Raw genomic sequence first — 67,295 nt, 5'->3', positions numbered from 1 at the left:
CTTCCTACAAATGAGAAAAGGGACCATGTTTCCTGCTTCCTCTCCTGGTAAATGGAAGCATTTGAAGCCAGTGACTCCTTAATTCAAAAAGAATTTGTTCTTTTCATGAATATTGCTGAAAACATCAAAATTTTGGGTGATCGTGTTCTCGCAATTAAGATTCCTATGTAAGATTAGAGAGGATAAAAAATACACTTAAGCAAGCACTAGAAATTACTTGCTTGTAATTTTTCACTCTGCATTAAAAATGGGAGGAACTCAATTAAGTGGACCAAGCAGGTCCATTAAAGAAATTAGCTCTCTCTTATTGGACAAAATTTGGGGACATAAGGAAAATTACATGGTGGTACATGCTTCTAACGCTCTCACAGAGGAAGCATAGGGAGAAGAATCGGTTCAAGGCCAGCCTTGGGTGTTTAGCCAGGTCAAAGCCAGCTTGGGCTACCAATCAAGCAAACACACATGACTTCTTGTTAGATAATTTCAATAATATAGTCTCTTAGGGAAGTAATAAATGAAAACCACATTATTGTCCAACATGGTGACACACATCTTTAGTTCCAGCACTCAGGAGACAGAAGCAGGTGAATCTCTGTGGCTTGCTTTTCTTGACTGCTTTTGCACTTTGCAGTTATGGGCACCAAAACTCACAATGGGTAAAACGGCCAGGAGCTGGTATGAATCAAGGCCCAGCAGCGACTCACACAAGACCACTGTAGTCTCCCTCAGTGTGCATCGCTGAAATATGTTGGCTGCCCTTAAGAGGAACTTGATGATTTACAGGCTGAAGTGTAGCTCAGTGGTAGTAATATATGCTTAGTATATATGCGGTCCTGGGTTCAATCCTTAGTACAACCTCAAAAAGTTTGGGGAGAAAAAGTTAATTTGGGGCTAAGAGTGTAGACCAGTGGTAAAGGGGTCTCTTAAACAAGGCCTTAGGTTTAAACTTTAATACAACAACAATAATAATAATAATAATAATAATAATGATAATAATAAAATTTTAGTGACAGACAAGGTCATGCACATTTGCAAGTCTAGTATTTGAGAGACCGAGGCAGGAGGATTACAAGCTGGAGACCAAACCAGGCCATATAGTAAGAGCCTATCTTCAAAACAAAAAATAAATTAACACAATTAATAAACAATACTCTCATAGAGGCAGGGGGAGGAGGGACGGGATAGGGGGAATTCCAGAGGGGAAACTGGGAAAGGGGATATCATTTGAAATGTAAGTAAAGAAAATATCCAATTAAAAAAAAAAAGTGAACTATTGGGTGATGTCACCCCACAGCCATTGTTACCGAAATTCTTGTCATAAAGCACCATTTCATTTCAAATAAATACCATCCTCCATTATGTCAAAATTTTTTCTTGATTCTTGAGTTCATATAGATGTTGTTCCTATTACATTTATTTATTTATTTGTGTGTGTGTTTATGTGTATGAATGTATTTTTGGAGGTCAAAGGGCAATCCTGGTGGAAGTCAGTTCTCTAATCCCACCATGGGGGTCTCAGGAATCAAATGCAACTCATTGACCTCACTGGCAAGCACCCTAACCCACTGAGGCATCTCGCCACCCCTAACTGTTATTTTACTACCATTTATTGAAAAGGAGTTATTTCTCTGCTGGCACCTTAGTGGAAAATCAATTGACCATACCATCATGGGTCTATTTCTGGACTCAGTTTTGTTCCAGTAATCTATATTCCTTTCCTTATGTTAATGACCCATGGACCAACGGAGTTCAAAGTGTGGCTGTGCACACAGTAAACAGAATTATGTTAGGCTCGCTCCTTTTGTTTTGGTCCTAGGGAGAGAGTGTGATAAGAAGTTTCAGGCATCTCTGGGTACTTCTCTTTGTTGTGCTTTCCTGGAATGCCCGTATCCCAGTCCGTCTCCATTAAGAGCCTCCCCACCCAACAGGGCCTATCTAGCTCTGGCTTCCCATCGTCTGTACCGTTTCTGCCTTCAGTGATCTACAGGGCCTGATCTTTGGCAAACCATAGTAGCCATAGCCTTCGCTGAGAGTCTCTGCCTTGTCTTTTGCCTTTCTTGCTCTGCCGGGTCTGTGCCACCACCTGCTTTGTCTTCTCCATGCTTGGCTACTTTATACCAGACAGCAATTCAAGTCTTCATCCCAGCCAGCCACAGGCAGGGGCAAAGAGAAACTAGGTCAGAACATCCAGTCATGAAAGATGGGCAGGGTTTAAAAAAAGAATCAGAAGCTCCGAGTGCTGGCAAAGGCTTTTAACCCCAGCTCTCAGGAGGCAGAGGCAGGTGGATCTCTGTGAGTTCAAGGCCAGCCAGGGTTGGTTACACTAAGCAACCCTGTCTCGAAAAATCAAAAACTCAAACCACAACCCCCCCCAAAACAAACCAAACAAAAACCCACCCCCACCACCAACAAAAAAAACCAATCAGGTGTTGTGAATAGCCCAATTTTTCCTTTTCCAAAGGTGTTTCTTAAAAACTCGGAAAGAAGTCACTGTGAATGTTCTTCCTTCATTTCTTCTTTCTTCTTCTTCTCCTCCTCCTCCTGCTCCTCCTCCTTCTTCCTTCTTTTTCTTCTTCCTCTTTCTCCTCCTCCTCCTCCTTCTTCTTCCTCTTTCTCCTCCTCCTCCTCCTTCTTTTCTTTTTTGAGATAACTTCTCCTATAGCCATGGCTAGCCTCAGACTGCTTGTATAACCAATGATGACCTTGAACTTCTTTGTAAAAACCTTTAAAAATGACATGCCTGTATTTATTCAGTAGGAGCTGGGGTGTACACACTGACAAGCATGGGCCAGTTGGGGGGCAGCTTGCAGGAGTCAGTTTTCTCCTTCCTTCCACCCAGTGAGTCCTGGGGATAGAGTTCAGGTCATCTGGCAAGTACACCTTCACTCACTGACAGTCTTGCAGCTCCGACCTTGAACTTCAGGTCCTTCTGCCTCTACCTGCCAAGGGCTGGAATTACAGGTGTGCAGCCTCATGCCTGGCTTTTCATTTTAGATACTTATGTTCTTTGCTTCATTATATAAATCTTGAAATGAATCTGTCAGTTTTAATAAAGCCTGATGGGGTTGTGAGGTTGTGTTGGCTCTATAGATTAATTAAGAGGCTGGAGTATAGTCCAGAAGTAGAATGCTGTTTGGCTTGTGAAAGTCCTAAGTTTGATTCCCACAACTGCAATACAAAAAAAAAAAAAAAAAAAAAAAAAACCAAACCAAAAAAACAAAACAAAACAAAACAAAAGCCTAATGTTGATGGATTTGGTAGAAAATGCTATTGCCTTGTTGGAGGAATTATGTCACTGTGGGTGGGCTTTGAGGTTTTAAAAACCCACCAGCCATTTCTCTCTGCCTCCCTGCCTGCGGATCAGGATGTAGCTCTAAGCCATGGTTCTAGCACCTGCTTCCCTGCTGCTGTGCTCCCAGCCATGATGATGGACTAAACCTTTGAAACTGTAAGCAAGTCCCAACTAAATGCTTCCTTTTATGAGCTGCCTTGGTCAGGGTGTCTCTTTATAGCATAGAACAGTGACCAAGAAACAAAACCAAATTTAAAAATTTAAAGTTTTATTTTTAGATATATTTATTTTACATATTTGAGCACACTGTCGCTGTCTTTAGACACACCAGAAAAAAGACATCAGATCCCACGGTTGTGAGCCACTGTATGGTTTCTGAGAATTGAACTCAGGACCTCTGGAAGAGCAGTCAGTGCTCTTAACCTCTGAGCCATCTCTCCAGCCCCCAAATTTTAATTTCTGTAGCTACACAAATGTGATGATCTGCTGAATGTGGTGTTTAAAAAAAAATCAAAAAACAAAACAATCACACTATAAAGTGAGCATTCCATTTCTGTCAACCATAAGATGCTTCTTGCCCTGTTCCTTTCAACCATTTTATGAGCATTCTGCTTTGATGTGGATCTCTTGGCAAGTTTTCTTTTTCTTTTTTTTTTTTAAAGATTTATTTATTTTATGTATGTAAGTACACAGTAGCTGTCTTTAGACACAATGAAAGCGGGCATTGGATCCCATTACAGATGGTTGTGAGCTACCATGTGGTTGCTCGGAGTTGAACTTCAGCCTTCTTGGCAAGTTGAGTTTTTTTTTTTTTTTTCTTGAAATATAATTTCTCTGTGTAGCCCTGGCTGTACTGGAACTTACTTGTAGACCAAGCTGGCCTCAAACTGAGAGGTCTGCCTGCCTCTGCCTCTTGAGTGCCAGGATTAAAGTTGTGCATTTACTCTCATGCCAAGATGCACTTAGACGTTCTTGGGACCAGCTGATAGTGGCCTCCTCTTCTAAAATGGGTGTGCTCTTCATACCTGTGGATTGGGCTGGAGAACTGGCTCAGCGGTTAAAAGCACTGGCTGTTTTTCCAGAGGACCCAGGTTCAATTCCCAGCACCTACATGGTGACACATTGTTTGGAACTCCATCTCTAGAGGATTAAATGCCGCCTTCTGACCTCTGGAGGCACCAGATATGTATGTGGCATACATATGAAGTGGAAACTTCTGGTTTCTTTGGAAAGTCAGTTATGTTAAATGTTTTCCTGGGGCACACAGGTGAAAGGATGCTTGATATTTAGAAGGAATATAAATATGACCTCAGACAGTGGGAACTTAGGCATCTGTTTGCTTTGCTGCTCTTCATTATTTTTCACTGACATCACACATGCATTGGTTTGCTTTACATCACATTGCTGAGCTTTGCTTGTTGGTGACTTTGTAGAGAGCAACTTGCCAAAGAACTTCTTGTTAGGTTCCTGAGGCTTCTTGCCACTTCTGTGGATTCAGGATGGTTGGCAAGCCTTGAGGTTTCTTCTGGATTGAACTGCAGTTGCTGATTTGTGCTTGGTGTTTGCTAGTGGACTGGACTGAGAATAATGAAGACTGGAATCATCTTGAACTATTTCTAAACAGGTCCACTTCCCCCGTATCCTAATCTTCCTTTTCCACTACCTCTGAAGGATGCTGGGCTAGAGGGGAAGTTGAACCCTTATTAAAATAGGCTGAGAATACTTTATGACTACATACATACACATATATGTAGGCAAAAAAATCCATAAATATCAAACATGATGATGATGTTGAAGAAATAAAGTATTCGATCTTGGATCTAAGCTGTGCTTGCTGTATTGCTACCACACTCCTCAAAACACCAAAAAAAGGAGCTGCAGAGATTTTTGTTGCAGGGACAAAATTTCAGAAACAGGCTATATTTATTAATTTGTTCTCTTGTTAAAGAGATCACTCTCATCAAGAGAGTTGTAGCTTTTACATCCAGTCTTTGTCTTTCTTCTTTGACAACAGTTTGTGAGATGAGTCAGTGCCTTCATCTTTCTTTCTTAACCAAATGAAGCAGGCAATGGCATGCTCCTCTTCATTTCTTCCTAAGCCACTGCCCACTGCAGGACCTGGTTCCATCCATCATGAGCCTCTTGACTCCTCCCAAGGGCAGGGTAGACCAATTTCATTGTGTGCTGGGTATGTCTCTGCCCTTTCTAGTTTTCTTTCCTGTACCATCTTCCCTGTTCTTAGGTGGGATCTGAAGAGTGAATTGACAGTTTTTTTTTTTTTTTGTCTCAAGCCTCAAGAGCCACAGGCTTTACAAGAACCACTTATTGCTTGCTTCTTGGGATTGACATGTAGAAGTGTTATGAATTTGTAAACTCAAGACAGATAACTTTTTTAAATAAAAGATTTATTTTATGTACATGAGTAACAATGTAGCTGTCTTCAGACACACAAGAGGGCATTGGATCCCATTACAGATGGTTGTGAGCCACCATGTGGTTGCTGGGAACTGAACTCAGGACCTCTGGAAGAGTAGTCAGTGCTCCTAACTTCTGAGCCACCTCTTCGGCTTGACAAATAACTTTTAAAAAGTTTATTATCATTAAAAAAAAAGAAAAAGAAAGAAAAAAAATTTAAAAATTTTATTATTATTTATGTATGTGTGGCATGTTTGAGTGGACCTGGAGGGTCATTCATTCGTGGGGGTCAGAGGACTTTTGGGAGTCAGTTCTCTCCATCCATTGTGGGTTGTGGGCATCAGACAATCAGGCATCAAGAACAATATCACTAGCCTAACAAAGATTACCTTTCTTAATTAAAGTTTGTTTTGGGGGCTGGAGAGATGGCTCGGCTCAGTGGTTTAGAGCACTGGCTGCTCTTTCAGAGGTCCTGAGGTCAAATCCCAGCAACCACATGGTGGCTCACAACCATCTGTAATGGGATCTGATGCCTTCTTCTGGTGTGTCTGAAGACAGCTACAGTGTACTTATATATAATAACTAAATAAATCTTTTTAAAAATTGTTTTAGTATTTCATATATAAGTACTGTAAATTACATTATTTCCAACCCTTTCTCCCCCCTCTTTAAATTTTGTTTCCCCAACTCACTCTCAAATTCACAACCTAGTGTGTGTGTGTGTAAGACCCGCTGAGTAATTTAGTGTTGCTCCTTAACACATGTTTAGGGCAGACCACTTGGTACTGAATAACCTATCAGAAGGCTTGTCCCTGAAGAAAACATTCTTTTTCCCAGTTGTCACTGACTGCCTATAGCACTTCATCTAGGAGTAGCTCCTTGGTCCACACTACTGTGTCAGTGGGCGGTGTCATCCTGCAGGTCTGATTTAGGCAATCCCACTGTTGACTTCATGGGTGTGGTATCCCTGTCACACCTAGAAGACAGTCTTGCAGCAGGCTTCCTGATCCTTTGGCCCTTACAAACTTTCCACTCTTTCTCCTTCCACTTTATGAGCCTTTGGTATATGTGTGCAAGGCAGATGCATCATTTGGGCTGGACAGCCCCCAGTCACTTTTACTCTGCATCTTGACCAGCTGTGGCTCTCTGTAATAGCCTTCATCTGCAGCAAAAACAGCTTCTTTGATGAAGGGTAAGAACTGCACCTAGCTAGAGTTTTTAATATATCTACCCAACGAGTCCTGTAACTTATTCAACCTGTAGGATCCATTAGCAATGTAACAAATCATTTAAAAGTGTTTACTATGACTCGGTGTGGTGGAGTATACCTTTAATACCAGCACTGGGAGGTAGAGGCAGGAGGATATCTGTGAGTTCAAGGCCAGTCTGGTCTACAGAGTTCCAGGATAGACAGGGCTACACAGAGAAACTCTGTCTCAAAAAACCCAAATAAATAAAATTTAAAACCTCACGTTTGCTATTATTACTGAAGCAGGGTTTTCTCTGGCCAGGTTGCTCCCAACAATGTATTCAAGAATGCCTTTGGATTCTTGGCCCTCTTGCTTTCCCCTCCAAATGGCAGCCCAAGTGTGCACCACCATGCCTGGCAGTACTAGGTTTTTTGTTTGTTTTTAGATACAGGGTCTCTCTACATAACCCTGGCTATCTCAAAATTCACTACGTAGTCCAGGCTGGTCTCAGTTTTGAGATTCATCTTCATATGTCTCAGTTGGGATTAAATGCGCAACACCGACACCCAGCAAGTGAAATGCAATCAGAAAGCAGAGAGCTAACTTTGAAAGGTCTGTGACTTTTGAAACTTTGAAACCTGGCCACAGTGACACACTTTCTTTAGCACAGCCCTTTCCCCAAACAACCACCAACTATGAGCAAGTATTCAAATGCCAGAGACTTACGAGTGACTCTAATGACCCGAGTTCCGATCACCTGGCCCCATATTTCAAAGAGAACCAGACTCCTGAAACTTGTCTTCTGACCTTCATGTAGATGCCTACCATAAATTAAACACACCAAAAGCAGTTTGGAGTGGTGGAGCTGGTCACCTCTGGAATTGTAGATTTTGATATATAAATATTCACATCTCTCTTAGGACTTTATTCCTACATATGTTTTTAGCTGTGACTAAAACACAATTATTTCCTTTTTGGATCATCCATTGCTGTTTTAGACACTGCCCTATTGATGTGAAGATACACCATGGCCAAGGCAATATATTAAAATTCTTCACTGAAATCTCATGGGCCAGGCCCCTACAGTTCAAATCACCCTCAGCACCACTGTCTTCCATTCAAGCCCTGCTTAATGTCCAATTGCTTTTCTAGTTCAAAATCCCAAAGTGTTCCTTATTCCTCCTGAAACAAAAGCACAGTCGGGCCTATCACGGCAATACCCCAGTTCCTGGTACAAACTTGTTAGTTAGGGTTTCCATTGCTATGATCATGACAACTTTCATACAGGACAACATTTACGTGGGGCTGGCTTACACTCAGAGGTTCAGTCTATTATCATCATGGCACATCTGCTGCCTGATGATAGGATTCATGGACTGATTACAAGAATTACTTGACTGCCATGTTTGCCAGCCTTTACCGAAGTCCTTAGACGTGCACAGAAAACGGCCTCCATGGAATCACAGTGACATTATTGAAATGTGGTCTTCTTAGAGTGGGTGTGGCTGTGTTGGAGGAAATGTGTCACAGAAGGTGGGCTTTGAGGTTTCAGAAACTCAATCCAGGACTAGTGGCTTACTTTCTCTTCCTGCTGCCTTTGGATCTGGATGTAGAACTCTCAGCTACCTCTCCAGCACCGCGTCTGCCTGCGTGCTGCCATGGTTCCCACCGTGCCAACAATGGACTGAACCTCTGAACTGTAAACCAGCCCAATCGAAATGTTTTCCTTTATAAAAGTTGCTGTGGCCAGTCTCTTCACAGCAAAGGAAACCCTAACTAAGACATGAGGTGTCATGGAAAAGTAGGAAGACTTTAAAATCCTGACTCCAGAGGATCTAGCCATGTACAAACGTGCAAGCACAAATGAAAAACCAACCAACCAAACAAAAAACCCTTAAAGCCAGTTTAATACTAGTGAGGTAAAAGATGGATCAGCAGTCCCAGCTACAAAGTACATTTGATGCTAACCTGGGCTAAATGAAATCCTATGTTAAAAAACAAACAACCCCCCCCCCCCCAAAATACTTGCACAAACTACTTAGCTTTTGTGTAACAAGTTAAAACTGGGGAGTATATCCAGGGCTTTTCCATTTCCCTGTTGCTACAGTGGCAAAGCTGAATGGGTGCAACTGAGGCAGAACCACCTGTACCTTATAGTCTAGAGGGTTGTAGCATGCACATTTTCAATGCACCACCTCACACTGTGCTGTGCTGCAGTGTGACCAAACCACCTTACAGTTTAATAAAACATTAACACACATTCACTCAACAAACACCACTTTTGACTGTCTGCTTTGTTCTAAGGCCAGGAAGCTGGGGAAACAGAATCCAAAACACTTCTGTTTTTTAAACGTAAGACAAACACCTGAGGCAGAAGATCTCTGAAACTAATCTTGAATTTACTCTTTAGCTTAGACTGGCCTTGAAATCACATAAAAAGCTCCACTCTAGGAAAAAAAAAATTCTTCTGAAAAAAAACGCATGCTATAAAATCCCTGGGTCAAACATCTGGCTACAGTGGTGACAGCCATCCAGCCCGTCATCCAGGAGAATGAAGTATGTGTGCTGTGCATGGCAGAACATCTCCATTTCCCATTTACCAGAAAACCTTGCCATCTCTGCTTTCGGGGGCCAGTGACTCCTCAAAGCTGACAAATAATCTTGGCTTCCTGACAATCTCTACTGGACAGGAAAAATTGTTTACTCGGCCACAGTGCACATGAAATGAATATTAGTAAGTGGTCCATGCATCTGCAGATCAAGAGGAAATCAGCCTACATTGTGTTTGGAGCTTTTCAGGCAAATGGATGGATTCGGGAGCAGCGTGGACTGGAGTCCTAGTGTGAGCCCTATGGTACCCTCGTTTTTCACAGTAAGGGGAGGTCACTCTGGAAAGTCATGCTGCTTTCTTTTTTTAAGGTCTGACATGAAGCAAACTGCCTAGGAAGGTGTGTACTCAGGGTTATACAAAATAATCTGTAAGACACAAAACATCCAGTTAAAAGTTATTTATTCAAAAATATTTTCTACTAATTTTATTTATTTATTTTTTTTTTTGAGACAGGGTCTCTCTGGCTGTCCTGCCACTCGATCTGTAGACCAGGCTGGCCTTGAACTCAAGAGATCCTCCTGCCTCTGCCTTTGAAGGTCTGGGATTAAAGGTATACACTACCATACCCAGCCTTTTCTATTAATTTCTGATTCTGTATCAAATGAAGACAGGGAATGATGTTACAGACCCCCTATACAGAATACAATCACCTCATTATCTACACAGTGACAAATTCAAGTCATTTACTGCACAAAAGATTCAAAGTTGGTATATAGTATTTCATAACAAAATATTTTATAAAGCTTATCCTCACATTTCAATTAGGAGTTAGCTAATATAAAATGATACTGGTTTTAAAAAAGATCCACACAATGACTTATTTTCTTTTCACAAAAAAATAAGGACATACTTGTCTGAAGTCTCTTTACTGTCCTTAAGTTAAGAACCACATTGAGGGCTAGGGTGTAGGTAGTGGTAGAGTGCTCAATGAGCAGGAGCAAGGCCCCGAATGCCACCCCTAGCACCTGAGATTGTGGTGCATTTTCAGTGGCTAAAATACACTGGAGATGTAACACACACTTCCTACAGGTTCTCACATCCAAACTAACATCCAGGATGAGGCACTGAAATAATGTTTTTTGGAGGCCAGGGGTGGTATGAATACCTTAAATCCCAGCAATCAGGAAACTGAGGCAGGTAGACCTCTGTTCACTTCAGGCCAGGAGGGGCTATCTAGAAAGAACCTGTCTCCAAACAAACAAACCAAACCAAAACAAAAAGGCTTTTGGAAGCTCATACGTTCAAGGGAAACCCTTCGGTATTCTTAGCACTAAATCCACCAGAAGCAGCTTCTCTTATTCTTTTTTCTCAAGAGCTAGGGACAAACCCAGAACTATTCATACCAGCTATGCTTACAGCTGTGAGCCAGCCCCAGCTCTGGTCCTCTTGATGGTTTAAGAAGTCAGTCTTTTCTCAACAGTTTCCTGGTAAGTAATAAACCGTCTCAAATTCATCTTCACGTTGTCGAGAACACATAGCTGATCTGGACTGTACCTGCCTCTCCCTTCTTTCCGTATCTGGTGAGAAAGAGTCAGAGAGAATGAAAACATATCATCTAATTTGTTATTCACTTAAGTAAAGTAACTATTTTATAAACAAGACATTTTGGGACTAGAGAGATGGCTCAGTGGTTAAGAGCACTGGCTGCTCTTCCAGAGGTCCTGAGTTCAAATCCCAGCAACTACATGGTGGCTCACAACCATCTGTAATAAGATCTGATGCCTTCTTCTGGTGTGTCTGAAGACAGTTATAGTGTACTTATATGCAGTAAATAAATTAATAAAAAAACAAAACAAAAACAAACAAAACAAAAAAACCCCCCCAAGACATTTCAAAGAATGAAGTTAGAGTTTTACTTCAGAGTAAACACAATATGGAATGTGAAGAAGAAAAAAAAAGAAAATGTGGCCATTTTCCCCTTTTCCATTTCACTGAGGTAGGATCCCTCAATCAAACCCAGAGCTTGCTGATTTGGGTAGTCTCACTAGCCTGCTTGTTCTCAGGATGATCTGTCTCTACCTTCTGAAGCAGAGATTTCACCTAGCATTTTGGTGGGTAAATGTCAATCTACAATCTTAACTCCTGGTTTTCATACTTGCATGGTGAGTCCTCTAACCACTGAACTATCTCTCCAACTTGAATATACACATTAGAATTATAGTTGCAAGCCGACTGCACACCTTTGATGCCAATATTCTGGAGGCAGTAATAGAGGCAGATGAATCTTTGTAAGTTTGAGACCAGCCTGACCTACATGATGAGTTCCAGAACAGCCAGGGTTACATAGAAAGACCCTATCTAAAAAAACAAAAAACAAGAGGGAAAAAAGGTTACAGAAATAAGAACCATTAAAAAAAAGAGGTTTATAGAAATCAAACTACAATCCAACCCTAGTCTTTTTTTTAAAAAAATATTTTTATTTATCTTTAATTAAAAATGATTACCCACAAAGGTCAGAAGAGAGTGCCAGATCCCCTGAGACTCGAGCCCAGGTCCTCTGAAAGACAGTGATCAATTCTCCAGCCTTCACTTTGAGTCTTAAGCACCAATCCTGAAGATTTCCTACAGAATGGACTGGTGGGGCCCCTACTGGTATCTCTAATTTTCTGATCTAGAGACCAGGATTTGGGGGCTAAGAATTCTGCCATAGTATAATAAATGAGACTAACTCAGAATTAAAAAAAAAAAAAATCACATTCTGAACAAGACAACAGGTGATGCTATGGTACTGGGAGGGAAGAACACTTTTGGGAAGCATGGCTTTAGACAAATTCTCTAGTCCACCACCACAGGAGTTGTATTCAAATGCAACGTGAAGCTTCTAAAGCCTCCTTTTTACAGACCTGTATTTATCTCTATTTTACACAATGGGCTTTGTTTTAAAACTCTAGGTCATGTATAGTTACTTGCCAAGCATCTGTAAGGTCCCGCATTCCATTTCCAGTAATATAAACCAAAACCAAAATAAAAACCCTCAAACCCTACCCTATAGGCTGGCCTCTGGCTAATAAAGAAAGGTCACTATGGCTCTCTACTGTAGAGAAAAACAAAACTTCAGCAGTGAAACACTTTACTGCAGCAATTCATGCAGAACAGGAAAACCAGCCCCATCAATGGGCCCGCCTGGTTCAGATTGCTTTCCCAGTTCAGTTTCCTTAAAGCTTTTAAAGCACTGCCTTCTTCAGAGTTTTGTTCTTACTCTATTTTTCAGTGCTGAGGATTAAACTCCGGGTCTCACAAATGCCAAACTCATATTTTACTATGAGCCACATCCAACCCTCATTCATTTCATCTTTGAGATAGAATCTTATTGTGCACTCAGGTTGGCCTGGGACTCATGATTCACCTCCAAGTTCTGGGATTAGAGGCTGGCACCGTCACATCCGTCTGGAAGGTTTGATCCCTCTGCCTAATCTGCTTTGCTGGCAGCTGTGGAGGAATGGGGTAAACTTCGTTCTCCTTATCTCAAAAGCTCCTTCTGCAGAAATCTAAGGCTTTTATGAACAATGTAGACACCAGGCACTGGTATAAAAATAGGTCTTAGTATTAAACAAAAACACGAGAAAATGTGGTTATGTTATGCTATTTTTCTTGGATAAGAAAGGAAAAAATCCTAGGTACATTTGTCGCTGCTTAAAGTAGCACCACTCAATAGGCTGGAGAGATGGCTCAGAGATTAAAGAGCGCTGGTTGCTCTTCCAGAGCTCCTGGGTTTGAACCATAGCAATGACCTAGTAGCTCAGAGCCATCTGTAAGTCCAGTGCTGGGGGATCTGACACCACATTCTGGTTTTCATGGGCACTCACATAGCGTACAAACACATGTACAGGCAAAAATGTCCATATACAATAAATATAACTCAAAAGAAAAATTCTTTTGATTTTGGGGGTGCTGGGGATGTAGCTCAGTGATAGAGTGCTTGCCTAGCATATGTGACTTCTAAAAGGAAGGATGAACAGACAGATGGATAGAAGAAAGGAAAAGATAGGGTTCAAGATTGTTCCTAAAAGTCCTAGGCGTTGGCATAGCTCTGGGGTAGAGCACATGCACAGCACAACTGTGTTCAATTCCCAGCACCAAAAAAATAAAGAAAGAAAAACAAAGCTTTTGGTTGCTCTTATTGAGTTCATACAAAAGTAGCTGTGTTCTCCAGGACAGAGCACCCTGAAGATGTCTTCCTTCCCAAGTTAAAAATACCCACAACAAAGCTAACACACAAAGCACATTATAGCATATAAAAAAAGTTTAGAAGTATATGAAAGGGCTTTTAAAGCATTTCTACATAACACAGGTCTGGTAACATCATCAAGAACTGGCTCAATCCAATTATTGAAATATAGTACCATTCTGAAAAACCGTGACAGCCAACTAGCATTGCACTGAGTGCCATGGATGGAAGTGCTGGGCTAACCACTGAACAAACAGGAATTATACATCCTCCAAGCCGCATGGCCCTTCTTCCCAGAGCTGCCGAGACCTGGGCACTTATAAAGAAAGTAATACAAACCTTCATTTTGAAGACTGGCTGGAATTCCTTCAATGCTGCTAATAATTTAATTTGAACTGAAGCCTTTTCAGCTTCTTCACCATCTGCAAAAACATCAAAGAGGGCATCCAAAGCCTCTCCTGTTACCACAAGGGAAGGGTCTTTGGTGGTGACTTCCAGCAGAAAGCACCCAATGGTCTACAAAAAGCAAACAGAGGATAGTGAAGATCAGTCTCAAAATGATCAATGACAAATGTGCTAACAGCTCCCATATTCTACTTCATTCAAAGATACCCAGGAAGAAGGAAAACCTTTAAAGGTCTAAAGATGTTACACACAGCTACATATATGCCAAGCATAATATGATTAAGATATATTAAATATGCTATAGTTTGTATTATCAAATCAATGAGCTGAGGGCCATAAATGATATAAAAATTTGATTTTAGAAATTAGTAAAGTTTTCCTTCTGGCTTCTTGTTTGTAACAATAATCACTGCCACCCTTAATTCCAGCACTCAGGAAGGAGAGGCAGGTAGAGCTCTATGAAGCCAGCCTAGTCTACCTACTGAGTTCTAGGGCAATCACACAGTGAGACCCTGTCCCAAAATCCCAAGAAAGAAACAAAACAAATCACAGGATTAAAGTGACACTTTCATTTTACTTTACCATGTTTTTTTTGTTTGTTTGTTTGTTGGTTGGTTTGTTTTTGATATATGGTCTCATGTTACTTAGCCTGGCTGGCCTCAGATTCATTAATCAGTGACCCTGAACTTCTGATGCTCCTGCTTCTACCTCCCATGTGCTGAGAATACAGAAAAGTGGCAGCAAGCCTAGCTACTATGTGTACTTCTAGCACACATTCTTTCTTTTTTCTTCCACTGTGAGTTATGATGAGAACATGCCCAATCTGCAAAGGCCTCTTCCAGAATAGCCTGATTATAGTTTGGCTGTTCTGTGGGGGTGGGACATGTAACCTGTTATGGGGGCGGAGATGGAGACAGTCAGAATAGCACCAATAGCATGCTAGTCAGTAAACCTATCTGGGCTCTAATTTTCCCCTTTTAATGTAAGCAGTGCAGATAACCTCTATGACAGTATTAGGCTTAATATCCTAGAGTGTACTATGAAGCATACATCTCATATATGAAGTAGTCTTATTAAGGAAGATGGATGGTGGGGGAGGGTAGGTACAGGTGGAGAGAGGGCATAGGGGAATATAATCAAAAAGCATTGTATATATAGACAAATGTACAAAAAATTAAAAAGAAAAAAAGGATGAAGTCAAAGGCATTGGAGCTAACTTCTCGTTTGCAGGAAATGCAGTGGACAGGGGAACAGGACTAAGCAACAAGATACAGTCTGTGCAACTGTTGGAGGTGCAGAGGAACAGGGGGTGCTAAGGTAAAACTGTTTTAGGAGAGAAGATCTCGCAGTCTCAAATAATACATAGCTTAGGGGCTTCACTTGCAAAAGCAAACTCTAAGGAGTACCTTCCAGACAGCTGGAAAGCAGTGAGTATGAAACAGGCACTGGACTGTTAGTGGGACGGTGCCTAACAATGGCAATTCCATGAAGAAGCTGTCCCATCTGTAACAGGTACATACTGAACAACAGGGCTCCCTTCTCTCAGAGAGCTATCGCTTCTTCAAGCTGACATAAAACTAGCCAGGAAAGCCAATATGCTGAGTGCTGATGTGCCAGAATTGCTGAGAGTCGTGTAAGCTTGTCTATGGAGTGTTTCTCAGAATGTATCTTACCTGACCTAGCAGAATAAAACACACAAACATTTAACACCACAGCAAAGCCAGAAGTCACCTTTAAATATTCTGTATTTGGACTGATGTTAAAGACAAATTTATTTTTAAGAAAGCCCATCAGGAGAAGTTAAATAAAAATGAGGTTCACCTTTTTCAAGTCCTTATTAAAGCCAAAGGGCACATTCTAAAAAACTTTATTAGCAGTTTCTTTATGAAATTTGTGCTTATCATGTATTCCTTCCCATTTCTACGTAACTGAGCATTTAGGTTTTATAAACAAACTGTTTACCTTCAGAGTTTCAAGTGTGCCATCTTCTTTGGCTAGGACGCTGCCAGTGATCCCCAAAATACTGACCATATTCACTCTAACCCCGATGCTACTACTATGAATGCCTTCTCTGCAGAGTGTCATCAGCTGCTCAGGGGTCATACACTGTTGAGAGAAGAGATATTTGCAGGCATTTATTTACTGATCTCATGTGTATATGAGTGTTCATGTGTGTGGGTTGTGTAACAGTTTTCTCTGAGAGTGAAACATTCCATCTTACTGGGAAGCTTTTTATCAACAGGAAGGTTTAAACACTTGAAATAGCTGCAGGACGTCCCTGAATCTGATCAAATTCACTAGGCCTCTCCCTGACAGAATAAGCAAAAAGCTGAGCATCCTTTTCAGATAGAAGGAAGCCAAGCTGCAAAGACAACACTCAGGTAAGTGGATAGGAAAAGACTCTCAGGGGAGAAAAGCTGCAAAGACTCTTGGACTACACCAGCACGTGGAAGAAGCAGGAACTAGTTGATCTGCCAGGAGGTTTAGACCAACAGAGTCACTCGAAAAGGACTCACTCAACCTACTGAGCTGCAGACTGTGCAGCATGTGCCAAGTGCTGGGTGGGCTTTGGTGATGCAGCTGTCCTCTATTCTTGTAAGTAACCCCTCACTCATTTTCTGGTGAATAACATCAATAAACTCATTGGCTCACCAAGTTAGACTTTGTCGGTAAACATACTATGGTTTGTCATCAGATCCATATCTGAGCTGAGTAAACTTGTGTGTTGCATTTCCTCAGGAAAAGTTTTGTCACAGAACAGTGGGACATCTACATACAGGTGCTCATACATCTGTGTGTAACATATGGAGGTCCAAGGCTAATGTTGGGAGCCTTCCTGAATAATACTCAACCTTATTCACTAAGGCCAGTTGAACCCAGAGCTTGCCAGTGCAGCTACTTCGACTAGTTTGCTCCATGGATCCCATCTTCACCTTCAGTGATCTAGAACTACAGGCAGGCCACTCACCCACACAGCATTTATATGGATTCTGGAGATCTGGACTTGAGTCTTCATGCTTGTATGGCAAATACTTTAATCACTAACCTATCAATCTAGTCTTTTTAAGTTTATTTATTTATAGGACAATATCTTTAAAAATGATACTAACTATGCCAAATTTATTAAACAACCAATGAGATGATGTCTTATTTGCAGAAAAATTCTACCTAACAGTACTGTGCAAAGAAGATAAAGCTGGTCTGAAAGGACCTAGGCAGCTATGATCACCGGGTACTAAAACCTTTGAGTGGACATACTAAGACAAAATCTGTGATTTAAAGTACAAAATACATACAGCAATATAAATTCTTCTTGCTGAAAACTTATGAACCTGAATCTAATTAGATGTAGGCCTTAATATGGATAGGAGATGGAACACTATCAGATTTATCATTTAAATCTGACTACTAAGAACAAAAACAACAGATTCTTCCATGAATAAACGGTGCAAGGAAAGAAGCTGGGTAAGGAACCTATGACAGATTAAGATACATGAGACAGGAATATACAAAAACTACTGAACTGTACACTTCAAATGGATAAAAATCACATCTCTATAAAGCTGCTTACAAAAGTATAAAACTTGCTTAAATAATAACACTTCAAATTATGTTCTTATTATTGTGCATGCACCTGGAAATGTGCCGTGGAACATGTGTGTGGAGATCAGGAAACAACTCTGTGGAGTCAGGTCTCTCCTTCCTCTTTTCGTGGGCGCTTAGGGAGAGGCAGGCTGGCCAGAAGTACATATACTCACTCAGTCATCCTGTCAGTCTCCCCCCTTTTCTTTAAGATATTGTTTTATAAATAAATAGGTAGACAGATAGACAGACAGACAGAAGAGCTAGACATGGTAGTGCAAGTGAGAGCAGAGACAGGTGAATCTGTGATTTTGAGGTCAGCCTACTCTACCCACCAAGTTCTAGGACATTTGGGGCTACATAATAGAAACCCTGACTCAAAAAACAAACAAACAAACAAACAAACAAAAAAACAAAAACCAGAGGTAAGAGGGTCTAAAGAGATGTCTCTGCAGTTAAGAGCACTGTACTCTTGCAGAAGACTCAGCACCCACATGGCAGCTCACAACTGTCTGCAACTCCAGTTCTAGGGAATCTGACACCCTCACACAGACATACAGGCAAAACACCAATGCACATAAAATAAAAACAAGTAATTAAAAAAATCCTATCTTGTTGTACGGCTGACTTTGGACTCATGGTCACCCTGACTTCTCAATTCCCAGTATTATGATTATAGGTGTCCGACGTTTAGGCCAGCCTGGTCTATTCACTGAGTTCCAGAATAGCCTGAAGTACATAGTGAGACCTTGTCTTTGTTTTCAAAGAAAAAAAAAGTTCACAAGAATGCAGGGGAAACAAACAAAACAAGGAGGCAGGATAATATATTGATGGGGACTTGGCACAGGTGCACATGACCTTTGGAATCTCCTTGATAAAACATGACAGGTAAAACCATAAGCTACCTGTCAAGAAAGAACTCAGGAAGGCAAAGGTGAGAGTTTCTAGAATAAAGTATTTGAAGATCATCAACATCTAGAGAAAATATTTACATCATAAATATAACTAAGGAGCAACAATCATACAGGCAGACCCCATGTGGTGCTGCAGGCTGGGGGAGGGGAAGCTTTTCTACTTCAAGCCCTTCCCTTGTCTTCTCACAAAGCTCCTCTGTATGTCTGCATCTCTTCTAGCAGGGGTTCCCCCGCCCTTCTAGTTAATGTGCTTGCAAAACACAGAATCTTTTCAAGCTTCTCAAAAGAAGTTTATAACATCTTACCTGTGGAATGTTCTTAGAGGCCATTGTTTGCAAAAGGGCCCTCAAAGCACTACTTATGGCTTCTAGAAAATCAGCATGTTTAGCAAAATCTAAAACACAAAAGGTTTACACAAAACACAAAGATGAACTGCAAGTTTTCTCTTCCCCAAGACAAACTTTTTGTAGTAAAAGAAATAGGAATTAAAAAAAAAAAAAGCATGCAAGTGTTAGCTTACACTGTTATTATATTTTATCTTAGGTGGCTGAGTGGCCTTCCTGTGTGTCTGTACACCATAAATACAATGCCCAGGGAGGCCAGAAGAGGGCATTAGATACACTAGAATGAGTAGGTTATGTGTCTCCCTGTGGGTGGGTTCTAGGAACAAGAACAGTTAGATGCTTACATCTCGCCAACCCCCAACAAAAGCATTCTTGATATGTTTAAGTCCAATGTTTACTTAGATTGTGGTAGGGACAGGGAGTGACCTACAGAGGTCCTGATATAAGAAGGGTTTTCAACTAGACTAACACTTGGTGCTTGATAAGGTTTTGGGGGAGTCTTATCTCTCAAAGGTCTCCACTGTGGTGCTGGCAGACTGTGTGAGAGTCACCTTCTACATTAGTGTTCTTGACAATACAGGCCCATGGTGCAAAGGCCCAGTCTTGCGCTTCTCCTACTGTATTTCCTTATGCATGACAAACAGGTCAGCATCAATAACCAACTGGCTAGCACAGTTATGGCAGGACATCAGGATCATTTCTAAAAATGCACAGCAAGTATTCCTTGTCTGTGCCATCTGACACCTCACCATTTACCTCCCACACAGAGAGTCTGATTTCTTTTTTTTAAACATGGGTGTGACTTTATCTTCTTCAACCACATCCAAGACAGGACAGGTCATAATAAGCAATTTGACATGCAGTTGACTCATAGGTGTGTGGTTTTTCCTCAGACTAGGAACCCAGTCAATTGTTTTGAAAAGGTTCAGGTCACATATGATTGCCTTGCTGGATGATTCTACACCAAGTGTTCACTGTAAGTGAACAAAATCTCAAAAAGTTCTGGCTCATGGCCTTTAAGTTCTCCAATGGAGACCCTAGTCTCTTAGATTCCATTTCAACAATAGTGACACTCTGCCCAGATAATTCTGGTATGTGTGTGTATACAGGGAGCTCCTGTACAGGATGTCTCCTAGAATCCCTGTTGCATACCAGGAGCAACCATCAAGACAAAAATACCTTCAGACATTGCCAAGTGTCCCCTGGGAGAGAGGAGCAACTACCAGTAATGGAGAATCACTGCCTAGACATTGCAGAATGGAGACAAATTACCTTCACCATTCTGCCTAAATTCCAGGCCCGGAGAGACTTCAAGAATAACAACTATAAGACAGGGTATCACTGTGGTGCTCAGAATGTTTAAGAATTCATGGGCTCAAGACTCCTTCTGCTTCAGGGTCCAGAGAAGCAGAAGACAGAAGGTACACTAATCACATCTGCTGCTTTAGCCATAAAGTTTGTGGGAGATCTGCTAAATAGCATCAGATACCATGGCCCATTGCCCTGTTGTGCCTGAGACATTGTCCTATATCTAATACCTCCTTCTTAGGTTGCCTTGCAAAGAGACAGGCAGCTTCCCACAATTTATTTATTTTCTTCTTTTCGACTGGGTTTCTATGTGTATCCCTGACTGTTCTGGAACTCATTCTGTAGATAAGACTGACTTCAAACTCAGAGATCCTTCTGCCTCTGCCTCCCAAGTGCTAAGATTAAAGGTATGTGCTGCCCAGCTCCACAATTTTCTTTACACAGGGTCTCCCTATAGTTCATGCTGGCCTCAAACTATCAATTTTCTCAGCCTCATAAGCGCTAAGATTACAAAGATGCAATTTGATATCAGGTGCATAATGTAAGTTTTTTTAACTTATTATTACTATGTGTGTGTACATAAGTGCAGGTGCACATGTATACACCCATGGAGGTCAAAGGACAATACACAGAACCCTCTCTCTCCACCTTGGGTCATCAGGCTTTCACAGGAGGTGCTCTTTACCTGTTCAGTCATCCTACCAGTCCCCAACAAACTTAACCAAGGTTTATTTGATCTTTTGGGCTTTTCATTTTTAGATACTATATGAACCAAAGAGGAGCTAACCTGTAATTAGCACAGCACAGATAACAGACCAGCTTAGGATTAGACACACCTTGGATAAACTCCTGCATGACATGTGATCTATGCCACTTCATTTTGATCCTAGCTCAATTGCTCTCTCCAGAATCCCTTTACATTTAACATAGCCCCTCACACTATTCTGCTCTTATTTTTATCTTCACAGTTGAAATTAAACAGGAGAGAATATGAGCTCTATGACCAGTAACCCCAAGCCTAGCCATTTACTTTAGTGTTAAATGGTATGTGACATAAAGTCAGAGGTTGAGAAGCATAGCTTGGGCTGGGCTGGAGAGATGGCTAAGTGGCTAGGAGCACTGACTGCTCTTCCAGATTTCAATTCCCAGCAACCACATGGTGACTCACAACCATCTGTAATGGGATCCAATGTCCTTTTCTAGTGTGTCTGAAGACAGCTACAGTATACTGACATGCATAAAATAAATAAATAATTATTTTAAAAAATCTTAATAACATTCCATTTATAACACAGATAGAACAGTCCAAGTTCCATTCTTAAAGTTCTGTTGTGTTCAAGTAGTCTTTTACAGTAATGTCTAAATATTTACCTGGCTGAGAAAAAAGAAGTTGTGACAGGTGCTGAGCAAGTGTCTGAAGAGCCGGCCCTCCACCGAGATGGTCTATGTCCAGGAGAGACACGAGGCTCTGGAGACACGTAAGGGCTCTACACTGAATAGTGCTCATTCTGCAAAGAAAGGGAACAATCTAAAGTTGAGATACTTGGAATTCTATGGGTCCAGTGATTTGTACGGTTGATGTTGATTATGGCATAGCATCTTGCTTTATACTCCAGGCTAGCCTGGAGCTCACTATGAAGTCTATGTTGGCTCTGAATTTGTGATCTCTTGAATCCTGCAATTAGCCACAAGCTTCAAGCCTGGCTTAGTGTTAATTTTTAACCTAAGCTTTAGATTCTGTCTAAAAGTACCGTGAGTTTAAGGAGATCTCAGGCAGTCAAAGAATAATGTGACCTGCTCATCTGCCAATCAAAGTGCTCGAGCACTTGAGGGCTCTAAGCAAAACTCATGTGTGAGTCAAGAGTCTCTCTACTTGGCCCTATACAGAAAACTCCTTAATTTTTTCATTTTTCTTTATAGTGTGCTCTTCTGGGGACTTATTCCATGGCCCCACACATGAGAGACAAGCACATTGCATGAACTACTCGCTCAGTCCACTCTGCTCCACAGGTTGCCCAGGCAGAGCACGAACCTGGGACCCTCCTGCTTCACTTCAGCCTCGGGCAGTAGAGATTATAGACGCCCACCCCAGGCCTGCTTTCTTCAGTAGCTTCCTTAGGGAGCCACTAGCTGTGTGTGCCTAACTGTGTGGTTTGTGAAGATGGAGCCAACATGTACATGTTTTGTGTCTTATTCACTTGGCTCATCACAGTAGTTCTGCTGTGTTGTGGGCTGTTCCAGGTCAGACCCTCTTTACTGCTTTCTGGATGTCAACTGCTTACATATTTGACCATGACAGACATCAAGTTCTTTCCAAGTTGGGACAACTATGTCCCACACTGCTTGAATATTCACTCATACACCAGTGTCTCAGAACATAAGGGACACAAACTTCTGCAGGGAATATATCAAGGCAGGTCTTGGGAGCATTTTCTATTCAGTATTTCAACATTTCACATACTGACAAAATAATAAATGTATCTGAAAATCCAAAGTTTCTTACTTCCTAATCAAAGGTTTCCAAGTAGGGTTCTTAGAACATATTTCAACTGCAGCACTGTTTGGTGAAGATGTTTTCTCAAAAACCTAGGTTTGAAAGGAAAACAGGAAAAATAAAAGGGAGGTCATCTTAAACAGGATTTCTCTATAAAAGTCAGACTTGTTTACAAGCTAAGGTGTTCAGGACAAAATGGCAAGTGTGTCAATTCTGCTTAATACCCAAGCCTCCAGCCCTGGGTGAACAGCTCACACAAGCCACGCCCACACCTCAACTGGAGAAACTGCTTACCTTCTTTGGAATGAGGCAGTTGGTAAGGGCGGAGTGAATCTCATGGGACAGGCACAATGGGGACATTAGCTGCCCACTGCACTCACTGAAGGAGTTTTCCATGAAGGCTTCACTTTCGTCACTACTAGAAAGCTCTTCCCACTCATCATCCGAGGGATCTGAGGAGAGGGCAAAACAGATGTAACTGGGGTATCCAAGAAACTCCCATGGACGATTCTCTTGGTGTGGGGGCGGGAGTTGGGGTGGGGAAATGTCGGGAGCAAACCTTCACTGCAGCACATGTTGACAATAACTTCCAGAGCAGTCTGCTGAGCTGTCAGCAATGCCATGGTCTCTCTCAGCTCCTTGTCAGTAGGCTTAAAAAAAAAAAAAATCAAGTATTTGTTGTATTACTTTCCTTGATTAGAGTCTACAGGACAACTTCTGCACTTGAAATAGAGTATATGGAGGCTAGAATAGGTGGAAGAAAAGCTACAGGAATGCAAATCAGTACTGTGATTTCCTCTTGGTCCAGCAGAGCAAATCTTTGTTAACTGTGTTCCATCTGTCACAGGGCTGCGGAAAGAACAGATATCTACCTTGAATCTTGACTAAACGTGTTAGAAAGTAGCTCAGCACAGGAAGATTAAACAAAAGCTTATTTCAGACATCTGATGCTACATATTTTAGCCATCTTCTTTGAAAGACACATACAACATATACTTCTGGCCAGGCATGGGGACACATATCTAGTCCAGCATTCAGGTGGTAGTCAGAAAAATTACCTCAAGTTTGAGGCCAGTCTTGTTTAGGAGTGTTTAGTCTGGCCTATGGAGTAAGTTTCAGGCAAGTCTGGGTTTTAAACTGATATCCTGTCTCAAAAAACATGAGACATGAACATACAAACACTGTTAACAAGCCTTAAATTAACAGGGCTTGACAAATAGTAGACAGCCTTGATTCCTGACTTTCCATGAAAAATAAAATGTAAAGTAACTTTTTTGAGATTGGGGGAAAAAAATTAAAGGAAAAATAAAAAGCTGAGCATGGTGGTGCACATCTTTAATCCCAGCACTTGGGAGGCAGAGGCAGGTAGATCTCTATGAATCCCAGGTTAGCCTGGTCTACAGAGTGAGTTCCAGAACAGCCCAATCTATATAGAGACCCAGTCATAAAAAACAATACAAAATAACAACAAAAAAGATTGGCTCGGTGTGGAGAACCCCTCCTGCTACTGCAGAGGACAGTTTGGTTTTCAGCACACATTGGAGCTGACACCACCTGTAATTCCAGCTCTGAGAAAATCCCACACTCTTTTCTGACCTCCATGGCTACCCCTATCCATTTGCACATGAACACATACAAATAAAACTTAAGAAAAAAATAGAAAAAGGCATTTTTCTCTAAAAAAATTAATCCAACAATTGACATTTCTTAAAATTAACAATATAAACTTATAAACTTGAATTCTTAAATTGCCTGTAAAAATTCCATCAGCCACACTTATATCCTAGAGTGGAATAACCTTTAAAATAACATGTACTTTATTGTTTGTTTACAAATTCATATTGTCTTTTTAATGATTACCTAAATGATATATAATAAACCACTAAGTGGATCTACTATAACTGCCCAAGTATTCCCCAGACATGAATATTTCAGACTATACTCAGTCATTAGTACCTGCAGGTTCTAGATTCATGGAGTTAAGTAAACATACATCACTTTTCTTCCTTCTGAAAAACTCTTATTATATTGTAGTAGCAGGGGAAGGAAGAATTCAAATTTCAGGACTCAGCCTTCCAGCTTCAGCCTAAGTATCTGGGATACAGATATAACCCACTATGAGCAGCCAACCAAACCAAGACCACAAATACCTGGGGAAAACTGCATGTTCTTGATGGTATTCCGTAAGTAATGTAATATATGTATGTAGCACACACACACACACACACACACACATACACAGAGAGAGAGAGAGAGAGAGAGAGAGAGAGAGAGAGAGGAGAGAGAGAGAGAGAGAGAGAGAGAGAGAGAGAGAGAGAGAGAGAGAGAGAGAGGGAGAGAGAGAGAGAGAGATCAATAGACAGACAGACAGACATGAGGGCAGGAGGGGATGTAACTCAGTAGTGGAGTATTTGCCAAGAATGTGCAAAGCCCTGGATCTGATCCTCAGCACTAAAAGCAATTAAGTAAGTTAGCAAAACAAAACCCCTTCTTATGCAACATTGTACTACATTTGTTAGGAACTCAATGGCACTGGAGAGATGGCTCAGTAGTTAAGAGTACTGACTGCTCTTCCAGAGGTCCTGAGTTCAATTCCCAGCAACGACATGGTGGCTCACAACCATCTGTAATGTGAAGCCCTCTTCCGGTGTGTTCTGAAGACATCGACAGTGTACTCACATTCATAGAATTAAAAAAAAAAAAAAAAAAAAAAAAGAATTCAAAAGGGAGCCAGGTATAGAATGACAGAATGCTTGCCTATCATGCACAAAGCTTGTGTATGATCTTCAACACTGCACAACCTGTTAATCATGGCACTTGAATGAAGTAAGACAGAAGGATTAGAAATTACTGGTTATGCTCTGGCTATACAGCAAAATTTGAAATTACCCTGTATTAAAACAAAACAAAACCAAAAAAAAAAATCCTAATCTAGAGCTGATGAAAAGGTGTGGGAGGATGTATGGTGACTGTAAATAATATACCATTTCATGAGGGACTTAAAAACTGATCTGGAACCTGGGGTGAGGTGGGGGGACTGAGTTAGAGCCAAGTACCTATGAATCAGCCTTACTAGGTCCAAAGTTAAAAATGTATCTGTAGGTCTTATAATACATTACCATTTTCCTTACCAGAATGTTTATGCCCATTTAAATTGCAACTAATAAGCCAGGGATAGTGCACACATCTTTAATCCCAGCACTAAAGAAGCAGAAACAGATGCATCTCTGGGAACTTGAGGCCAGCCTCATCTATACAGCAAGTTTCAGGTCAGCCTACATAGTGACACTATTTCAAACAAACAAAAACTAAAACCCCACCAACAAGTCTCTTGTTTAGGAATTAAGCTTCAACTTTTGGCCTGTTATTTAACAAAAATGAAGGATGACTGACAGAAGGAAGACTATTCTAAGGGTGATCCCTGGAAAGTAGTCTATTTTCTACTAACACCATGTACAAAAACCATTTCTATCAGGTTTGTGAGTTCAGCTAAGCTAAGAATAGACTGTCACTAAATAGATTTGCTATGGATTCTCTTTACCTGAAAGATACACATATCCATGTTAGGGAAACCGCAAAGCCTTTCCTTCTGACCCGTGTGTGGGTGTTGATAGTGTCTGTGGAAAGTGTTCACCACAGCTTTCTGACTCAGGATATTTATGGGCTGAAGACGTCTCTGTTATAGAGACTGCTTCTACCAAGATTAACTAAACTTATGTCTTTGTTTATCTGTATGTAATAACCCTACCTCCTTGTTCAGCTATATGTAATAACCCCATCTCCCTGTCCAACTCTATATAATAAACATGAAATTCTGGGGTCTTACAGTTTCTTCAGCTGAGAGCTCAGATCACTAGATCGCAACTTTCTGTGTATTTCTTTCCTTCATTCCTTCACTACTGCAATGATATCTGTCCCTAGAGCCATGCTGGATGCAGTAACAGTGTCTCTCACTGAACCTACTGTTTTGGCTAGCCTGGTTAGCCATTGAGCTCTGAGAATCCACCTGCCCATACCTGCTACTACTGGAGTTATAAGCACATGCAGTCATGCCTGGCTTTTTTGGTAAGTTCTAGGTATTTGACCTCAGATCTTCATGCTTACAGAGCAGACACTCTTACCCAATGGGCCATCTCCCACAGCCTGCAGTACCTGTTTTAAAAATAATACTTAAGGAAAACATCTGGCTAATATGGATGTTCAGATCCATATTCCTAGGAAGGCAGTAAACATTAAAATTAATTGCTAACTATTTTTTAAGCAATGACATTTCTACCTTGATCTGGTCAGAGGGGGTGTTTCTCCTCTCCTTACTTCTTTTAGGAGCTTCCTGGAAGCAAGACCGCAGACAAGAAGAGTCACACACAAATGCCACTATCTGACTCCTAGCAAGAAACTCAGATTCTTCAGAGTTCCCTAATAGGCTAATAGAAATTTCCATTTCTGAAGCCAAGTGCTGTAATCCAGCACTCTAGAGGTAAAGAAAAAGAGTTTGAAGCCAGTCTGGGCTACGCAGGCATACTGCTTCAAAACTACCTCGACATCTGATGTGCAGTTGAATCTTTTAAGACAAGAATACCAGAGCTCCCACTGAAAGCACCAATACATCACATTCCTACCTCCTATACATGGATATGAAACCAAGAACATCCCAGGTCAAGCACATTCAGCCATCCTGTGGTACACTCAAGAAACACTATGAGGGCTCCTCACAGATACTTCTCTTTGGACACTGTTGCTAGTTTTCAATAATGCTGAGGCAAGCGATGTGAGAGGATTAAACCTGAGGTTCTACTATATGTCCTGTGTCCAAAGAGGAGCTGCTGTGATTCTTACGGCATTGTATGGTCTGTAGAAAACTTAAGGATAAGATAGCCTTCTCACTTTTGCATGTATCCCAGCACTTAACTTTGGTTGCTCACATGTAACTGTTCTAAACTGACTAAACTGACTAAAAGACTTGATTCCTTCAAAGCACTAAGATTAAATAAATTATGCAGGCTAAAGAGAAGGCTCAGTGGTTAAATGTTCCTGCTGCTAAGCCTAATCTGAGTTCAATCTCCAGGTCCCATGTAAATGCAAAAGAGGACTGACACCTGCAAGTTGCCCTTTGACCTCCACACATGTTCTATGGCATAAACTTCTCCCTCTCAACAAAATTAAAATCTAATAAAAAAACCCATAAAACTATGCTTTGTAAGTCTTCAAGAATGTAAGAACTAGGCATGATGGTAAACACTCATAACACGACTTACTAGGGCACTAAAACAAACAGGTAAGCAAACAAAATCTACAAGAAAATTATTTACTTTGAGCTATACTCTATTTAAAGAATTCTAAGTAATATAAACTTAGAAATATAAGATGTTGACTCAAGACAATTTCAACTAACTTCATGTGAATCAGGACAAGCCGCCCCTGGCCCTGTCCCATGAGAGAATGTGAACTGTATTCTAGCTGAGGCTTGTCAACTTTCCTTTGTAGCCTCCTGCTCTTCCTGTCTTTGAGCTACCTCTATCCAGCTGAGTGACTCTCTAAATGTTACCCTGTCTTCTCAGGTCTCTTATATCACCACTTCAGACAGCTCAGTTGGCCCTGTGTTATCTCCAACAGCCTCCTCCTTTGCTCTCCCATCTGGTATTAATCATATACACCAGGCTCACAGAAACAACTCAGGAATTTGCTAACAATTCTACCGCTGCTCATAGCATCGGGCTAACATAACCATAGACACAGACTATGCCTTCCTAAGGAGGGATTCCCCAGTGCAGAAGCATGACTGAGGAGTCTCATCTGTAACTAGCACAGCACTGAGAACACATGAGCAGCACAGGAAGCATGTATCTTCCCAACCTGGTCTTGCTTGTCCTGCTCCCAGGCCAAAACCATTCTCCCAAAGCATGGGTCCACCTCCGCTTTCTCAGCTGAGGTAACTGGCAGCTGTGCGCCCTCACTGCACATCACACTAGCATGAAGCACACCACACATCCCCCAACCTCTTCTGCTCAGCAGCAGTGGGGGACTGAAGGCTTGGTCTGCTGCTCTGCTAAAGATAGGTACTAAAATAAAAGAGATAAGAATTCAATAAAAAAAGGTAGCAGAGTAAGATTATCGAGAAGACTGCTTGGAGGAGACAGGTAAGAACTGAAAGTCAGGAAGACAGGTTGTGATTTCTAAAGTGTTCTGAAAGCTCCCACACAGAAAGGCTCCATTTCAGACAAGAGATACTGTTTCTTGTTTCTTCTACATGGGTACATTTCTAAGGTTACAATGAGAATCAACAGGAAAATACAACTCTTATTGAAAAATTACCTAATATTTTTTTGTAATGTTAAGGAAACCTGTTGAAGGAAACTGACGTATTAATTCATGTTGAGGGGCTGGAGAGATGGCTCAGCAGTTAAGAGAACTGTTCTTTTAGAGGGCTACATTCTTTTAGAGCACCTACATGGCAGCTCACAAGTAATACAATTCCAAGATTTGACATTCTCACATAGACATACGTGCAGGAAAAGTACCAAAGCACACAAAGTAAAAAATAAAATGTATTAATTCATATAGGAAATCGATCTGACTCACTGGAAGTAAATCAGAAATAAACGTTTTCCTCCTGGGTTTTCTTTTAGGAGGAATTTCTTCCATTTCATCATCTTCAACCAAGTCATCACCGTTAGCATTTGCTAGTATGTCCTCACTCTCTGCGGCATCCTTCAGTCGCTGGGTTTCAGCCTCCTTCATCTGAATGACCGTGTCCCCAGTATTCACCCCCAGAACTTCAGACAAGGTGTTTAGGATGGCATTTATGATTTCTGCCTGACTCTTCGACGGAATAATGTCCTTTAGGTTCCAGATTGTGCCTGAGAAAAATAAGATAAAGACAACGGAACTGCCTATGTAATCTTTATTAAAAATGGGCTCTAACACTGGCCAAGTAATATACAGACCAATTCTGGTATAATAAAATGAAATGTTAAATAGCAAAAATAAGTGAAATATAACTAAATGAACAACATATAACAGTGAGGAAAAAGCAGGTCCCACAGAGCTGAGTCTTTAGGCCCTGGTATAATTTCCAACCCAATTGCTTTTGTTCATCCCATCTTGGCACCCACTTTTCTCTGGTTTAGAACTTGCACACCCTGAGACATTGACCACATTCCTTTGAAAATGCCAGGAGGTGCCTTGTTTTTTCCCATTCTCACATGAGCTGTTCTTCTCAGCAGATTTACATTATAAGTGTACTGGGATGTATTGACCCTCCAAAATCATACAGAGAAGATAGACAGCAAGTTCTTGGCTTTTTCCTAACAAAATAAAATAGTGCTTCCAGAAAGAAAATCAGAATATTTTTAACATGAGTGGCAAGGCCTGGGGATGGAGCTCAGCTGGTAGAATGCTTGCGTAGCATATTGAGAGTAGGGGGTAGAAGACATTAGTCATAATCACTGTGACATGATTAACAACAGCTAAAAGATCAACCCAGGTGCTCTTCTGAGGATAAATGAACAAATAGAGAATAGCTTCCAAGACAGGCAGTGTTACAGAGAGCCTGTCTCAAAGAGCAAAAACCAACCACTGACCAAAACCCAAAAAGTAGCATATGCGCACACTCGCGTGCACACATACACACACACACACACACACACACACATGCGCATGCTCTCGTACAGTAATACCACCTTAATTCAATTCTCAGCACTCACAGAGCAGCTCACAACTATTACGACCCTAGTTTTAGGGGACCCAACACCTTCACACAGACATATATGCAAACCACAATGCACATAAAATAAAAATAAATAATCATTAATAAAAAGAAAAGGAAAGTCTAACTACAGCGTTATTAGACAAACAGTTTATTAAACTGGATGGAGCTGGAGAGATGGCTTAGCAGTTAAGGGCACTGGCTGCTCTTTCAGAGGGCCAGTGTTCATTTCTCAGCACCCACATGGAAGCTAACAACCGTCTATAACTCTAGTTCCAGGGAATCCAATGCCCTCTTCTGATCATACTTGTGGAGTAAATTCACACAACCACACACATATACACTAAAAAGAAAAGATAACCTGGGGAATTGTGGTGCACACCTTTAATCCCAGCACTCTGGAGACAGAGGCAGGCAGATTTCTGAGTTTAAGGCTACCCTAGTCTACAAAAATTGCAAAGATAGGTCCAAGACAGCCATGGCCACAGAGAAACACTGTCTCAAAACACCAAACAAACAAACAACAACAACAAAAAGGGAAGAAAAAAGATAATTTTTTTTGGAAACATTTATTCTAGAAGGCTTCATAACACTGGAAAACCACATCAGTTAGGGGTCTCTGCTCTAACACTGAGAAATTCTCAGATGAGACAGATAGAGCTGGGGAAGACTGAATCCTGGCCCCCAATTCTATCTATTACAATTATGACTTTATCTGGGTAAACGTTACCTGCCACCAGTGTCTTTAGAAGAATGTATTCCATAGAGGTGACAGGACAAAGTAGAACAGATTCCAGGACACGCAGTGCCGTGCCATCAAAAGATTTCAGGAGCTCTGGGTTATCTTCCGTCACTGTCTGTAAACAATATGCTATAAGACAAGAACCAACAGTTTAGAAACCTGTGAATTGTCTAAGATAATTTACAACTGTATAACTCATACAAAAATGTGCACTTTTACAACTTTTAGACACATCGGGTCCATTAGGTAAATAGGCTTCACCTCAAGGATACATACAAAAGTAAAAGAGCTGGGGGGGGGGGAGGGTCCAGAACCTTTAATACTTTAAAGGCACAAAAGTATTTTTAAAACTGCATCCACTGATTGACTGACTGACAGACTGTGAGCACAGGCTATAAGCCACAGTGCACACACAGACCAGCTGGTTCTCTCCTTCTACCATGTGATTCCTGAGACAACCCATGGCAGGCTCACACAGAAGGTCTTCTACCCACAAAGCTATTTTGCTGGCCAAGCTGTTGGATTTTTTTTTCTTTTTTTAAGATTTATTTATTTTATGTAAGTACAATGTTGCTGTCTTCAGACACACCAGAAGAGGGCATGGATCCCATCACAGATGGTTGTGAGCCACCATGTGGTTGCTGGGAATTGAACTCAGGACCTCTGGAAGAGCAGTCAGTGCTCTTAACTGCTCAGCCATCTCTCCAGCCCGGGTTTTCTTTTTAAAAGCATTTTTTCTTTTAGATTTTTAAAGATATACTTTTAATTGTGTGTGTGTGTGTGTGTGTGTGTGTGTGTGTGTGTGTGTGCCTGCCTGCCTATGAGTAAGTACAAGTGCCTACAGAGACCCATGAAAGGGCATCAAATCCCCTAGAGCTGGAATGAAGGCAGTTGTGCTGTGGTCTAAACTCTGCATGCTCTTAGTCATTAAACCATTTCTCCTGTCCACCCCTATACTTTCTTCTAAAAATCCACGAACTAGTCTGCCTGAAACTCTTGTCTTATAAATAAAAACTGGCTTAAGATTAAGATACTTACTCATTCCTAAAACACTGAGCTGTTTCTAAAACCCCCACTGACTCACAGCACAGTCCCTACAGATTCTATTTGACAAACTGAACTTTGCAAGTTTCCAGTAGTACTTATTCCACTATTTTACCTTTATTTCCCTTTTTGGTCTCTCTCCCTACAACATCTCTGTCAACTGGGCCTAGTAGTGCATGCCTTCAACAGCAGCACTGAGGAGCTAGGTGAATCCAATGCCAGCCAGCCTGGTCTGCATAGCAAGTTGCAAACCAGTCAGAGCTAAACGGGAGCAGATGCTCAGTGCTCTTACAGAGGACCTAAGTCCAGGTCCCTGTAACCACATCTGATGGCATGGCCTCTGAGGCCAACCCCCAGCATATATGCACCCATTTAATAAGAAAAAAAGTATCTACTAAACCAGGAGAAGTAGAGCTACAATGTATACATTTCTTCCTTTTTCCGGAAAAACGAATAATTAAAGGAGAACTGGCTAGAGAATAAAACCCTTTTAAGTGTTTCTCTGTACCCAAAATTCTTCCTAGATGCCCACTCTCTGGTTCTGCCTCTTCCTGCTGCTGAACTCAGGATTCTCAATGGCTCTCTAGCCCAATGCAGAGAATGTAGGGAGCTAAAGGCAACTGCTATATTCCATGTCCCTAGCTCACATGAAAGGGACAGCTTAACTGAAAGTCCAGTCACTTACCACTCCCTCCAATGCCCGCACCAACAGCAACAAAAACTCAGTTTTCTTTAGAAATCAGAGAAATTGATATAAAACACTAGTCTGGCATAAAGGCCTGGGAAAAACATTTTTGTTTCTTAGTAAAATGAGATGAAAACTTCAAGAAAAAAGGTTTATAAGAAATGACACCAAGCCAGGCAGTGTTGGCACATGCCTTTAATCCTAGCACTTGGAAGGCAGAGGCAGGTGGATCTCCGAGTTAGAGGCCAGTCTGGTCTACAGTGTCAGACAGAGCTACACAGAAAAACCTTGTTGTGAAAAAACAAAACAAACAAAGAAGGCCAGGCTTGGTGGCATATACTTTTGATCTTGGCACCCCGAAGTCAGATCTCTGAGCATTAGAGGTGAGCCTGGTCTATACTCCAGCCCAGCCAAAGCTAAGCAGAGAGACCCTGTTTCCAAACAAAACAAACCTTGAGCCACGGTTTTAAAGACATTCCAAACAGAAGTTCACTAGACATCTAGTAACAGTGGGACTGGTGACAGACACACTGTGCCTGTACATGACAATACAGAAATAAATGAACACTTTCTTCACTTACCTACAGAGACAGCCAGATCAATGTTGGTGGAGAACCTACGCAAATACTGTAACACAATCTCCAAACAACCTTCTTTGTTGAATATAGACACTGCTCTACTACTGCATTCACTAAATTGAAGGGAAAAATAAGTTTTACTATTCATATTTTAACATTAAGAAATCAGCCACAGAAGTCTATGAAAAAAGTAATCGTGCTTTATAAAACCAAAGATCAGGAGTCAACACACCCACGGCTTTTATAAAGAAAAGAATTTGTCCATTCTTATTTATTGTACATGACAACGTCCTATCAGGGCTTCATTCCCTTCACACTGGGATCTCTTAGTCGAGCTCTCCTTACAGAAGGTTAGAGCTCAACAAAACCTCAAAAATAATCACTCAGCCAACTTCCCATTTTACAGACTTGCGAGAACCCAAGACCCCCAGGTGAGGCAGTCCATCTGCAGCCCCATGTCCTGTGTGTGGTGGCACCCTGCCTAGGCCTCAGTTCCCTGTGTATACAGACTGTTCTTTTTCCCTATCATTTGATAATAATGCACTCAAATAAGGACAAAGGCCTCTATCACATGAAAAGCAACATTTTTAATTAAAAAAACATCACATTTTATATACTCCTAGACTGCAATTATAATTTCAACAAGAATTTTCAATCTTTGCAGAAATTACTCTAATAAGTACTAGTCTTGAAATCACAGAACTTCTTTAAATAAAGTTATCAATATTACTAATAAGCATATACACTAAATACAGGTTAAAAGAATAATTTCTCATGTTTCCAGAATATAACCTCAATGTAAACATACACATAATATATTAACAGAGATAACAGGTGACTCGTGCAATCAAAAACGTGTTTTCTGTTAGCTATCTCTTTAGTTACTTCAGCACTAAACTATCGCCAAGAAGGTGAAGCATCTATCAGTAAAGAAATGTAAAGAGTGAAACAAAATTCTAGGAGTGATGAAAAGCATTGGTGGTAAAGATTGGACTAAGAGGGACTCAAGACAATAAGGTTACTTTGGAGATAGAGATATTAGGCCAGTGGTTCTCAACCTGTGGGCCATGACCCCTTCAGGGGCCATATATCAGGTATCCTGCATATCAAATATTTACATTATGATTCATAACAATAGCAAAATTACAGTTATGAAATAGTAACAAAATAATTTTATGGTTAGGAGTCACAACATGAGAAACTATTAAAGGGTCACAGCATTAGGAAGGTTGAGAACCACTGTATTAGGCTCTCTTCAAAGAAAATATTCTTAAGACTCCCAGTTCAAGCCACATATGGTGGCTCACACCTGTAAGCCTTGGACATGGGCAATAAAAACAAGAGTCAAGAATTCAAGGTCATCTATTGCTACATGGCAAGTTGTAGGCTAACCTGGCCTACACCTGTCTCAAAAAAATAAAAATAAAAAATAGCTGGAAAGATGGCTCAGCAGTTAAGAGTAAGTGTTGTTTCTGTAGAGACCCACGTTTGACTTCCAGCACCATTATCAGGTGGTTCATAACCAACTCCAGATCTCTGGCCTGGAAGGGCACCAGCATTTATATGTATGTACCCACATACACACACATATGTAACTTATTCCAAGTTCAGCGATCTTCTAACGACTGGAGATAAACTACAGCAGTAGAGTATGTTTAGTGCTTAGCAGACATGAGGCACAGGACTTCAACAACAAAACTGTATAAAGTAAAAGATTTATGATATACATAAAAACACCCATCAGTTGCTCAAGTACCATTTCTTATCTGCAATCCCAACAGTTAGAAGACCAAGGAAAGGGGACAATGAGTTCAAGACCAGCCAAAATTACATAGTGAGATCCTGGGGTAAAGGAGAGGCAGGGAGTAAAGGAAGGAACGAGCAAAAAACCGAAAAACTAAAAAGAAAAGGAGGAAAAGGCCATTTCCTCAAATCTTCGCAGGTTTTTCTGGTGGAACAGAATGTAACTACTGGTTTAAATTACACGCAGACTCTGACTGGTATGTAAGCAGCTTTTCAAGATCTAACTCAATCTTCTAGTCTAAGAAACACTGCTTTTAGGTCAGTATTTTAGCTGCTCCCAACTCAATATAAGAAACTATAATTCTGCTATAATTACAGACATAAAGTCAAGCTTAAAAAGTGCTTCTAGGCTTTGTTTCTAGCTACTTTCATTACCAGCAGTGGTCTAACCAAACTAGTGCCAGCAACATGGGGAAGAAGTGGCCTTGCTCCTCCTTCCTATTCAGTCCCAGAGAGGTCCTCTTGGGCATCTACTCTGATTCAAACAGTCACTGCCAGAGCAGTGGACAAAAACATCAGCTAATGTTTATGGTCTCTTTTCATTCCAGATACCATGCGGCATACACTGTGCTGATTAGGAGGATGAATCCCAAGTGAGCACACAGCCCCACCTGATAGAGCATCGTGCATTTGTGGGCGGGTCCTACAGTTTAACAGAGAACTGCAGGCTGAGCAGAGCACTTACCATACATTCCATAGCACATTCACAGCCTCATTGGCTATGCTCTCTATGGAATTTCCCTTATCCGCTTTCTCCTGTGGAGACATCTCATTCGAATCCAGTCCAGAGCTACACTGCAACCAAACATCATGATTAGCACCCAGGTTCAAAAGAATAACCAAGCAAAAAAGCTAGCAATAGTAAAAAATTACAACCTCAAAAGCACCAGAAATTATAGTGGTTAATAATTACATCAAATGGTTATAAGTGCAATTCTCAAAATGGTGCAGCCCTTCCTTGGGCATGGACAGACAACTCAGTGGTTAGAGCACTCTCTGTCCAGAGGAAGATTCTACACTGCTCTTGCAGGAGACCTGGGCTCAGTGCTCAGTATCCGCATCAACTGGTACACAAGCTCCAAGTCATATGACACCCTCTTCTAGCTTCCGAAGGCACCTGCACATTCACAGCAATCACTCATACAGACACACACAAATGAAAACAAAATAAAAACTTAACAATACAACCCTTTGGCAAGAAACACAGATAAGAAAGGTTATCAAGGCATCCTGTTATATGTTCCGAACTTTACGTGAAAGTAGAAGATCAATAAAAAGTATTTTCCCTGATATAATAAAAGTCTGAATGACAGAGGGTGCTGATGTAAAGTGAATAAATAAATTTATACAAAAGAGACAGAATGACAAAGAAATACAAGGGTTAATATCTGTACAGCACCCCCTATGTACTACTCTGAGCATTTTACATCTATTAACTAGTTAATTCCCACAACAAACTTGAGGCAGCTCAACTATTAACCTTTATCTTCCAATATAAGTAGGACAGTAAGATAAAAAAGGCTACTGAAGACACAGCTGAGTGTGTGGTAAAGCTGGGCTTCAGCTACAGACATTCTAGCTTCCAACTGGTGCCCTTGACCTCTGTGCAGGACTGCTTCCTGGTGCAGTCCGGGGAACTCTCTAAAAGGTCTTCTGGGTCTTCCTATCGGGAGAATGCCCTCTGCATAGGAGGCTTTACAGCATCCTTGATCTCTACCCAACTGGATGCCAGCAGCACAGCGCCGTGGACAGCATGTGGACAATCATCTTCAGTGCAGCATCACTGCTTTAGAGGGGGCAAGACCAATGCCCCACTCCAAAACTTTACCTTTTCTGCATTAGTGAAAATTGGCTGGATGTAGAAAAGAGGAAGAGTGGCATGGCAGCTGCGAGGAACTGTGAGAGTACAACATTATCTTTATAAGTTCATACTGTCTATGCCTCGGGACTATCAGCACAGTATAAACTGATAAAAGAATACCTGCCTAGGACTTGGGACACAGTTGGGTGTGGTAAAGCACCTGCCTGGAAGGCACAAGGATCTGAGTTCCATTTCCAGCACCATGAAAAAGAAGGGAAAAGAAACTGTCTCACAGGACCACTGCAAAGATGAAACGGCAGGTGTACGTGAATGAGCAATCAGGGGAAGGGCTTGAATTCTAAGGGGTAAGTCTGCATATCTTGCGATGCCTTTGTACCGAGGTGCCAGGGAAAGAAATGAGATTGCCACAGGGTATTTAAAGAGACACATAACAAAGTACAGAAAAACAAAAAACAGACAAAAACCCCACCTAAACCTGTCTCCTAGAAACTCCACACAGAAGTCATCATTCAGGCTATCTTAAATGCCACATACCTCTCTCAGCAGGGCCACCAGGGGTGTCATGATGTCCTTAGCCACCATGTCATCACAAACGTCAAAACCGCCACAAGCACTGAGGTTTCTACATAAGAAATGTATACACGTTTTACTTTTAAGTCGTATCTCACAAAAAGCTGCTAAGTCCTACATGTTTAACCACAGTTAAGGTTTCCCACAGAAAAACTGTATTTGTCATATGCTGGAGAACAAGCCTACAGATCTTCAACCGTCCTGATCCTCAACACATCAAATAACTTTGTCATTGTCTTACACTGTGCATTGTTTTCAAGAGGCAACACGACCATGGCAACCCTTATAAAGGAAGCATTTATTGGAGACTTGTTTCATCTCAGAAGCTTAGTCCATGGTCATGGTGGACATGCCTGGCACTGGAGCAGTAGCTGAGAGATATAGCTTGATTATAGGGAGAGATTTTGGGCCTGGTGTGGGCTTTCTGAAACCTCAAATCCCATTCTCAGTGACTACCTCCTAACAAACCCACACCTACTCCAACAAGGCCATACCCTTTGCCTAATCTTTCTCAAATAGTAGCACTCACTAATGACTAAGCATTCAAATACATGAGCCAATAAGGGACATTCTTATTCAAATAGTCATATCCCTAATATTAATCTCTGTATTGCTACTAGTTGCATTTATACATATATGTATTATTTGGTCAATAATAATCAATATATTACTGACACTAATCTTACTCAATAGACTTAAGATTTATTTATTTATCAGGTTGGTTGGTTGTCTTTTCAAGACAGGGTTTCTAGGGATGGAGAGATGGCTCAGTGGTTAAGAGGACTGACTGCTCTTCCAGAGGTCCTGAGTTCAATTCCCAGCAACAACATGGTGGCTCACATACAACCATCTGTAATGGGATCTGATGCCCTCTTCTTGTATGTCTGAAAACAGCTACAGTGTACTTATATACAATAAATAAATAAATCTTAAAAAAAGAAAGAAAAAAAAAGAGAGTTTCTAGATGTAACAGCCCTGGCTATCCTAGAACTCACTAAGTAGTTCAGGCTGGCCTTGAACTCATAGAGCTAAAACTGCCTCTGCCACCTGAGTGCTGGAATTAAAGGCATGTACCATCATGCTAGGTCTAAATTTTATTTAAATCCGCCCTATCAGGTATTTCTTTTATGGATCATGCCTTTGGTGTTGCTGTTAAAACCTCATCACCAAACCCTAGATCACCCGGATTTTTTTCCTTGTTTTTTTTTTAGGAGTTTTGAATTTTGCATCTTACATTCAGAGGGGAGACCCCTTAGTTCATATGATGAGTGAATGGCTTTTTCAAGACGTAGATTACATCATTCCAGTTTAGAATAAATCCCTCACTTCAGCAGCCTCAGCAAATATAATCCCCACCTTCTTTCCTTGGCCACATACGTCAATCTGTACTATGCCTTCTTTTCTCTGCTACTGTCGTTCCTCCCCCCCCCCCCCCAAATGCTCACACCCTATTTTTTCATTCCTGGTTCTCTGATCTTCTGGTCTGTTTATAAATGTCATCTAGAGGGTTCCCCCTCACTCCGAAATGCACTCTCTCCTTTACATAGTGAAGTCTCACTAATACTGTTTTGTCTTTTTGATAGTTTCCAAACACAGTCTCAATAGAGCTCCTGCAAAGACATCTTACGTGCTGAAATGTCAGCTGTACTTAGAGCCCAGACTGGTGGGTTGAGAGGGGGTAAATGTGCATGAGGTTTAAGGGTTAACGACGCAGCCAGGTGGATACAAAATAAGTGTGTAGTCTGTGGGCCCTGGGGGTCCTTTAGAGCATGAACTCACATCTCCAACCACTGTAAACTGAGCTAACCAGCAAGTTATTCTCCCTCCAGAAGTAGAGATTGCATCTGGCAAGAGTGTACTAGGTCTGTTTGCTCGTAGGGACACTGCCTCGGGTCCTCTCGGACTCACCTCAGAGCTCCAGCCGCCGTCTCCCTCACCGCCAGACTGGAGTCCAGCAGCAGCGGCCCGAGCCGGCGCACAGCATCCCGACGGGCTAAGTCCGGGAGCGCCGGTCGCTGCTGCACTAGCCGGGCCAGCCCCGCGCAGGCGCACTCGCGGACCTCGGCACTCGGGTGCTGGAGCTGCGGGAACCGAAGCGTCAGAGTCGCATAGTGAGCACGCGCGCTGCAGCACCTCTCTCGCGTCCACCCTGCCGCCCGCCGCAAGCCGCCCGAACCTGGCCAAGCCCTTGTCCCACCTTCTCCAGAAGCTCGGCCGCGGGCCCGTCGTCCTCCTCGTCCCCAGTCCCGTTCGCCGCTGCTGCCGCCTCGGCCTGACAGCTACCTACAGGGGAGAACTGAGGTCGCTTGAAGCGCTTCGTCCGACTCTTACCCATGGCGACGGAGGCCGCGGTAACAGGTCTGAAGAGGAACACTGTAGAAGCAGTCGATGGGGCCTGCTGGGCCCGTGGCGACTTTTAGTCTCTGACGTTACTTTGCGTCTCTCTTCAGCTGGTCCGATATGACGGCCTGAGCACACATGGAAAAGCAGCGCGCTTGCGCGGAGGGCAGGAGCAGGGAGTGCGCGTGCGTGTAATGTGGTGTGGGCGGAGCCATCCCTGACAGTGGGTGGAGCCCTTGGTTTTCCTGGGAATGTTAACACACCCACCTCATTTCCATCGTACAAATGCAAGTCTTTTACAGAAATTCAACAGTACAAAAGACAAATTCGGCCAGATGGTGATGGCTCTTGACTTTAATCCCAGCACTTTCTTTACCATTCTTAGGAGCCATTCCCCAGCAACCCATAGGTGATGGACAGTTTGAGAAGGAGCTTAGTGACTTTTAGCCAGTTTATTTCACTGTGTTAAGGACTGAGACAAACGTAACATAAATATAAAAGATGTTTCTCATAAAATATTAGTCTAACAAAACTTAAGACGTATGTGTGATGTATGTGTAGGTACACATGCCACCTCATTCGGGTGGAGATCAGAAGATTCCTTTGAGGAATCGGTTCTTTCCATCAACCTTTGCATGAGTTCCAGGAATCAAACTCCAATTTCTGAGCTGGAGAGATGGCTCAGTGGTTAAGAACACTGACTGCTCTTCCAAAGCTCCTGAATTCAATTCCCAGCAACCACATGGTGGCTCACAACCGTCTGTAATGGGATCAAATGCCCTCTTCTGGTGTGTCTGAAAAGAGCTAGAGTGTACTCACATAAAATAAATAAATCTTTTTTAAAACCTCCCATTTTCGGGTTTGCATGGCAAATGCGTTTACTTGCTGAGTCATTTCATCCTTTTTCTTTTTTTAAGGTCACCTGTTGTTTTTCCAGACATCTGTTGTCCGTCTGTAATATAGCCTTCCTGAAAGAGACTCTGAAATATATTTTCTATAAAACTTTCGATGGAGTCATGTAATTGTGAAATCCACTTCAGATTTTGACTTCATGGCATTCTGTTCCATGCTACCAGCACCTTCTTTATAAACCATCGAGCCTCCTCAGTCTTCCTGGAGCTCTCTTGGACTAGTCTTAGGCCTGGGCAACCGGATAGCTTAAGTTTACTGTGTCCCTGGGATCATTTGGCCATTACCTGGGGCATTTTCAGATCCTTTTTTTTTTTTTTTTTTAAAGTTTCTTTGGCACAACTTTTTAAAAAAGATTTATTTATTTTAGGTATATGGATACACTGTAGTTGTCTTCAGAGATACCAGAAGAGAGCATCAGATCGCTTTACAGATGGTTATGAGCCACCATGTGGTTGCTGAGAATTGAACCAGGACCTCTGGAATAGCAGTCAGTGCTCTTAACCTCTGAGCCATCTCTCCAGCCCTTCAGATCTTAAAGATCCTTTTGTTATAGGTAGGGATGTATCCTGGAGAGATGGAAGATATCTTTTAAAAGGCCCATTTTATGGGGCCTGGTCTGTTCTCATTCTCCTTGCTGTCACAGCAGACACATTACCATGGGTCCTCCATGTATTTTGTGTGGCAGGATCTTTGAATTGTCCATAATAACTGTCATCAAATGTGTGCAGGAAGAGCCTCAGCAAATGGGTGATTGCCTAGCAAGTGTCAGGTCCTGTGTTCCAGCACCAGAGTTTCCAAAATGTGCAAACAGAAAAGCTATCCCTATATGCTACCTCTGCTAGCCTGGGAGTTCCTTGTGGAGAAGGTGCATTGATAGTCTGTATTAGCAGTGTGGAATAAGGTTCTGCTCCCTTAACCTGTTATTACCCTGTTTCTCACTGCTCTACACTGTGATTAAGTAGTCATCTGGAAAAAAAAAAAAAAAAAAAAAAAAGCCAGGACACTCCTCTGGTTCCAGGTTCACCGCTAAGATTGTATGATCAAGGAGAGGCTTCTCTATTCACAAAGATTTTAAAGTTTGCATAACATCAAAAGAGTGAGAACCATTTTGATTGTTTCAAGAAACTTGCTTTTGAAAGGTAAGTTGTGTTGAGCTCCGTCTGGACAGAGTCTGGATTGGCATTGCTTTCACTCTCATTCACTTCTCACTTTACGAAGGCAGGTGGGGTGGTTATGTAAATGCTGCCAGCTCTGAAAAAGTTGCTGTTACATGGTCTGCTCCCCAGTCCACTCCACATCTTCCATTCATGAGCAAGTCTATCTTCTCATATGAACGTGCCTACTTGCTATGCCTGAGGAGCTAGATAGAATAGCTATACCCTGGTCCTGATATCATGAGTTTTACAGATCACTGGAGCTCTAGGCTGCTCTTAACAAAGTTACTGTAGATGTGCACTTTAAATAATTATCGTGGCTGGGTGTAGTGGCACACATCCTTCAATTTCAGCACTTGGGAGGTAGAGGCAGGAGGATCTGAGTTCAAGGCCAACCTGGTCTACATAGTGAACTCTAGGACAGCCAGTGCTACATAGTGAGACCCCATCTTGAAAAATAACAAACCAACCAAAAGAATAATTATCCTGGAACTGGAGAGATGGCTCAGCACTCTTGCAGAGCACAGAGGCCAGGTTTACATGTACATCCAGTTATTTCTCTTCTAGGGGAGAAGAGCCAGGTTCTAATAAAATACTCAAAAGAGTCCCCAGCCATAATACTAAGGGCCTTAAAAATCTTCTTTGACTTTATAATCTTGGAGGAAATTCCCAAAGTCTGTAAGAGCAATGTAACAAAATCCCATGTTTCCTGAGTAAACGCCAATCACTATTAGACCACGAATGAGGCACGAGGAAGGCTAAGAGTCTAGAACTGCCATACCTGCTACTGTGTTTGGTTTACAAGAGAAAATTAGAATAAAATAAGAGCTGGAGATAGCTCAGTGGGAGAGCAGTAAGAGCACTGGATGTTCCTGCAGAGGTTTGGGGTTCAATTCCTGGTTCCCACCTGGTGGCTCATTTCCATCTAGAACTCAATTCCAGGGGATCTGATGTTCCTTTCCTACTTGCACAGGCCCTAGAAACACAACTGATACCCAGATATACATGAAGAAAGAACTCTCATACACATAAAGCTAAAACTCAAGTAAAATATCTAATTTGGAATTAGCTTGTATCTGATACATAGAGTATGTTCACATTTTTTTCTAGTTCCAGACACAATAAACCAAAGAAAATCTCTAACCACTAGTTATATATAAAGTATTTATTTTTATTCACATATTTACCTACAAAATTTACAGAAAATGAAACAATGCAGAACATATAGAATACCCTCTTAATGAGTTCTTAGAAGCAGAGGGTTTTATTGCTGCAATTCAGAGAATGCAATTTTATACACAAGAAAGTCAAGATGTGATGAATGGCAGCTTTGTTAAATGTTTTTGCCCTATTATTCAATTTAGTTTAATGTTGGATGAAATTTAAAATATTACTCATGAAATAATTTAACCTTTTCAAAATCTTCTAATAAACAGGTAAAAGGCACCTCTAGTACTTTATAGCATTTATAGCAATCCCAACAGTTTCATTCAAGGGTGACTGTAGTACACGTGGCTGTTGTGCATACACAGTATGCCACCAACACTCTCCAGCAGTGAGAGCTGCAGCTCTGGTTTGTTTGTGGTGTGGGTCTGTGTTACTGGTAACGGACTGGGCCCATCAGCTGCACCAGGGCGGTACTAGTGTAACACGTCTACCACAGCATAAAATCCAGTCACCTAAAATAAGGACCATCAAATTCCCAGACAATACATAATTTTTTAACTTGTACATTCAGAAGACTTTGGGGAATTTTTTTTTTTTTAATTTTTTTTTAAAAAGTAATTTAGTGTTAAATGAAAACAATTTACTGGAAAATGTAATAGTTGTCAGAATCCAATATCGGGCTTAACAAAAACTGTCGAAACATCTATAAAATTTCAACATAATGGAGATGAGATTTGCTCAGTCTAAGTGGAGTCTGATGTTTTTCCTGCAGCGCAATGGAAAGAGGCGTTAAGAATGAAAGGCACACGTCATAGCCAGTTTAAGGAGCTGTGGAGATGTCAAGCAGATGGTTCTTGAAATACTGGTGCAGGAGAACAAAGTCCAAACGTTTTTCTCTTGGTTTAACATTGGCATTGATTTGCTATTTACAGTAGTTTGCAAAAATACATTATAAAAACTGACGAGGTTTGGTTTCTAAGTTGAAGTTAGTAATACACACATACGTCGTCTGCAGAGTTCTGTGCAGGGGCTGAAGTGCTGACGGGACACTAATACTGAACACAGGTCACCAAAGGTGCTGCGGTGCTGAGAGCTCAGCCAGCAGCATCAACCATCCGGGCAAATATTGCACGCTTCTTGTCAGAGCTGCTAAACCGTCACATGTCCAACTCCAAAAGGAACGCTTCATGGCATTTTGCTGTATCACTGACTTGAGGAAAGACTGCTTTAGGTTCCCTAGCAATAGTGCAGGCTGTCATTGAACATGAGGTCTAGGTTTCAAAATTAGCTTTCCTGTCTGTAGAAAAGAAAATGAAAAGAGAAGTCAGTTCACAATTCTATTTAAAATACCAACAGTTATTTATGAACTTTTAAAGGCATTTTAGGACTATGGTCTATCAGGAAAAGGCGTTTGTTGCCAAGGTTGATAACCGGAGTTCAGCCCAAAAACCAGTAAGATAGAAGCAAAGAACTAACTACCCCATAGCTTTCTCTTTCTCATGAGTACACACACACACACACACACACACACACACCCCTCCATCCATCCACCTAACCACCCACCCACCTAACCACCCATCGATCAATAAAAAGATAAAAACATTAAAATGGGTATTTGGTGGAACCAGTGAGATGGCTCATTCAGAAGAAGGTCCTACTGACAAGTCTGACCTTAGTTCAATCTCTAGGGCCCAAATGTGGAAGGAGACAAATGATTCCTATTGAGTTGTCCTCTGATCTCCCCTGACTCGCAAGTGTTGGGATTAACACTATACTACACCTAGCAACATCCACACTTGTCCTGATATTTGTAATGATTGTCAAATGCTTCATGGTGACATTGTCCAGTTAGGCTGCTAGCCTTATGCAGGTGAGTACTTGAAATGGAACACAGGAAATGTTGAGAAAAATACTAAAAAAGGGAGAGTGTGAAGGCATTAAAAGGAAAAAATACACTAAATAGAAACTGCAACATTTATAGAGTTGGTGTATTTTTGTTTGTTTGTTTGTTTGTTTTTGAGACAGGTTTCATTATATAGCCTAACTGACCTGGACTGGCCTTGAACCCACAGAGATCCACTTGGCTCTACCTCTGAAGTGTAGTGATTTATATATTTTATTGAACTAAATTTTATTTATAATACATAAATTTTTTTTTGGACAAAATGCTTCTTTCCATATCAAGTTTTTATTTCCTTAAGTTAAAGAGTAAACTAAAGGGCTGGGTGGTGGTGGCACATGCCTTTGATCCCAGCACTTGGGAGGCAGAGGCAGTCAGAGCTCCAGGTTCAAGGCAAGCATGTTCTATAGAGTATGTTCCAGGACTGCCTGGGCTAGAAAGAGAAACACTGTTTTGAAAAACAAACAAAAACTTAGACTAAGAAGCTGAAGATGCTGCTCAGCAGTTAGAGCAAGCATGGCTGCTGGCTGAGATGGTGCATGACTTTAATCCTTACACTTCAGAGAAGAGGCAGGAGGATCTGAGTTTGAGGTCAGCCTGGTTTACAAATTGAGGACAGCCAAGGTTGTTACACAGAGAAACCCTGTCTTGAAAAGCAAACAAACAAGAACAACAAAAAAAGAGCCAACATGATGGCTCACAACTACTCTAGTTCCAGGTACATTGTGCACAGACAACTACACAGGCAAAATACCTGTACACATAAAAATAAATCCTGGGGGCTGGAGAAATGGTTAAGAGCACTGGCTCCTGTTCTTCCAGCACCCACAGGGCAGCTTACAACTGTCTGTAATTCCAGTTCGAGAAATCCAACATCTTCAAACAGACATACACGCAGGCGAAACACTAATGCCCATAAAATTTAAAATAATAATAATAAAAAACCCAACAGATATATTAATACTCCCATACTTCTAGTGGTCAGAAAATTCTATTTTGGGGTATTAATATTAGGTAATATTATTAACATTATTCAGTGAAATACTTTGGTTTTTTTTGTTGTTGTTGTTTTGTTTTTGTTTTTTGAGACATGGCTTCTCTATGTGTAACCCTGGCTGTCCTGGAACTTGCTCTGTAGACCAGACTGCCCTCAAACTAAGAGATCTGCCTGTCTCTGCCTCCCTAGTGCCACCACCACCTAACTAAAAAATGTTTTGTAGAACTGAGCCACATATACAAAAACTAAGTTGTAACAGTAATATTGAAGTAAATACCATATAATCCAAACTTTTCTTTTTAAGGGTTTATCTGAAAGAAGCTAGATTTGGGCTGAAGCATTTACACAGATGTGTCAGAAACTATTGTCTGGGTGTCTACTGTGTGCCAGGGACCATGTGAAGTGCTGAAAGATTTAGTAATAAACCACACAAAGCAGCTTCTACCACAGTGCAATTTAACTCTAGTGGGAAACAAACACACACAGTATGAAGGATGGAAAAACAACTGTATGTCAGATAGGAGGTTAATTTACAACGCAACCAGTATGCAGCTAGCCATAGCAAAGACTTCAACTGAGATAATTTGGGTAGAAAAATGAGCCTGGGACTTTGCATGTGGTTAATGGCCAATAATTAGTGACTCTTAAATTCTAATGTTGGGTCAACATGTTCCTTTACTAGAAGATAATAAGAATACACAACAAAATGTAAAAACATGATCAATCAGGAAATTAAGGCATGAGACATGCAGGTTTGAGACCAGCTTCAATAACACAGTGAATTTCGGGCCAGCCTTGGCTACAAACTAAAACCCTGTCTCAACATTTAAAGAAATAATAAAAATGAAAAAGATTCATCTGTCAACTCTACTAATTTGTCTTGAACTGCTACCTGTAGTTGTCCCAAAGGGACAAGTGTTAAAGGTTTGGCTCACAGCCACTGGCATGTTAAAGTAACTGAGTGACAAGGGGACCATGGCATCAATGGAGTAAACCACTGGTGCATTCATAGCCAAGGGTGGGGCCTAGTCAAAGGATACAGGTCACCAAGGAGAGACTCTGAAAGGTGTATTTTGTTTCTGGAACTTACAATGTAAGCCAGGCTTGTCTCCGCCTCCTGAGTGCTGGGGACAAAGGTGTGTGCCAACATGACTGGCTAAAAGATTTCAGTGTAGTCTTATTTTGTTCAGACAAGGTATTGCTATGGAGCCCAGGCTGGCCTTAACCCCTTTCCTGCTTTTTTCAGTCAGTATTTTTTTATCTTCAGGCTACCTTGTATACTGCTAAGAGCCTTGAATTTTGATCTTCCTGCTTCCACCTCTCAAGTGCTGGAATTATTGATGTCAGCCATCATGCCTGATTTCCTGTGGTGCTGAAGATCAAACCCCAGGCTTCCCAGATGTTATGCATTCTGCCAGCTCAGGCTCTGCCTTCACACTCTTGACTCTCGCTTCAGTTCCCCAGTGCTGAAGTTACAGCTGTGTGCCACCATGACCTAAAGGACCCAAAGGTCTGTTTTCCTAAAACTAAACATGTCAGTACTCCCTCCCCATTTTTGTTTCTTTGAAAGAGTCTATGTAGATCATGGTGGCCTTGAACTTGAAATGATCCTCTTGCCTTCCAAGAGTAGAGATTATAGATGTCAGCAACCATACCAGGCTGCAGGTTTATTTATTCTAATGAAAAAATACTTACGTCATCACAAGACATATTGTATTCTGCTAATACCGTTCGACATCGAGCAGCTATACTGAGCCAATGTGGTCAAAGGAAAATTGCCAATGAAAGTCAAGCTTCTGTTATGGTTTAGGCATGAAATGTTGCCCCAAAAGGCTCAAGTGTTAAAGGCTTGGCTCCCAGCCATTGATATACTGAAGTAACTGAGTAACAAGGAGGCCACAGGTACACTCACAGCCAGGGGCTCGGACTTAGTCAGAGGATACAGTTCACTGAGGAGTGGCTTTGAAAGGCATATCTTGTTCCTGAACCCTTCACTGTCTTCTGCCACCATGAGATGAGTGGCTTTGTTTTACCCCATGTTCCCTGCCATGATGTGCTAAAACAACTGGGCCAGCCAATCATGGTCTGAAACCTCTAAACTACCCATCTCATGATTCTCTTGTGTGGATTCTGCTCACATTCCCAACCATCCACTCTCTGGTTAGCAGTCACAAATCCCCGTAACCCGGTAAAATCAGAACTCTGAAGGTTTGTAATTTATCAATCAGATTCATATCAGTAAATTCTCACCCCACAAAACGTCCACACAATGAACTCAGGGTCAACTGATACTGATATAAACTGCCCGCCTAGATAAGACAAATTGTCTTGTAATTATCCATCCCTTATAAGATATTCATAGCTACCTGTGGTTCTTCAGCTTAGTTCTGAGAACAAAATTCAACTCGTGGTAAAGGATACATTGATGGCGCGACTACTCTTTTGTGTATTCCAGCAAAGAACAAGCCTATTAGAGTTATACAGCTAATGGTGAAAAATGGATGGTTCCATAATGACGTGAAAAAGGACACCTGTAAAAGAAAAGTGCAGATATAAAGTCTTAGGACATTGATTCCCACCTCCCCGACTATACAGAAATGTGGAATGTTTCTATCATCTAAACTACCAGGGCATGAAGACTTCCAACTACTCCAGTTCTCTTTGTGCTTCGGAAACAAAACTCAGACCTTATCTTTTTAGTATGGTAAGATAACAGCATTTGTCATTCATGCCAAACTCTAAACCATTTCAAGTTCACACATACACACACACACATAGAAAGAGAGACAGAGAGAGAGAGAGAGACAGAGAGACAGACAGAGAGAGAGAGAGAGAGAGAGAGAGAGAGAGAGAGAGAGAGAGAGAACGAACACACAAGAAAGGGAGTAGCCTCTGTGTAGCCCTGGCTGTCTGGATTCACTTCTGTAGAACAAGCTGGCCATGAACTCAGGGATCACCTGCCTCTGTGGGATTAAAGAAGTAGGAATGGCCTTCAGTCTCAAGGAAAACACAGATTAAATTCCATTAGCTTATTTCCCCATCAAAAAGCTTCCTCAAGGTACACACCTTTAATTTCTAAAACACGAGGTAGAGGAACGTGGGTCTCTACGAGTTCAAGGCCAGCCTGGTCTAAATAGGTAGTTCTAGAATAGCTGCATGGTGAGACATTGTTTCACAAAATTAAAACCAACCAACAGAAGCTTCCTTAAGAGAATTGGACCTGCTCTGTCATTCATAACCTGGTCGCACACTAACTAATCTTCCTCTCCTGCTCTATCCTCTACCCATAAACAACCTTCCTTGTTAGCTTAATTTTTACAGCTTCCCTACCACCTTTGCTTGAAATAAATGAAATTTATTTGAAATAAAAAAGCTGTTTTTAAATCTATTTGAATAAAAACGATGAAGTAAAAACTATGACAGTTTAAAAACTGAAGTTGACTTTTAAGCTGCTCCAATTCTCATGGCCACAGGTCACTGAGGTGGGAACTGGTTCATAGGTTCCTGTAAAGAACTAGAACTCAGGAGAGAGAAATGGCTTCATTTAGATCTGGACATAATGAAATGGCTGCAGGAAAGTAGGAAACACACAACTCTAAGACTATGTAGAAGGGACAAGAGTCCACCAGGATCCATTCTTGGAACAAGAAGAGCACCCAAGGCAGAAGGCTAGGAAATAAAAACGACCAAGAAGGAAAAGAAACATTTAGGATGTCTAGAAAAAGAAAGCAAATGGACTGATAACCACACAGAAGAAGCACTTGAGGGAAACACACAAGCTAAACACACACACACACACACACACACACACATTCAAGTCAAAGAAAAGCACTAGGCATATGATTCAATAAAGCTGAATTAAAGAACAAGACTGAAAACACTAGGAAGGAAATAGTCCTGAGATAAGGTGATGCTAAAGACAAACTAAACCCCAGAGATCTTTCTCTGCTCTCTGTTTTATGAGACAGGGTTTACAATCTCTGAGGTTTACTGGCTGCAAGACGGTTGGCTAGGTGAAGTGCTTGCCAGCAAGCCTGACAACTTAACTCAATCCTCAGGACCCACATAGTAGAAGAGAGCTACCAAATCCGAGCTGTCCCCTGACCCCCACAAAAGTGCCAAACTGAGTCCCCACCCCCCTCATCTTTAATAAGTGTAATTTAAGAAAATCTGAGGTCTTTTTCTATTTTGTTTTTGTTGACAAGGTTCCTCTATGTGTCCCTAGTTCTTCTAGAACTCACTCTGTGAATCAGGGTGACCTCAAATTCAGAGGTTCATCTCCTCTGTCTCCCAAGTGCTGGCATTAAAGGGTGTGCCACCATGCCTGACTGAAAATCTGAGGTTTGACTTCAAGATGGATGGCTATGTGTCTATACAATGTTAGCACATAAAGTACTTTGTATTTTATGTGTGCATATGTGTACAGTCTATGTGTGTGAACTTGCTTATATGTGTGGAGGCCACCAGCTGTCACAGGAGTCTTCCTCCATCACCCTTCACCTTATGTTTTAAGACAAGCTCTCTCACTGAACCTAAGTTCACTGATAAGGCTAAAAGGCCAACTAGCCAACCCCTGAGATCCTCCTGTAGTGCCAACCCTGTGCTCCCTAGTACCAGGGTCACAGACACAGACTGTGACTGTGGCTTTTCCATGGTTGTCAGAGTTATGATCTCAGGTCTTCGTGCTTACATAGTAGGCACTCTACCCACTGAGCTGCCTCTTTAAGCCCAATATTTAATATTCTAAAGCTGTTTGGCTTTTTTCCCCCCTGTTGTTATTTAGCAACAATGCCATACCATGTAGCCCAAGCTGGCCTGTGTCTTAAACCTCTGGTTCAGTCTGCCATGATGCCAAGATTACAGGACCGCACCACCACCCCTGGCTGTTTTATTTTAATTAGGTCAGCTGTTCTAGCCTCCTTCCCTCCTCCTTCCCTCCATGGCAACAATCACTGACATCGAAACAGTAGTCTTCTTCTTTCAGGAGTTTGTAATATCCTCTCTCTCCCTGGTTTTTGTATTCACACCTTTCGCTTCAGACACAATTGCTGGTTAGAACTCTCCTCAGGTTTGGGGTTATTAAATACTGAAGTAAAAAGAGCCAACCCTAAGGCTAACAGCTATCTTCTCACCTAATTTAAAAAATTACATTAACTACATAGTTTTGGGCCTATTTCCGATTACATTTAATTCTTCATTTATTAAGACCTCAACTAGCTGAAATCAGCTTATATTTTTCTCAATTAGAAGTAGACTCATTTCCCAAGACAGAACTTTTCAATCTTCTTGCCAGCCTCCTTCCACCTCTCCCCTACAGATGAGTACCAAGTATAGCCTTCAGATCAGAGTCTATAAATGAACTCACAGGAGAGTTATCTGTGTGCACTAAAACCCCTTCATTAACATAAAACTCCAACACCAACCTCCCCTGTTTCCTGCCCTTTTCTATCTCCCCTTTAGTGGACAATCAGGAAGGCTACATGCCAACAGCGCCCCTGGCTGTCAGAACTGCCACCGTCTAGGATGACTAGAGCATTCTTACTTAGGCTTCCCTCTGTATAACACAAAAAGAGTAACAGATGTAGTTGACTCAGTTATAACTTTAAAAGAGAGGGCTTATTTTTAACATTTTTGAAAATTATGAGACTGAACTAAACAGCTTGGGAGAGTCGCTGGGTGTGTTGGCACGTGCCTCTAATCCCAACATTTGGGAGGTGAAAGTAGAGGCAGGTGCATCTCTGTGAGTTTGAGGCTAGCTTGGACTACACAGCAAGTTCTAGGACAGCTAGGACTACAGAGACACCCTGTCTTGAAGAAAGAAAATAAAAGGAAAGTGAAAAGGAACCACATAAAAAGAAAAAAGAACAAAAAAGAAAAACCTAAGTCTGCAGGTTTTCTAATAAAAAAAGACTGAGCTTTAAATTAAGGCACTAGGAGAAAGTGATAGAAACTTGAGAAACACTTTATCAGCTTTCATCAAATAATCCTTCAAGAACTAACATTATGAAATTTGATATTGCATTTGGTCTAGTACAGCTCCTACAGTGCCCAGTGGGAGGCCTCTCAGTGTTTCCTATATTAAATTCCATACAGGAAATGTGGAAGGACTAATGCAGAAAGAGAAAAGCTTTGCTAACTCAAGAGGTTAGCCCCTATTCTCTTCAATGACAACAAAAACACAAAAAATTAACTGTGACTCTGTGGATCAGGTCACTTGGAGATCAATTTATAACTCAATTCTGTCAACTTCACTGAGGTACATGGCCTAGAAATGGGTGACTTGGTTTCCTTCCTGAATTTGGCCACTTGGTTTAATGTTTATCAACTTATCAGTGTTTATCAGTTATATTGGTTTGTTTGTTTGTTTGTTTGCTTGTTTGTTTTTTTGACATGTCATCTCAAATGCTTTCTGGAATGAAGAAAGGCATCAATAGGTAAATCACTGAATTGCAGTTTTCAAACTGCTGGCACTAATGACTGGAGATGGACAAAACCGAAGAAAAAGAATGTTCATGTGGAAACAGAAAAATTCAAAACCTACTTAAGAAATAATGGACAGAGTAGATTTTCTTAATCCTTTCCCTTATAAAGCTAAGTAACTCACACCAGCCAACTAGAGCTTTCCTTAAGCAAATGGTTACAGAGCGTGCTGTTAATATAAGGACTGACGTCAGTAGCAGCAGCTACAGGTAGCTCGGCAAGTTTCATAATTAGCACCACTACATCCAGTATGTCATTTAATCTGCTAAAGACTTTAAAACAAAGTTTCTACCTTTTGTGTCTCAGGATCTATTAGCCAGTTCCAGGCACCAGTAGCTGTACAGACAGACACCACTATGAGAAGCACTGGTGAGAGATAAACACAAATTAGTGAGCATACACCACCCCCCTTCATGTCTTGATCCCACTTCCAGCGGGGGCCCAAGAGACACAGCCAAGACCGAAGCCCTTCATCAAAGTGGATCAAGAGCCAGACCTGCCATTTAAGGGATGCACATAAACACAAGTCCCTTGTGGGTTTTTTAATGTAAACACACAAAGGCTTCTTTCTGAACCACACAGCGGCCCACAGTGACTGAGGGCTGTACCATGCAGACTACTGCTGCTGGGTTAGACAAAGAAAGGTCAGGGTGGGTGAGGGTGGAGTCCGAGGAGCACACCAATGAGTGAAAACACTTAAGGGCTAATATAGAACCCAGACAGTTTGCCCCACTAAGCCTTTCTACGTGTGTGTTCTACATGTTCACATGTGCATGTCATGTGAAGATCAGAGGTACCTGTGGGAGCTGGTTCTCTCCTACACCAGATGGCTGATGGCTCTGGGGACTGAACTCAAGTAATCAGACAATACCTTTACCTGCTGAGCCATCCTGCCAACCCACCCCACCTAATCTAAATAGATTATAAATAAATTGAAGAAAAAGAATGAAAGGACACCAGCATTTAGCTAATGCTCTGCAGCTAAAGACAGTTCTTTTATTTCAGTTATGCTTCATAGATTTACAGTGGGAAGACCATTCTCAGAGAACAGAAACACAGTAAAATCTTAACCACCTGGGATTTCTAGAGATAGAGGTAGTAAAAAAAAATCATTTTAGGTATTTAAATAAATGCCTCATTAGGTATTAAATAGAACCAAAATTATCTTCTCAGCTACGAACAAGTTAAACTCAATCCCATATTCCGTATTTCCAGAAATAAACATATTATATTACATAGGTACTTTTATATAAAATGACATAAAGAATCTCATACACATGCTTTTATTGACTGGTACACTAGCCAGGCTGATGGCACGTGCATGAAGCACATGGAAAATAAAGTGTGTTCATCATATGATGTTTTAAAAGACAGGGCAGCATTACACGGATTTTAAAAGGTTTTCTAGCAATGGTTTGGGAGCAACTTCTTTCTAAACAAGAACAGTAAAATCACTACAGATGAATCTGACCAAACAAAACATCAAAGGTGGCTACAGCTTCACAAAGAAAACTAATAAAAATCATTTAAAAGTTTAGCTCCCTAACTTCAGTATGGTTCTTTTAGTCTTCAGCCTGAATCAAACCTTGAAATAAAGCATGTCCACACAGGGCTGGGCTGGCCCAGTAGGTAAGAGCACCTGCTACTACTGCAGAGGACCTGGGCTCAGCCCTCAGTACCAGGTGACTCACAACTGTCCTCTACTCCAGTTCTAGAAGGTCCAGCACCCTCTTCTGCCCTCCTTGGGTACTAGGCTTGCACATGGTGGTGCATATACACACATGCAGGCAAAATGTTCATACAGATTAAGATAAATATAAAAATTAAATCCCAAAAATACAGGGCTGGAGACTTGCTCAGGGGTCAAGAGCACTTGTTATAAAGGACCTGGGTTTGATACCCAGCACCCACATGGAGGCTCACCATTACCTCAGACACCAGTTGCATATGTGGTTCACAGACATACATATAAGCAAAACACTCATACACATTAATAAACATCTAAAAAAATTAACAAAAAAACCTCAAAACCAAAAATACCACACCTGTGTTGTCTCTGTGGTTCACAGAGAACATGTCTAGCAAATGTAAGACCCTGGATCTTAGTCCCAGCACTGAAATATAGGTTACATCCAGACTACTTACAGGCAGGAACTAAATCTCAGTAGTCCATCTACCTAGACCAAAGCTGAGAGGTCTACTACACCTGTGGTTCCAACAGCTGGAGAAGCAGAGGTAGGAGGATCACTTGAACTAGGAATTAGAGGCCGGCCTGAGCAAGGCAGTACTTGGTCTCAGTACAGTTGACATTTCCCACCATGTTCCTTCCTGGGAGCAGTAACCAGAATTCATTCAAATTGTACTTTTCGACCTTCGTAATACTTAGGAATAGGCAGTAGTAGGAAGGCAAAAATCTTTTCTGATCAGGCTTCAAAGTCCACCACCATGCTGTATTAAAGTCCAACTAAGGAGGTCACTGAGATGGCGCATCTGGTAACCACGCTGGCCAACAAGCTGGATTTGATTGCCAAGACCCATAGGCAGATGAAGAGAACCGACTCCCACAAGCGGTGCTCTGACTTCAACATGGGCTGTGTGTAAGTGAGCCTGCATGCATGCACCTATGCACACAATAAACACACGATTTTTAAAAAACTACAGAAAATGTCATAACCCTTGTCGATGTAAATCTATCTGTATGAATCTGCATGTATGGTGTATACGTAGCAGAGCCTGAAGAGGTCAGAAGACTGAGCCACCACACGGGTACTGAGAACCAAACTCTCGTCTTCTGCAAGAACAGTAGTAAGCACTCTTACTACCTGTCTCTCCAGCCCTACAGCATACCTTTATATAACCAAATGCTTTTTAAAATAATCAAGAGCTTTGTGCCTGCTAAGCATATGCTCTACCATTGAGTCATCACAAGTCACGATTATTTTTTCAAAAAAGATTTATTATTTTAAATCATGTATATTTATATGTGTGTAATCATAGGGGTTTATAAACATGTCTGCAGAATCTAGACGAGGGTGTCAGACAGCCTGGAGCTGGAATTACAGGTGGCTGACACAAAGCTGGGGACTGAATCTGTGTCTTAGACAAGACCAGTATGCACTTGGAATTCACCAAGCCACCACTCCAGCTCCAAACTGTTTTATTAATAAAATTGTATTTAGAAAGCTTGTAGGCATATTGTGTTCCCTTGGGGAATGTGTGTGTGTCTGTGTGTGTGTGTGTGTACACGTTCATGTGTGTATTTACACTGTGCATGTGTATGAGTAGCCAGAAGCCAACGTGTAACTTATTTTATAAAACAGGATAGCTCACTGAATCTAGAGCCCACACAGCATTAAAAATTTTACTGTGTTTTTAATGAAAGTTATAATATTTAATAAAAAAATATGTATCTTGAGGCTGGAGAAATGGCTCAACAGTTAAGAACACTGGCTGCTCTTTTAGAAGCCCTGGGTTCAATTCCCAGTACCCACATAGCAATTTACAGTCCTCTGTAACTCCGGTCCTAGAGACTCTTTTTGGGGACTGAACCTACATAGTGCACAATCATATATGCAAGCAAAATACCCACACACATGAAATAAAATAGAAATAATATGGGGGAGGGGCAGCTCAGAAGTTAAGAGCACTTGTTCTTGCACAGAACCTGGGCTCAGTCCCCAGCACCCACACATTGGCTTACAATCACTAGCAACTCCAGTTGTAGGGCATATGGTTCCCTCTTCTGGACTCTGCAGGCACCAAGGCGTGCACTTAAAATTTTAAAATACGCATTTTCATAGAAATATAAAAATTCATATAAAATAGTCTGTCCTTTTGTGGTAGCTAGTTATAATTTTTTTCTTTAAAAAATATTATTTACTGTGTGTGTAGCTTCATGATACGTACAGGCATGTTTGCCAGAGCTCAGCACAAATGTGAAGGTGGGAAGAGAATTTTGTGGAATCTGCCCTCTCCTTCCCCCTTTAAATGGCTTCTGAGGATGCAACTAAGGTATACAGGCTGGAACTGCATCCACTAGAGTCATCTTGCCTTTCTGTGTTACATCGCCAACAGTGCTAACAATACATTTCAAAGTTGTCTAAACTAAGAAATTTTATAGCCTAGTAAAACAAGGATTTACTATCAGAAGTTTGAAATGACAGGGAGTCCTCCTACTTAGGAATAACGCTGTTGTCCGTATTTCATTTCCCTTAGAAAGCGTTCAGCAACTTACTTCTCCAGCGTCCCGTGGCAGGTTGCAAGCAGTGAATGTATTCAGTAAGTCTTCTTTCGAAAGCCTTGAGGTCTAGGTAAAGAGAATTCAGTTCTCTTCCTGCTCTTTCTAGTGTGAACTTGAAAGGATGAACTTTTAGGACAATAAACTGCTACAGGTCTTACACAAGTTTACTTCTGTGTCACGCACTGTTTGCTTATGATGACAATTTTAAGTACAGGACAAAAACATCACTTTTCTTTTATTCCAATCTCTGGAAAACGGTTGGTCTACCTTTAGAAGATTCAGGACTGGCATGCTGGAAGAAGACCAGCAGCAACTTCAGCCAGAGCCAAAAGCTGAAATTGGGGGAGTTACAAATAAATGGACCAAAATCCAGCTTAATTCTAACTCTATGGAACCAAGAACTTTCTGTTGAAACGTCAAAATCCATGAGATCTAATTGACTGCAATTATCCGATTCAGGCCCTAGCTCTTATCATTAATTGATGGCTAAGTAGTGTGGGCTTACTAGACTTCCGTAGACAGATAACGGGCTGAGCAAAGATACTCCCTTCTCTCCTCCGAATGTGTTACCGGTGATGGTCCGGCCAGCAGCAGAGAGCCTGCGCCTTGTGCTATGACAGAGCGTACCTCTCGGAATTTAGTGGGGTGTTATTTCCACAGAGGTGTTTTTTAAAACAAAACTTTGGAAGGCCAAGAGCACTTCCAAATTCCGGCAATTACAGACGCCAAGGTAGAAATTAGGATTACGGTTCGTGAGGCTGTCAGACCAACGGGAAATAGGATTCGCACCCTACAACACGCAAGGGCTCGTCAATGAGAAGGGCCCCCAGCCCGAACCGGGGGAAGGCGGCACCCCTCCGCGACCCTGCGCCCCGTGCCCCCGAGCCGCAGCCCCGTCACACCGCCCTCGCGACCTCCTCAGCCTCGGGACGGGACCTGGAGGGCGACACACTCTACCTTCCGCCTGTTCCAGCGAGTTCATGTCGAGCGGCAGCTCCGGTCACCGCCGCGGCCCCGTCCGCATCGCAGCCCGCCCTCTCCGCCCCGCCGGCAGCGCCAACTCCCACCTCTAACCGCTCCCCTCAGCCCCTCCCCTTCGCACCGCCCATTTTCTAGAAACGTTGAGTTTATTGGGTAAACTTGCCAGACCCCCTCAACTAAACTAGTTTTCTATTGGCTAATTTCAGGAAACGCCTTCGGGGACCCAGCGCTGGACGTTCAGCTGGAAGGGCCGAGAATAGCGAGCAGCCAGGCTGATATAGCTATGGCGCCGCCTTCTGCTTCGGGGAGGAACTGCAGTCTTCCCAAGCAAACTTCATTTTTATGCTTGGTTTCTTTCTTAGTTCTTAAAAACAAAGATTAAGAAGCGCCCACTACCTTCTGGGCAGTATTCTGGTTACTAAGGAGAGATCACCGAACTATCCCTGCCCACGAGGAACTAAAGAGAAACTAAATATGTTCAGCAGTAAGTAACTAGAAGCCCCCCAAATAGATTTCCTTGATTGTGAATCCTCTTTTTTAGATATCCAATCCCTTAAAGTAGGATTCTTTCTTGGTTATTACCTTCTCATGTCATCCAATATAGTCATAAAGAATGCAAAGTATGTCTCAGTAAGTATAGCAAAAATATGTACAGGGTTAGCAAAATTAACATTTGATTAAAATGTCCTGTTTATTTCCCGGTAGTCATTGATTCATTTAAGAGGTATTTATTGCATGACATGCTATGTATTGTGTTTATCTCGTACTACATTTATGACCTAGATAAGATTGCAATCCTCAAAGTGAAGGGTTGCAGAGAGTAGTAAACATGAAAGTAAGCAATTGATTTCAGATAACAGTAGTCCTATGGAGAAAGCAACAGATACTAGGGAAAATTAGAAAGAAAGAGGTTTACAAGTGTTGCAAGGAAATTTGAGCTGACGGCCCTAAGACGACGGGAAAGAATCCAGCCACACAGGTCTTTGAACAGCAGGGCCATGTTTCCCAAAAAAACATTTGTGTGCATTTTGCTCATTTTCAACCTCCCTCCTAACTCTCTTACCAGCTCCTGACTCCTGTTTTATTCACTCCTCTACCACAGGAGCACTTTCTAAACTTTTCCACTAGGGAACCTTCTCTGGACCAAACCCTATACATGCATTATCTCATTTAAGCTTTTAAGACGACTTGTTTTTGAGATGGAGTTTTTCCCTGTAGATTAAACTGGCCATGAACTTGCTACATTAGTCCATTCTGGCTTCAAACTTGTAGTCCTGCTTAAGCCTTTCAGGTGTTTGGGTATGAGTTGCGACGCCTGGCTTCAAGGTGTGTTTATGCGTGTGTGTGGTTTTTGGTTTGGGTTTTTCCAAACGAGTTTTCTCTGTAACAACCCTGGCTGTCCTGGAACTCACTTTGTAGACAAAGCTAGCCTAGAACCCAAAGAGATCTATCTGCCTGCCTCTCCAGTGCTGGGATCAAAGGCGTGGCACCATCCTGGTCAGCTTCTAGAAGTATTTTTAATGTTATGGATTAAAACCTATGAGTTATAACATATACTTAACAAATGATGACATTTTGATGTTTTGAGACAGGTTCAATACATATTCCTGGCTGTTTTGGAACACCCTATGTAGACCAGTCAGGCCTTGAATTCACAGAGATCTTCTTGCCTTTGCTGGGACTAAAGGCATGTTACACTGCATCCTGGCCCATAGCCATTGCTTTTAAAACCTGAGGCAGTTGAGTGTGGTGGTAAAAACATTTAATCCCAACACTCAGGAGGCAGAGGCAGGCAGATTTACCCAGGGAGCACCAGGCTAGCCAAGACTACACAGTGAGACTGTCTTTTTGTTTTTCTTCAAGACAGGGTTTATCTGTGTAGCCTTGGCTATCCTGAAACTTGCTCTATAGACCAGGCTGGTCCTGAACGTAGAGAGATCTGCCTGCCTCTGCCTCCCCTGTGCTTGATTAAAGGTATGCACACCACTGCCGCTCAACAGAGACTCTGTCTTAAAAACAAACAAACAAACAAACAAAAAAAAACAAAACAAAAACAAAACTAACCAAAGAAAGAGCTACATCACTGGAAAGAAGGAACTTTTGTTTCTTAGGTTTTTTTGTGTCAGGGATGTGTGTGTGTTTAGCTGTGCATGTGCCTATAGTATGTTCTCATTAAAATGTAAAGCATCATATCTCACTGAAGGAGCTTATAGTATATGCTCAGTCAAACTGTACGGCATTCAAACCTCACTAAGGGATCCAGTAAGAAAAAAAGACTCAAAACTGAGGAGTTATTAAAACAGGTATCCAGAGGTCAATTCAAGAAAATGAGAAAAATAAAAACATATTTGTTCAAGTCTTGTATTAATAATCACGGCCTGACATAAACTCGTTCAACCTACCCTCTTCCTCCGGTCTTTTGTGTTTTTTAAGGAAGGAAAGATTAATTTGAGCCCACAATTTGCAAATGTTGACATTTTATCAGTTGTGGGGGTCCATGCCTTTAATCCTAGTGCAACAGAGGCAGAAGCAGGCAGAGCTCTGTGAGTCTGGAAGAGTATCACCCAACAGAAACAGACGGTCTCTAAGTACTGTCGTGTGTCAAAATGAAATGTGATGAATTAGACTTGGGGGGGAGATGGAGCATTGGAGAAGACATAAAGAAGGTTCAGAGTACCAGTCCGCATCACTTCAACTAACTAAAAGATGCCGGCTGCCTCATGTCTACATGAGTTTACAGGCTACTTTGTAGCCAGGTCTACAAAGTCAGTTCCAGGAGAGCCAGGGCTACACAGAGATACATTGTCCTGAAAAAAAAGTTATTTTATGTGTCCAGGTATTTTGCCTATATGTGTGCCTTGGACCATATGCCTGGTGTCAGCAGAGGCCAGAAGAAGGTGTCAAAAGGCCTGGATCTGGAGTTACAGGTGATTGTTAGCTGTGATCTGGATACAGAGAATCAAACCTTCGTTCACTAGAAGAACATCTACTGGTCTTAGCCAGGGAGTTATCACAATTTTCTAAGGAGTATTTTAAGGTTTTATTTATGTGTTTATGTCTTTATGCCACATGTGTGTGGGTACCAAAAGCTCAAAAGTGGGTGCTGGATCCTCTGGAAATGGACTGACAGGCAGTGCAGATGCTGTAAATTGAATGTGAGTCTGCTCCAAGTGTTGGGAATGCTTCTAATGCCGGAGCCACCTTTCCTGCCTTTTGGGTCAAAACCCAAGGGTAAGCATTATTCGGGACAAGGAAAGCATGACACAGGTACATGAGGCAGTGGTAAAACTCCATCTTTTAGTTAGTTGAAGAGATGCGGACTGGTACTCTGAACCTTCTTTATGTCTTCTCCAATGCTCCATCTCCCCCCCAAGTCTAATTCATCACATTTCATTTTGACACACGACAGTACTTAGAGACCGTCTGTTTCTATTGGGTGACACTCCTCCTAAGATGGGGGCTACAGGATACTGTGAGAACCAAACTTACATCCTCTAAAAGCACAGGACACGCTCTTAGCTACTGAGCCATCACTGGCAAGTCTGAAAGACTACATCTAACGATCTGTTGTCTCCAAAAAGGCACCTCACTGGTAAACGCACCACAGACTGAGAGTCAAAGAAAGGAAAGGCATCTTTCAAGTGAGGGTAGCTGTTTTGCTAAAGTAGAACTCAAAGCAAAATCAGTCAGAGGAGATTAATGGTGAGTAGAAGGCTTTAAACGGGTTCTTTTAAGTGTTATTATTTTTAAAGACGGGGTTTGGAGAGATGACTCGGTGGTTAAGATCCCTGGGTACTCTTACAAAGGACCCAGGTTCAGTTCCCAGCACCCACATGGTGGCTTATAACTAACTGCCTATAACTCCAAATCCAGGGGTCTAACGTCCTCTTCTGTCCTGGAAGGGCACCAGGCACACAAGTGGATCAAAAACTTACATTCTAAAAAATGCATGGGACATCTAGACACTTACGGCCTACAAAAATTAAGACAGTACAAATAATTTAAATATATTTACAACAAGCAAGGAGTTGGAGGCAGTAATTAAGTTCCCCTGAATGGAAAAGCCCATGACACAGGAATTGACGGCCAATTTGTACCAAACCTTTAAAGAAGAGCTATCAGCAAAACTCCTCAAACAGTTTAATGACACGGGAATGGCAGGAAGCCTCCAACCACATCCTGTAGAGCCATAACACCCAAGTGCACGTTCCAAAACACAGGACCAGAAGGAACCCTCCCAAACACATTCTATAGAGCCGGCATTACCACAATTACCCAAACATGTAAGGACGTGACAAAAAGAAAGTAATAGAGATATTTCCTTAATGAACTCAGGCACCAAAATTCTCAGCAAGATCCAGGCAAAACAAATTTGAGACACCAAGTTGCTTTCATTCCAGAGATGCAACAATACTCTGACATACAAAAACCAGTGAGTGTAATTTGTCACTCACTGGTGAATAAATCTTCTTCAGGACAGAAAAAAAAAAAAAAAAAAAAGCCATGTTCAAATTGGTCACCATGGTGCACACTCATGGTCACAGCACCTGGTGGAAGCAGGGGAACCTACAGTTTAATGACATCTTCAGATTTATAGCCAATGAGAGGCCAGCATGGGGTACATGAGATCCTGTCTCAAAAAAAAAAAAAAAAAAAATCAACTGATGGAGGAAAGTTCAGATCACTTCATGATAAAATCTGTGAGGAAACAAGGAATTGAAGGAATGTATTTATCTATTGTGTGACAGATCTTTCCTGGGAAGAACCAAGACTAGAGTGATAAAAAGCTCAGAAGACTCTCTCGAAGACAAAAATTTCAGATACAATAAATAGAATCATCCCACAACGAAGGCCTTTTTGTACAATGGGTGTATGGTGACCCTGGTACATTCCTTCTTCAATAAGGTCACCATCATCATTGGTACATAGTGGGGGTTGTTTGTTAGTAGACCTAAAAATAGAAATGTATTAGAGTTATTATGAAATCATATTATTAAGTCAGAAGTTAGTAGTGGGGTAGAGAAAGTTCTAGTGACATATTTTTACTTACCCAAGAAAGGGAACTCACATCAGAGCAAAGTAATGATTGTACCAAAGTCCAACTTGGTACCAAAGGGGCTTTTATTGGGGTTACTAACAGAAGTATAGTTGGGAGATCCTTACAGGAGTAGGGATGACTCAAAGCAGCAGTCACGTTGCTGAAAAGCCCTCCCCAGTTGTGATGGTTTGTATATGCTTGGCCCAAGGAGTGGCACTATTAGAAGGTGTGGCCCTGTTGCCATAGGTGTGACCTTGTTGAAGTTGGTGTATCTCTGTGGGTGTGGGCTATAAACCCCTCAACCTAGCTGCCTGGAAGTCAGTATTCTTCTAGCAGCCTTCAGATGAAGATGCACAACTCTCGGATCTGCCTGCATCATGCCTGCCTGGATGGTGTCATACTCCCACCTTGAAGGTACTGAACTGAACCTCTGAACCTGAAAGTCAGCGCCAATTAAACGTTGTCCTTATAAGAGTTGCCTTGGTCATGGTGTGTGCTCACAGCAGTAAAACCTTAACTAAGGCACCTGTACAGGTGAAGACTCACGGGCCTGCAGTGCTAAAGCTGTCTGCACAGCTCTGGAGCTCACAAGCCATTCCAAAAAGGAAATGACAATGACCAGGAAGTAGTTGAAAATGTGTTGGATGTTCTTACCAGCAGGGAAATGCCACTTGAAACTAATTTGGGATTCTATCTCACTCCACTCAGAATGGTGGCTATCATGAAGAAAAGGTGACAACATGTGAAAAGGGAATGATAAATTCTAGCCAGCCCGTGTAGAAGACACACAATCTGGGTGCTTTACTTACAAGCTGGAAGCCTAGATTGGCCAGTTTTGGAGCTTTTCTAACTTACACCCCAGCCATGTGGCTGTTACTTGCCATTTCTCCTGGCCATGTGCGCATGTGGCTGTGGTTCCTCTCCTCCTAAGGTAGCTTCTTCCTCTCTTTTTCTGCGTCCTTTCTTCCCTCCCTGTCTCTACCTGGGACTGGAAACCTTCCCGTAGCGTGGAAGTCTTTAATGTGTTCTATGCTTGAGCCCTCTGGATTCTCGAATGAAACACACACACACACACACACCAGCTTAATTTTTTTTGGAGGCAATGCTGTATTTTTATTTGACATTCAGCAGGTTAGTTCTCATCCACATTGACCGTCTGTAGATTTTTGAATGTGGTAACAGGCACATAAGTTACCAATGTGTAGAGCTTGTTTGGTGAATCCTCATCCTCTGATTGTATTTCTGCTCTTGAGAACTGTCTGTTCAGATAATTTAGCCAGTTATTAATAGGTAGGTTTGTTTCTTTGGTATTTAAAATGTGAAGTTCTTTATACATTCTAGCTATTACCCCTGTGTTTGAGGTCCATCAGACAAAGATCTCACCCCTCTGTTGGCAATCTGCTCATTCCACAGATGCTTTCTTTTATGGTGCAGAACTTCTGAGTTTATGTCAGTTCTTCAGCCATTTCCTGTATTGCTGGGATTGGACTCAGGAGGGTTTTTTTTTTTTTTTTTTTTGCCTACACTGCTGTCCTAAGGCTTTATCCCTGTTTTCCTCTTAGCAGTTTCAGTGTTTCTGGCTTTAAAAAAGATCTCTGGCTTGTCTCAGTTGGGCTTTGTGCACTGTGAGTGATATAGGTCCAATTTCATCCTTGTGCAATAGATAACCAGTTAGCCAGTTTTGCCAGGGTTATTTGCTTTTTAAAAAAAATTGTCTTTTTTCCAGGGCATGGTTTTGGACAATATGTCAATTTTTAGGAGTGGTGGGGAAAAGCCACATGATTGCCTCAAGTGCTTCAGAAAAATGCTTGACAGTGTCAGGGTTTGGGAATTGATGAAGGACGACCCTAGACCCAAATGGTATTCAAGAACAACGAGAGTTTATTCTGCAGAAACAACCAGCACTCAGGGGTCATGACCACATCAAAATGGTGACGACCCCAGACAAAGGCACAAAGGCTTTCTTATAAGGAACCTGGGGTGGGGTACACTCCCCAGAAGGATTAGGTAATCTCTAATGCGATTGGTAGGGGCCAAAGCCCTGATGTTCGGACAATTTTGATTGGCTACTATCCTAATGTTAGCAATTGTGGTGGTTTGTATATGCTTGGCCCAGGGTATGGCACTATTAGAAGGTGTGGCTCTGTTGAAGTGGGTGTGTCACTGTGGGTGTGGACTATAAGACCCTCATCCTAGCTGCCTGGAAGTCAGTCTTCCACTAGCAACCTTCAGATGAAGATGTAAAACTCTCAACTCCTCCTGATGCTGCCCTACTCCTACCCTAATGATAATAGACTGAACTTCTAAACCTATAAGCCATCTCTATTAAATGTTGTTCTTTAGAAGAATCTATAAGTAGTAGAAATAGAATGGGAAGGTGCTTTCTCAGTATAATCAAGGGTGTATATACAACTCACAGTGAACCTTATGTCTGTGGTGAAAGTTTGCATGCTTTCTTCCGACAGGGAAAATAGAAGAGGTCCTACTATTTTTTGTTTGTTTGTTTGTTTTGCTTTCACTTTTGTGTTTACTATGTAGCCCTGGCTGTCCCTGAACTCACCAGGCTGACTTTAAACACAGAGAGCTGTCTGCCTCTGCCTCCTGAGTGCTGGGATAAAGGTGTGCACCACCACTGCACCCTTGAGGTTCTACTCTTAACACATTAAAAAGTTACTGTGTCCAGGTGTTTCTCTGAATGCATACTTGTGCATCTTGTTCATGTCTGGTGCCCAGGGAGGTCAAAAGAGGTCATTACAGACAATTGTGAAACACCATGTGGGTGATGGGATGAGACCAGTCCAGTCCTTAAGCAGCCAGGGCTTTAACCACTGAGCAATCTCTCTAGCCCCTATTCTCAGCATTGTTGTTTAGCTTTGCGCTGGAGCTGCAATCTGGGGCAGTTAGATGAAGGAAGAGGAGGAGGAGGGAGAGGAGAGAGAGGAAGAAGAGGGAGGGGAAGAGCAGGAGGAGAAGAAGAGGTGGAGAGACAGGAAGAAAGGGAGGAGGAGGGGGGAGGAGGAAGAGAAAGGAAGAGGAAGAAGAAGAAGAGGAAGAAGAGAAGAAGAGGTGGTGGAGGAGGAGAAGAAGAAGAAAAGGAGAAGTAGAAGAAGAAACTAGTTGCCTACTAGGTTAACAGATTCTAAAAGGTTTTTAATCTATTGTCACAAGATGTTAGTTCTGACACAGAGGTGGACAAGAAATGGCTGTTCATCCAGAATTTAGCCCAAGGCAGTTATTAACCTTGGGACCTGCAACATTCCAATCTTCCCACAAACTGACACTCCAAACAGCCTGCAGACACAGATACCTTTCAATTTTCATTCCGGAGCACAGCCTCTTTCCGGAAGTTTTTGTTTGCAATAGTAAGCTCTTGTCTTCCGGTTTTGAGAAAGTGGTCTTCCTACTTCACTGGTTCTCAACCTCAAGGCTGCTATGCTATCCTTTAACCCAGTTCCCATGTTGTGGTGACCCCCTACCTTAAAATTATTTCCATTGCTATTTCATAATTGTCATTTTGCTACTGTTATTGAAAGGACAATATAAACCTCATTTGTCTCCATTTAAGGACCAGGCCTAATGCCATAAAAGGATGCAAGGCACCAGCTTCAGGAATAGACCACAAGTCCTAGAAACTAAGTCATAAGATAGCAGCTCTAGGAGCAGACCATAAAATCCAGAACGAGGTCATAAAATGCCCTGCCAAAGAGAAGCCTCGAGATAACCACAAAAAAAAAAAAAAAAAAGGAAATATCTCAGAATGGGCCACCTGTGCTGGGCAGCCCTATTTTATCATATGGTTGGTTGAACGTTCATGACATAGGAATTGCAGACCAGTGACTACCTATGAGCCCTACCCCAGCACCCACCAATAAAATTTTAGATTACCTAATCTTTCTAGAGAGTTCCACCAGTTCCCCATAAGAAGGCCTGTGTGCCTTTGTTTGGGATCACCATCTTATAGAATAGCTGACACCCCCCCACACACACATGCTGGTTGTTTTTGCAGAATACTCTTTGTCTTTGCAAACTAAGTCTGGGCTTCTTCCTTCAGTGATTTTCGAACACTTGCACTATGGATCATAATGTAAATATCTGATACATAGGGTATCTGAGATGGGACTTTAAAGTGGTCATGACCCACATGCTGAGAAACGCTGCTCTATATAGGCCTGGCTGTCCTAGAGCCCACTGTGTAAAGCATGATGGCCTTGGACTCATAGAGATCCCCCTGCCTCTGCTTCTGGAGTGCTGGGATTAAAGGCCTGCTCCACCATGCCTGGTTTAAGACCTTGTCTTAAAACAGAACAGAGTAGCCGGCAGAGGCAGAAGGAGCTCTGTGAGTTCCAGGCTCAAGAGAAAAATTACATTTAAAAATTGATTTAATTAAAAAAATTAAAGCCTAGGATGGTGAGAG

The 67,295-nt window shown here is 41.7% G+C and overlaps 2 protein-coding genes across 5 annotated transcripts; both read right to left on the bottom strand.

Moving 5' to 3' along the window:
- Window positions 1-9,890: 9,890 nt before the first annotated feature.
- On the bottom strand, window positions 9,891-40,140 carry HEATR3 (HEAT repeat containing 3). Its single transcript, XM_080936861.1, has 15 exons — window positions 39,870-40,140; window positions 39,581-39,753; window positions 37,637-37,724; window positions 35,966-36,075; window positions 33,481-33,590; window positions 31,159-31,299; window positions 29,303-29,580; window positions 23,283-23,373; window positions 23,018-23,175; window positions 22,733-22,815; window positions 21,601-21,737; window positions 18,883-18,971; window positions 16,044-16,187; window positions 14,016-14,192; window positions 9,891-11,025 (listed from the first exon to the last, which is right to left on the bottom strand). The coding sequence occupies exons 1-15, from the start codon at window positions 40,005-40,007 to the stop codon at window positions 10,903-10,905; spliced, it is 2,040 nt and encodes a 679-aa protein (XP_080792987.1). The 5' UTR covers window positions 40,008-40,140; the 3' UTR covers window positions 9,891-10,902.
- Window positions 40,141-43,275: 3,135 nt separating this feature from the next.
- On the bottom strand, window positions 43,276-57,910 carry CNEP1R1 (CTD nuclear envelope phosphatase 1 regulatory subunit 1). Of its 4 annotated transcripts, none has more exons than XM_080937043.1 (6): window positions 57,820-57,910; window positions 56,857-56,928; window positions 52,915-52,988; window positions 48,564-48,673; window positions 47,838-47,892; window positions 43,276-44,542 (listed from the first exon to the last, which is right to left on the bottom strand). In XM_080937043.1, exons 1-6 carry the CDS (start codon window positions 57,842-57,844, stop codon window positions 44,501-44,503), a joined length of 378 nt encoding a protein of 125 aa, XP_080793169.1. In that variant the 5' UTR covers window positions 57,845-57,910; the 3' UTR covers window positions 43,276-44,500. The 4 variants fall into 4 exon arrangements, with proteins under 4 accessions (XP_080793169.1, XP_080793171.1, XP_080793170.1 ...); XM_080937045.1 differs by having other exon boundaries at window positions 47,838-47,887; XM_080937044.1 differs by having other exon boundaries at window positions 52,915-52,958.
- Between the last annotated feature and the right edge of the window lie 9,385 nt (window positions 57,911-67,295).

Source organism: Micromys minutus (genome assembly GCF_963924665.1).
Source record: "Micromys minutus genome assembly, chromosome: 24".
Lineage (NCBI taxonomy): Eukaryota > Metazoa > Chordata > Mammalia > Rodentia > Muridae > Micromys > Micromys minutus.
Note: the sequence above shows the minus strand (reverse complement) of the source record. Positions and strands in the feature narration are given on the sequence as shown.

Excerpts from the sequence above, each read along its gene's own strand:
- HEATR3 (XM_080936861.1), bottom strand. The coding sequence starts at position 40,007 with ATGGGTAAGAGTCGGACGAAGCGCTTCAAGCGACCTCAGTTCTCCCCT. Across the intron at positions 36,076-37,636 it reads TGGTGGCCCTGCTGAGAGAG|TGTAGCTCTGGACTGGATTC; the intron begins GTATGTGGCATT and ends GTTTGGTTGCAG. Across the intron at positions 31,300-33,480 it reads TGATCTGGCTGTCTCTGTAG|CATATTGTTTACAGACAGTG; the intron begins GTAAGTGAAGAA and ends CTTGTCTTATAG.
- CNEP1R1 (XM_080937043.1), bottom strand. The coding sequence starts at position 57,844 with ATGAACTCGCTGGAACAGGCGGAAG. Across the intron at positions 56,929-57,819 it reads CTCGCTGGAACAGGCGGAAG|ACCTCAAGGCTTTCGAAAGA; the intron begins GTAGAGTGTGTC and ends CTCTTTACCTAG. Across the intron at positions 52,989-56,856 it reads TGCCACGGGACGCTGGAGAA|TGCTTCTCATAGTGGTGTCT; the intron begins GTAAGTTGCTGA and ends ATCTCTCACCAG.